At 32.3% G+C, this 72,089-nt stretch overlaps 3 protein-coding genes and 1 pseudogene across 4 annotated transcripts; 2 read left to right on the top strand and 2 right to left on the bottom strand.

Annotated features, from left to right (window-relative positions):
* The first annotated feature begins 6,123 nt into the window (after window positions 1-6,123).
* On the top strand, window positions 6,124-13,484 carry LOC148203436 (protein IMPAIRED IN BABA-INDUCED STERILITY 1-like; annotated as a pseudogene).
* A 21,721-nt stretch (window positions 13,485-35,205) lies between these two features.
* Window positions 35,206-47,840, top strand: LOC124820269 (formin-like protein 20). The gene is made up of 17 exons (XM_088106174.1): window positions 35,206-35,486; window positions 36,273-36,976; window positions 37,123-37,344; window positions 37,418-39,150; window positions 39,242-39,371; window positions 39,777-39,848; window positions 40,329-40,427; window positions 40,580-40,621; window positions 43,306-43,386; window positions 43,463-43,513; window positions 43,598-43,679; window positions 43,873-43,967; window positions 44,044-44,115; window positions 44,988-45,104; window positions 46,456-46,524; window positions 46,605-46,671; window positions 46,876-47,840. The coding sequence occupies exons 1-17, from the start codon at window positions 35,414-35,416 to the stop codon at window positions 47,040-47,042; spliced, it is 3,876 nt and encodes a 1,291-aa protein (XP_087962300.1). The 5' UTR covers window positions 35,206-35,413; the 3' UTR covers window positions 47,043-47,840.
* A 1,286-nt stretch (window positions 47,841-49,126) lies between these two features.
* Window positions 49,127-50,800, bottom strand: LOC124820267 (uncharacterized). The gene has a single exon (XM_047291931.2). It carries the CDS (start codon window positions 50,458-50,460, stop codon window positions 49,474-49,476), a length of 987 nt encoding a protein of 328 aa, XP_047147887.2. The 5' UTR covers window positions 50,461-50,800; the 3' UTR covers window positions 49,127-49,473.
* Window positions 50,801-60,542: 9,742 nt separating this feature from the next.
* Window positions 60,543-69,600, bottom strand: LOC148203435 (uncharacterized). Of its 2 annotated transcripts, none has more exons than XM_088106172.1 (18): window positions 69,269-69,600; window positions 68,241-68,371; window positions 67,703-67,785; window positions 67,485-67,569; window positions 67,301-67,387; window positions 66,431-66,492; window positions 66,060-66,253; window positions 65,916-65,976; window positions 65,352-65,529; window positions 63,562-63,600; window positions 63,405-63,466; window positions 63,245-63,281; window positions 62,271-62,320; window positions 62,103-62,172; window positions 61,448-61,523; window positions 61,068-61,147; window positions 60,917-60,985; window positions 60,543-60,797 (listed from the first exon to the last, which is right to left on the bottom strand). In XM_088106172.1, the coding sequence occupies exons 2-18, from the start codon at window positions 68,346-68,348 to the stop codon at window positions 60,738-60,740; spliced, it is 1,401 nt and encodes a 466-aa protein (XP_087962298.1). In that variant the 5' UTR covers window positions 68,349-68,371; window positions 69,269-69,600; the 3' UTR covers window positions 60,543-60,737. The 2 variants fall into 2 exon arrangements, with proteins under 2 accessions (XP_087962298.1, XP_087962297.1); XM_088106171.1 differs by having other exon boundaries at window positions 68,273-68,371.
* Between the last annotated feature and the right edge of the window lie 2,489 nt (window positions 69,601-72,089).

Below are 72,089 nucleotides of genomic sequence, written 5' to 3'. Positions count from 1 at the left end.
GTTAAGGTTATGATTTTGTGATCTTTATGTATAGTACATCAATTCAATTCATTCCACTTTTTATGTTTAACTTGAGTTAAACTCAGTTGTTTTGCATCTACATTCATTTCATCATTCATTTGTGAAAACTGAATATGTCCTATGTTGCATATCAATCATAACATTATTTCTGCATTAGATTGTTCATTTACTTGTTTTAGTTGCATTTTTCATTTCTTTTGGTTCTATTTTGTTGTAAATACATGTATCAATGATTTCTAGTCATTTAGTTCAAGTTCTACATACTTTCATTGTAAATACCTCACTCTATTACCTTTGTTGCATCATTTCATTCATAATATTCATATAGTTTTAGTTAACTTATGAAGTAGTTTATGTTTAGTTCACGCATTACTCATTCCTCACTACAAATGCTAGCTAAATAATAATATAACCATACATTTCTATTTTTATTTTGGTATTACACAAAAAAAATGTTAAATTAGTTTAGTTACCTTAAGTCAAGGTTTCTAATCTTCATTCTTATTGTCTTCTTATGTTATAAATATAACACAAAGCCTGTTTCTTGCTGCTTTAATCATAACAAAAATCCTCTCTACACTTTTCTTTATTCCCTAACCTCAATTTCATTTAGTCTTTTTCTTTCTCTCTCCTTCTCCCCCTCTTTCTCTCTCTCATTTTGATCATCAACGTACTCAATGACTTGACTGAGCTTATCATGCTACAACTTCACTCTTTGTATTATTTTTCCTTACCACCTTGGCGATTTCACCTACACCTACAACAACCCTAAAAGCCCTTAGCAAAAACTCCACATACTCCAAAGGCTCCAACACCATCACCAAAACCATACCCCAAACACACCGTGAAACAAACTTTAATCAATCAAAGATTATAGCAAGAAAAAAACCAATTAATACCCAATTCATGCCCAACTATAAATTACATGATCTATTTCTTTGTCAATAAAGAGATAAACCAACAAAACCTCAACCAATTCAGAATCAATCGGTTTGCTTAACTTGACCATCAATGCGACAACAAACGCGATAGAGTCCCTTGACAACCGGAGCGACAACAAATGCAACAACCTCCCTCAACTCACAAAGACTCCTCACTCATGCCATGAACTCCCTACCCAAAAATGTTTTCTGATTTATGAAGGCTAAAGAAAGGGCTTCTCTATCAACAAAAACAATAAATTCATAAGAAAGGGTTGGAATTATTAGCGTGGAACAAACCAAGAGGGGGGGGTGAATTGGTTATATACTTTTATTGTGCCTTTTATTATTTTTCTCTTAATTTTTCTTACTGGGCGAATGATTAAATATAAATGACAGAGTAAGGGAAAGAGAAAAATTACACAGGTGATTTTATCCTGGTTCAGATCACTAGGATCCTACGTCCAGTCGCTTATCTCAAACAAGATAAACCTTTTTCACTAACACAAAACACTTACAAATATTAGTCACAAAGAAAAACAATTTGTAAGAGTTTAGAAATACCACCTCTCTTGAAACCACAAGAGATGAACTTACACTTCCTTTGAATCTTCACAAAGGATGATCACCTCCTTCAAATGCTTCACGAAGGATGATTCTCTTCCAGGCACTTCCTCGGACACACCAAGGATGAACAAGCTATTCCTCTGTCACCGCAGTAGCACTTCAGGACTTTGCAGACAAGAGTTTCCTTAGCTTCAACAATCTCACAGAGTTCTCAAAGAGTTCAGAGATCTTTTGCACAAGGGAAGAGTTATTTTTGAGATAAAGAGTGAGCCATTTTATAGACTCAGCCTAATACCCTTCCATTCTTCGAAAACGGGCCATCTAACGCTTTTAATCGATTAACATAAATATTAATCGATTAATAATGAGTACAACGGCTAGTTTTTCAAATCTGAAACCCCCAACGACTAATTTTTCAAATATGAACCCCCAACGGCTAGTGTTAATTGATTATTCTCAGGAATAATCGATTAACTAATCGATTATTATTAGCTTTAATCGATTATTACAGGGGCAATTGGGTTTTCAGTGCCAGCCTCGTTTTAATCGATTAAAACTGGGTTTAATCGATTAAAATAGCTTGTGGATGATTCTCAACAGTAAATAAATCAAATATAAATTACAAGAATCAACCCTAATACATATTTGAGCACTATTACATCAACTTTGATTGTTATAAAAGCTTTATAAAATACAGAGATCTTCAATTTGTCTTTATGGATCTTGACTTGTGCAAATCTGTTCATCATCAAAACTTCATCTTTGATTTTTGCTAACACTATCAACACTAACATATATTTGTTCAACAATTTCACATATAATCTTACCAGCAAATATTGTTATCGATAATTTTGAACAAGAACGTTCGTTCGTAATTTCATTGAAAATTTCCTATTACCAACAAATTCGTAAGTAAAATGTCATTTATAATAATTGATTTTGTTATTGTGAAATATTATGGTATCCTAATGAATTTGTATATTTTTTTACCAATCAAGTAATTAAAATAAACTTATTAGTAAAAAAATTAATAAGTGAAGAATTCTTTAGAATTTAATCTTATATATTTTATTTTTTTATGTAGACATATGAGATTGAAGTTACTTTTTTGAAAAGTAATTTTTAAAATTTATATTTTTGTGCAACTTATAGAATAACTTTATTTGCAGTAATATTTTCGTGTGCCATTTTATTTTAATTATTTTTTTAATATATATATAAAAGGTTGGATTTATGAATATTCAATAATTAACGAGTTTGGTAGCAAATAGACAAGTACTATCCGTTTTGAAAGAAACATGATGTTATCTTTAATAGTCACGTCATAAAATTATTAAATGTATGGATATATAGTTTAAATATTTGATGAATATAATTATTTTTCAAAACTCTATAAGAATTTGAATCATTAAATAATATGGGAAGATTTGTAAGTGATTTAGCTCAATTTTAATGGATTACGATATTATTGTAAGTTTTGTCTTGATTTAATCTTATTATACAGAAAAAAAACTTCTCCAAATATTTTAGAACTTGTTTTCCTGAAACACTTTTTTAATTTATTAATATGTTAAAATGATCTTAGTTGATCAAAGACTACGAGAAACATTTTAATCAATTAAATTGACTAAAATAACTTAAATTAGTTAGTACTTCAAGTCGTTTTGTTTTAATCAATTAAGTTGTTCATGTAATTTATTAAAATCACTAAAAATTAGTTGTAGTATGAATCTTTATGTTTTAATATGATAAAATAATGAATTAATCAATTAATATTACTTAGAAGTGATATTAACAAATCAAAGCAGTTTTAATATAATCAAACTCTGAATACCTTTTTCGTAGGCTTTGTGTTTAATGGTAAATATTTCACTTTATACTTTTAAGTTTTGTTTACATTAAATAGTAAAAACTTGCTAGCATTAAATTGTTACAGAAATATAGTGCAGTGAGTGGCCTATGACTAACCAAAAAATACTGAAATTTAGAAAGGCAATGTAAAGAGGTCCAAGTGTAAATCATTATGTTTTTCATCTTTCACTGTAAATCCATAGATTCACCATGCTTAATTACTTTTAAAGCTTCCATAAAAGACATTCACCATTCTGAACTCTTGATTGTGTTAACATTCTCGAGACTAATTAATCACCAAAAAAATAATTGAAGTGCAAACTCTCATTATAATAATTAATATTCAACTATAGGGAATTAATTAGCATGCACCGGATTTGAAAGAAGCTTTTCAAAGTTGCTTGACTTATTCATGAAACGGCTCGTCGGCTGTATGAACAATTTGACAAATAAATAAAAAACAAAAACCGAAAAGAAAAAAAAATAAAATATGTACTTTAGCTTCAAGAAACTATCAAATTGATTTCAATTTAAAGTAACATAATTCTTACTCTAAACTTGTTTTAAGAATTTAATATCTATCAATTGTACGCATAAACTCGTTAAATATATATCAACCCAGCGTAAAATTATTATTGGTACTTACTTTCAACATACTTATGTTATTTTCTCTATTTCTTTTTTAGTGTAGATTTATTAAGAATGTTTTTCAAACTAAGAAACGTTTGCTTGATAAAATTGATTGTTATATCACATTACGTATAACTTGTTTATGCAAACGTAGTCGCTTGTAGGAACAACCGTCCCTTGAAGGAGTAGACTTTGTAAAGAAAAATTATCCATGAAGAAAATATTTTAAACATTAATATATAGGTTAACCATAGGATTCATGCAATTAAATTAAGCTCGCATTAGTAATCTTAGCATCGAAGTAATTATTTTGTGTAAAGTAAGTATTTAACTATGTGACTATGGTAAGGTTTAAAGAAGTACACAAGTTATTAAGTAACATGCACCGTCATTATGTACGCGAATAATAATAATAATATAATAATATATTAATAAAAACGTTAAAAGTTTGTACAACAGGCCACATATTATTTTGTATTAGTTTTAAAATAAATATAACTTTGAATTTTCTATAACTACCATAATATTTCTATAATAAAATTTCATTATTAAAAATAAATGCACCCCCTCCACCAAACACGCAACAAATAAAAGAGATGATTTAGGTGTTGAACTTTAACACCATTCATTGCTCTGGTTTGTGTGAGGAATGGAAGTGGCAATGGCAACAGTTAGAGATTTAATTTGTGATAATCAAATGGGAATGAGATGAATTGGACTGATTTCCTCTGTGACATGATGGACCCAAACTATTCATTCAGTGCGCTTTAATCTTCCAACCCTAATCACCACCCATCACACCCACTTTTGAATTTTCTAAGTCCCACATCCGAAAGCTCCCAGAGTTTTACAAATTAGATTTGTTTATGAATTCAATTCCAAGTTGGAGAAGGGTGAATGTGAACACGGTGGAAGTTAGACCAATATATTCTGCATTTCCAGAGTGGCATCACACGATGAAGAATTTGGTACCATAGAGATGCTTGGCCCACTCTTGTTGGTGTTGTTATTATTGTTTTACCTTTCAAGATGAACTCAGTAATGGGTGGGCCATAAGACTGATGAAAGTAAAGAGGAATTGTCAGAGGTGAGAAGGAACCGTAGGAGAGGTTGAAGAAAAGAAGATCTAGAAATGTAAAGTCTACACCTCATCCATGGATCTTTTTTTTCCCTTTTCCTTTCTTTCTCATCTTTTCCCATAAATAAAATCAAATTACCTATTTAACCATTCTTTCATATTAACAAAAATCAAGTGGATGTTTCTGAATCTTTCTCTTTCACATCCCCACCATGGCGTGAAGTGGTAAAACCTCTAAATTTAAAATTAAGAAAACCAAAATTAAGAATTAGGAGACAAATCAAGTATCCTTCAAGTCAACACCAACCAACCAGTGTGAAAAGCAAAACAGAATATTAATTAAATAATTAATCAATAATCATTTGTAAACGAATCAGTGAGTTACACGAACACGTACTTCACACGCGCTTCACAAAATCCAAAGCAATAGAAGAAGAAGATGCCCACAACACATCACAACTACTGCAAGCCAAGCCTCTGCCATGCATGGATTCCCCTTCCCTTGGCCATTTGGGAACAACCCAACGAACACAACACGAAAACAAAACACGAATGCAAACAAATGTAGAGAATATAAGGTCTTCCAAACACCATTTTTTACACTCACTGTTTTCCCATTATAGGTCCCTCCGTTGATCTAGGCTTTCTCATTTCATATTTTTCTTTTCATTTCTACAAAATTATGGTAAATAATTTTACTGAAAATGTTCATTGACCAATTTTATATGATGTTAAATAATTAAAGATAAATGAAACAGTTTTATCCAAAAAAAATTATTATTTCTGGTGATTAAAATAATTTTTTAAAGTAAAACTAAATTTTTACCTTTGTAATCAACACAATAAAATAGTTCATGAAATATAAATGCGTATCCAAATAATATTTACCTGTGATCTAGTAAGATTGCCTACCTATTGTTGGTTAACTTTATCCAATTTTTCTCCATTTTTTTAATGCATATTGAAGCCTCTGCTTATAGGTAGCAGTGGATCCACTTTGTAGTGTTTCTATTTATTTATTTTAAAAAAATTTAAAATTTATAGTCCTCCTTCCTCATTAAATCTCTTTTCCCTCAGTCTCCCGTAATTGCCGCGGCAGTCAGACTGAGGAACACAAAGCGACACTCGCTTTCTGCGTTTCTCTAATTGCATCGCTTTGCTCAGCTTCGCTTCGTGTCGCTTTACTTTCTTGCTTTGTTTCTTCGTTTCTTCGCACCAGTATAAAAGACGCGTAGCGTAGACTGCGTGTGGCAATTTGAATTGGGTTCAGGATCCGACCCGGATCCATGGGGTGTGTGAGCTCGAAGCAGGCGGTCTCCGTGACGCCGGCGATTGACCACTCGGGCGCGTTTCGGAGCAATGCTGCGGTTCTGGGCGAGTCGGAGCGCAAGGAGAAGAAGAGGAGCAAGAAGAGGACCGAGTCGGGGGGAGCGAGTCAGAGCGAGGTCGGTGAGTCGGGGAGAACGAGTTCCAATTGTGAATCGTTGAGCTTCAGGTTGGGGAACCTTCACAAGTACGTGCAGGGAGAACACGTGGCCGCCGGCTGGCCAGCGTGGCTCAGCGCCGTCGCCGGCGAAGCCATTCACGGCTGGGTCCCCCTCTGCGCCGATGCCTTCGAAAAACTTGAGAAGGTGAACCGTCACCAAATAAACAAAAGTTAAACTAACTTTATTGTTAATTAATATTACTATTATTATTATTATTATTCTAATAATAAGTATTATTATTATTAAGATGATGATGATGATGAAGTAATTGATTGGAGGTTGTTGATTTTGACAGATAGGGCAGGGAACGTATAGCAGTGTGTTTCGGGCGAGGGAGCTTGAGACGGGGAAGATAGTGGCATTGAAGAAGGTGCGGTTCGACAATTTCGAACCGGAGAGTGTGCGGTTCATGGCGCGTGAGATATTGATTCTGCGACGCCTTGATCATCCCAATATAATAAAGCTTGAGGGCTTGATTACTTCGAGGCTGTCCTGTAGCATTTACCTCGTCTTTGAGTACATGGAGCATGACATCACAGGGCTCTTGTCTTCCCCTGATATCAAATTCACTGAACCACAGGTAATAAACCAATCATATTTTCAAAGAAACAGAGAAGCAGGTTTCTTTTGTGCGTCTCGTTTCTATCTCATATCCACCTGTGAATACGGGCAAAAGAATATATATGTATACATTTATATAAGCAGGGGTAATTATGATTATGACTTTATCAATTAGTTTTTCGGTTAAGTCAAAATCTAAAATTCTTAGATTGCAGCAGAGTTTATTTTGGCAACTGTTGTTAAATTTATAGGTCGTTGTCAGATCATTCGTAGTTGTGATGTTCACTTTTACAAATTTTACTGTTCAAGCCGTTTAATCTTTGAAATGAGGATGTACGATGGAGATTCTATATTGATTAGAGATATAAATAGAAGACAACTTTTACCCCATGAACTAGTTTCAACAGTTGAGTAATATTAATTTAGAATAGAATGAAACTTTAATTTTAACTAAAGTACCAAAAGTAACTAGGATACTTTATCCAAGTTTTTTTTAGTAATAGTAATACAAGTAATTAATGTATTGTTGCGGGGGTGTGATATGATTTATGATTCTATTGTTGAATGGGTGAAATGATTTTATTGTGTGAGCAGATTAAGTGCTACATGAAGCAGTTGTTGGCTGGTCTTGAGCACTGTCACTTGCGGGGAGTCATGCATAGGGATATTAAGGGGTCGAATCTTTTGGTAAATAATGAAGGGGTTTTGAAGGTAGCGGATTTTGGGTTGGCGAATTATGTCAGTTCTGGGCACAGGCAACCTCTGACTAGTCGTGTTGTTACCTTGTGGTACCGGCCGCCAGAGCTTTTGCTTGGTTCGACGGACTATGGTCCGGCCGTGGATCTCTGGAGTGTTGGTTGCTGTGTTTGCGGAGCTACTTGTCGGGAAGCCTATACTTCAGGGGAGAACGGAGGTATTAGCCTTACCACAATGCATGAGTTGCCCTGTTATGGTGCATGTTAATGTAGTGAAGTTGTTACATTTTTGTGAGAAAAAAATGGCTAATCTATTGATATGAGTCAATGGTAAATCTTAAATATCTTTGATTTGATAATGTACATGAATGAAGAAATTCGATAATGCCTCAACACATAAGGAAGCAACTGATATGGAAATGTTGCTGTAACTTTTGATATCATCTTTCTTCCTATGATGAAGGTTCCATTTTGCTTTTTCAGAATACAGATGTTTTTATTTTCCAACATGCCTTCATGTTTACATGGAAGAAGCTTTTATAATTCCATATTTTTGCCGTCAAATATTTAACAGAGCTGAAGTTTAGTTCCCATACCTATTGCAAGAGGTTGCACTGCAATTCGTCAATAGTTTCATTTAGAATTTGCTATCATTGCGTGCTCAGTAGTAGGGTTTCCATCATTCTATATTTCAAAAGGTAAAGTGGAGAATATACTCAAACTAAAGAATATGTATGATACCTATTGGCATTAATCTTCAGAAAAGGAAGTAATTCAATCTGACAATCCTCCTTAATGTTAGACCGGATGCTAATCAGTTTTGTGGTTAATAAATGAATCAGCTGGAAATGAAAATTCTGACACTGTTTGATTCGTTATTTTGGAACTCTTCTAAATTCATTTTTGTTATGTATGCAGGTTGAACAATTGCACAAAATTTTTAAGCTCTGTGGCTCACCACCTGATGAATACTGGAAAAAGACTAAACTTCCTCATGCAACGTTATTTAAGCCACAACAACCATATGATAGTTGCCTTCGACAATCCTTTAAAGATTTGCCAGCGGCCAGTGTACATCTGCTACAAACTCTTCTTTCTGTAGAACCATACAAACGTGGGAGTGCTACATCTGCTCTTTCATCGGAGGTAGGTTAATTTTGTATTTGTTGGAAATTCCTGAAATACATTGTGGTTAATTGGAAATACTCAGCATATTTGTTTAGGCAAGCTTTTTCCTATTTTATATCCTTTTACCTTAGACAATAGTTTGTTTGCATTTTTTAAGGTGTTTATTTAATCAAATAGACAAATTTATGCTTTTCTTGAGTTTGTTTCATTTGTTTATTGTAAAAATAAACAGTTGTCTGCTTATTTTAACAAGCACATTCTATCTTCATATTAAGTCTTTGATTATTTTAAAAATCACTTATTTAAAAAAATATCACTTATTTAAAAATCACTAATTTAAAAATCACCTATTTAAAGTGCAAACAGACCCAATTACAAAATATCATTTTTTTTTTTCGTTTTGCTTCTTATTTTCAAATATTTGTAGGAAACCCTGAACACAAGGATTTTGTTTACATTCTTTCCTGTAAAAATCTTTGAAATCAAGAAACATGGTGAAAATAATCCGACATTCTTCTGAATTAGTTATGAAAACAAAAAATAAAAATAGATTTTGTTTTTTAAACCAAACAGACCTTGATTTATGTATAGCATTAGTTATGCATAGTATTAATCTTTCTTGCATTATCTGTTGATTTCTCTTGCCAACTTTTTTGGTGGATATCCATCATGTGAATCAATTCGTTTTTATGACATTAGTCTTAGATACAAAGCCATTCATCATTTATTTGCAAAATATATGATTATGTGAGTCATTGAAATATGATAAGCGCTCTTTCTAAAACTCTGTTCTGATACAACGACCTTACCACTTTCAGTATTTCAAAACAAAACCTTATGCGTGTGACCCATCGACCTTGCCGATATACCCACCTAGCAAGGAAATCGATGCAAAACACAGGGAAGAGTCAAGGTGAGGCTGATATTCATTGCACATTTTATGCAGAGTTATTCGAAAGTAATGCTTTAGTTGTTACATATTCAACTGATGTCTCAGGATTACCTCTTATTTGGCTGGTGAAAATAAGAGAATGCCTGCATATGCATTTTACCTGGTTTTAACCAATCTGCGAGAGAACGTTTGTTTTAGTTTGAAAACTTCACCAGGGTCTAGTTTTGGCCTCAGGGAGAGATTAGGAATGGTGTTTATTAATACTCTACTAATCATTTGAATGCACATACTTGTGCAGTTAATTTACACTGTGCTATCAAGGAACGAAGTAAACAACGTAGTGTTTTTGTTGTAAGAATAACAGGAACTCATGGAGGACTAATGCCTGTTCCTACTTCCAAATGAGAGGGAATAATCCTTACTGTTTTATAGCCTCCTTCTTCTCTTCAACCTCTAGATTTTTCCATGGACTATTTTATTGGGATATGTTTTTGAGGAGAACCTAGGCACCAGAGTAACGGAGCTAGACAAATATTTGTTGTGATGTCCACACTTAATGATTTATGAAAATACAAAAAAAAATTAAAACGTAACAATGTTCAAGAAGTTCAATTTGTCAACATTAAGCATTCACAAAAGAAATAAATAAAAAATTGAAGTCAATAAAATTCCGGGTAGCCAATAGATTTTTCTTTAGGTTGCCAACTATGTTTATCTTAATTAGGCTCAAATGTTTTGTATAAGCGTGATAATTTAGTCCTACCCTCAAAAATAGTCTCTCTGCATGGCCGGGGCAAAACTATTACTTCTAACATCCCCAGACCCCACTAGCTAGGAGCCTAATGCTATGTTTCCTTTTTTATATATATCTTTAAAGGATTTGAAACAGAAAAATTCAGTGAATCAACAGTGTTTGGCAAATTAAATCGAACAAAACTATTCTTCACAAATTCCATTTTCACTAGCATTATTTGTATATTGTTCTTGATTTTTTTCATGAAATTATAATGGACTTTTAGGAAAAAGATTAGTGGACGAGTTCGTGGAACTGAAACAAGAAAACCATCCAGAAAGCCACACGGAGTCAGTAAACTAGCCCCAGCAGAGGTCTGTCTTTACTTTCAATTCTGCATCTTAGCATTTCTTCTTATGAGGATGCACATTGATTTACATTAATGGGCTAATTATTGTAAACTAATTCTCACTTATTGCACTTGCAGGATTTCGCAAGTCAAACTCAGACTTCCCAGAAGGTCAATGGTAGATCTTTCCGCAACCCTGAAGAAGAGAAGATTAAAATAGGTGGCAAAACACAGAAGTCATCTAGTGGTAAAGCTGAAGATGCTTCCCATACGAAGAATGCTTCTCAAGGAGATATTCCCCTTTCCGGGCCGTTACAGGTTTCAACATCAAGTGGATTTGCATGGGCAAAAAGCAGAAAAGATGACGCTTCATTTCGATCCCATTGTCGAAATATTTCAAGAGGACATATTTTCAATCCATCAGAACCTTCTACATTAAATTTAAGGAATAATTTGGACACCACAAACCAGGAAAATAAAGAGTTTTGTGGGGGAGGCGTCAATTCTAGGGGCCATCAGCTGCTTGAAATTTCTAAGCTTTCAATGCAGAACCCGTGGAGTAAGTTTGATCGCCCAGATTCATTTGATGCTTCGGATGAGTACCATTCACAAGAACTGTCTATGGCCATATATCACCGAGAAGATTCAGCATCCAAGAGAAATAACCTGGTAAGTTGGCCAGTTTTTTATGTGGTATTAAATGTCAGATTTCATCTGCTGTGAGATGAAATCGAAGTTAACTCGCTAGCATGTTAAATTTTCTGTGTAGAGATTGTAGTGGTTTACTATGAGAAAGTCGGAATTAGGAATTTATTATGACGTAGAGAATTAATTGGAACACTAAAGTATGTAAAGAAGAACGACAATTTTTTTTTTAAAATCAATTCAAAGTTTAATGGTTAATTAAAACAAATAAAAATTATATTAAAAAAAATATAATGTCACAATTTGTAATGATAAAAAACTAAAAAAAATATATAAATTTATAGGTTCTTAACTTTTAAAAAATATATATATATATAACAGTTTAAATAATGTCTACATAAATTAAAATTATAAAAATTTAAAAATATACATCAATATTAATTAATAATAACGAGTTTATATAGAGAATAAAAAAGAAAATTATCAATATTTTTTAATTTTACTTTTTTAAGAAAAAAAAAATTAAATTGTTGCTTATTAATTTTAATTGAACTGTTTTGACTGGTTTTATGGCTTTGATACTAGTTTTAAGCATCATCAATTTTGCTCCACCACAATCAAAACTAGACGGGACCGATTGCTGGTCGAAACGGCCAGTTTGGTCTGGTTTTATGAACCATGGTTGAGATAATGACACTGTTTAAACTTTTAAAATTTCTGACTTTTTTTTAGTGAATTGATGTATTTTGTTGACATTTTTGTGTCATAAATTTGGGCTAATAGCACTTGGGACCAATTTCAATCTTGGAAAGCAGTATATGTTGTAATGTAAAATTGTCGTTTGCATTTCCTATCATATGATCATAAATGAATCAATACATGATAAGAGTTCATACTCTTCAGTTTTGTTAAGAAATTTATTTACCTTACTGTGCTCTGCCCTACCTGTATCAAATTCTTGGACCAAATGTCAACTACGCAATACTCCTTGCATTGACATGAATATCATTCATAACTATCCTTGCAGAGTTTTCAAGATCAAGGAGAAAGGGTTGAATTTTCTGGGCCCCTACTATCTCAAATGCACACTGTTGATGAGCTCTTGGAAAGGCATGAGCGTCACATCCGGCGAACTGTCCGGAGATCATGGTTTCAGAGAGGTATGACGGGCATATTAAGACAAGCTCACTGCAAAGTCGAAAAGAAGCAATTCGTTGCATTAGTGTTATCTCTTTTCTCCCGGACTTTTGTGCTTAGGCTTGAAATCATTGAAAGAATATTAAACGTACACGACTCTGAAGTTAATCATATATTAGCCATTAAGGAATTTACTGCCCTATCTCTCAATAAGATTGTTGACATGGCATTTCTTGTTAACTTGTGCGCTCTGGATTGCAGGTAAGAAGGCGAAAAAGTAAATCAAGAAATTGCATGGGTGTCTAGAGCGTAGACCTTGAGATCACATCAAAATGATACAAGTCCTACTACTGAGAAGCCTATTCTCATTCCCCAAGCACACTCCTTTGATCAATCAGACTTATACAGTGACACTGTCTAGCGGCTTCATCTCGTATATTGAAGCTAAGCTGGGAACTCAACAATTTGAAACGAACACCACTCATCTTTCAATCACAGAAATCTGGTGACCACAAAGAAAAAGGTTTGAGTTCCCCGTTTCGGGCAATTATAGATAATAATTCGTTTTTGTATAATCTAAACTCCTTCCTCTACAAGCCTTTGCTAATTGTTATCTACATGCAAGTCTCGTCCAGCAACTGTATATATCTCATATGCCGTGACTGACTTCAGTATATAGTCTAGTCACCATTATTCGCTCATTTTTTAGGTTTTTAATGAATCACCGTTCCCAATTTATATATATCTAACAAGCAATTTTCTGGAAAGGAAGGTGCCTAATTTTGCATCATACTATCTTCTTCCAATTTCTACTGCTTCATTTTTGGGTCCAGAGTTCTTAATTCTCTCACTTTATTCTTGATCGACTTGCTGAAAGTCAAACGCGTCATGCATATTCATCGCACAATTCAACGATAAAAATCCAATAAAATGTCAGAGCACTTGTGTGTACATAAATAAGGTAAAATTGTAACATTTGTCCTTAATCGTAGAACATTGTTAGATTAGTTCTGTTGATTGAAAAAGAATTAGAAGTACTTTGAAGGTATAAATTGATAACCATACTAATTCTAAATTAAAAGAATATATTTAACAAAAATACAATTAAATTTTAAGTTAATAAAATTATACAATAAAGATGTGGACACTTGTGTTAATGCATCTATGTTCTCACTAGTGGTAATAAAAGTGTCCAAATTGTTTGGGAAAGTACTCACTAGTCGTAATATCGAGTTTAATACAATGAGTTATGTATTTATTTATCATTTTCATCATAAATAAATATTAATAGTATTCAAGTATGATTAAAGTTAATACTGGTGATAAATACAAATTAAAGATACAAATACAAATCAAAATATAATGAATTTAATTTTCCAAAGTGAATGAAAAAGATAGAAGTAATTACAATATTTGAGTAAAAGTAAATAATTATGGGTGAGAATGTGTAAACAGAATAAAGTTTATAGGAATTATAGTTATTTTTATCCTTTTCACTTTACACCTGGCTTCTATTTATCTATATAAAAATATATTTAAAAAAAGAGCACCCTTCCAGAAACCTTAATTTCGGAATTAATAATCATAAAGGAAACAATTTTTTTTAAAGAAAGATAAATTTTAGTGTTTTCAAATTGTCGAAAAATAAATAAACTATATCAATCATCAACTGAGTATTTGACTAGTTGGAACTAATTAAACCAGTAAATTATTGATTAAACTAATGAGCTCGTGATTAAACCTTGTGGGCTATATTATATATTTAAGACGATATATTTAACTCAGTTTTATATAAAATAAAATATTTGTTTTGGTACGGTGGTTGCATTACTTTTATTTAACTTTGAAAAGGAAGATGATTAAAATCAATGAGATCCAACTTTTTAAGAAATTTCTCCAAATTATGTGTACGGAGGTCGACAGCTTTGCTTGACTGTGACTTGTTTACTCATAAAAATTCAAGGTTGACCTAAATTTCTTTTACAAGTTTGAGTTGTCATAATATTTTTAATAACTATTTCGTAATAAAATCTATTAAATAAAACATGTCTCTAACTACTTCAGTTCTAAAACTATAGTTCTTTTAAAAAATTTAGTTTTGTTTGAAAAATAATTATTTTATAAATTCAATATAATATTTGCCATATTTTTGTAATCATTTTCAAAGTATATCTACTAAAGTATTAATTGGAGAGATAATTAAATATGAATATTTTAGTTTATAAATGAAATAATTATTGGTTTTAGTAAATGTGGAATATCTGAAACAAATATAGTTTTTGGAAGGGAAGGGATAAGCTAATTAGATTAAGTATTTGAATAATATTTTTACAGAGAAGTATTTAAATAAACTAAAAATTATGTAGTTATATGTTCATACAAAGTCAAAGAGATATTACGTAAAGAGTCTTTAATTTTACATAATTTTTTAACCTTCATCTTCTTTTCTTCTCTTGAGTATCCATTCTATACAAGGTATATGGGATTGTCTCTAGAGAAGATTGCTCAACACTCTTTCTCAAACCTCTATTACTGTTATATTTATAGCATAATTAAATTCTTGTATGTCTTTACATGAGTGGGTCTGAGTGTGAGCCCAATGACATAATAATCAATTTCCCAGAGGTGATGGTTAGCTAATTTTGGCTAAGTTATACAATGTGTGGTTCATCATTATCTTTGGCAGACAACGCATGGAAATTGCATAAAGCATGTAGCCTACAGCTAGCAATATGAAGTCTTGACAAACGGTACACACTTGGTAAGATGCACATGATCCTTGATAAGTGTGAAAAAGAGTTGTTTTAACACTTATAAATGAGCTCAATCTTGTAAGTATTTATGTTGTTCCCCAATGAAAAGTTGTAATAGGGAGTAGATTATTATGTAAAATATTGTACAGGAAAGGATGCATCATTTGGGCTCTGTCAGCCAATTTTCGCAAAGCGAAAGCCAAAATTCGCACTGCCAGAAAAAGGAAATTTGCATAGCGCACCGGTACCTGCACGCTGAGCGAATAACATCAGTTAAAGTGCAACAGTTAAGAAAATTCGCATAGCGCACTAGTACATGTGTGCTGAGCGAATTAATGAAGTTAAGTGGCTTTAAAAGACGTGACAGAAAAACAGAAACTATCTTCTGACACACGAACAAAGCGAGAAAAATACTGGAGAACTCAGGAGACGATCACGAGACCTTTCCAGACATCAAGACTTCACTTTCTGCAAGGAATTGCTGTAAAGAGTACTTTTGAGATGTCTAGGATAGGCTAAATTTTCTGTTCATTGGAATTGGTTGTATGACGACACATTAATGTAAATTTCATGTGCAATATATGTTTCTGTTCTTGTTCTTTTCTTGACTTGCTTTTGATTATACGGAAGTATAATTCTCTTTAAAAGTTCTTTTGTACTGGGAAGTATTTTTAGAACCAGAAACGTAAAAAAAAAAACTAAAAGTAACTACGCTAGGAATAGCTTTTGTGCTTTTGGTCATTCTCAACATATGAATTTAATGCAAAATTATCTGCTGAATTAATTAAGGAATTAATAATTCAATAGATAATTTTAGAACTTGTTTTAAGGAATTAAACCAATATACTCTTATGTGAATGCTTGAACAGAGAATGTATATTGTCCAGGATTTTACTGTAATGTTAGTCAAAGACCAATTCCAGTAATCTTTTATCGTATTTTTCAATCTTAATTTTTTTACATTGTTAATTTCATATTAATTTCTAAATTGAAATCAGAAATGTTATCATCAGTAATTGATCTTGATAAATGATTTTAATTGAATAACGTGACTCAAATTTCCTTGAAAAAACGATACTTTTAACTTAATTTACTGTATTACTTGAACGATTTGGTATACTTGTCAAAAAAGTTATCAAGGTCGGGATAACACTCGACCCCTCACATATGACATTCAATTAATAACGCTTAACTTTCGACACGTAATACTCAACCCTTGGCATGCCGATCACAACCTTTGGAAAATAGTACCCGGCTTCGTGGACATAGTTCCTGACCCTTAATATGTAGTTCTATACCTCTGGAAGGTGGTACTTGACCTACAATATGTAACTTTATACCTATGGAAGGTGGTACCCGGTGATCAACAGGTGACACTCAATCCTTTAATAGGTAGCATTTAATCATTGGTGGATAAGTTCAACACTTAGCAAGCAACATCCAGGATGTGTTGTATACCATGATGTGTTGTATACCAGGATGTGTTGCATACTAAATTGTCCTAAGAAGAGTTCAATGTTAACAAGACTAAAAGGTATTATACTATATAGAATACATTATCTAATAATGAGATAAGGTTATTACGCCAAATAACTACGTCCTAACTTGGGACTATTAATAGTAAATCTGAAAATTAACTAAATATGTTTCTAACATATATATTATTTTTTTTCTTATTAACAACGAAATGATGTATACAAAATTAGGGACTAAATTTATAATTAAAAATTCAAACGAACTAAAATTATATATTTACGAAACTAGTGTTTAAATAACTAAAAAAAAACTAAATCCATTATAATAATATCTTACTATTCAAAACGAAATAATATCTAACTATTGAATTGAAATGAAAAATATTTCTTTTTCTTAAATACATTATTACGTTCTTTAAATATTGTTACAATTTTTTCTTTTTGTTTATGATTTTGCTTTTAAAACTCAATTAAATGAATATTTCAGAAATAGTCAAATTTCTAAGTTTAAACAAATTATCACATTCACGTTTTCATAAATAATTTGATCAATGCAAACTTTTTTTCATAACAATTATATAAAAAAATATTGGTTATATTTGAGAGAATAAAAATCGTATAATTATAAAAAAAAATGTCATAAGAAAATATAAACATTATAAAAAAAAAAAGAAAACGAGAGAGAATGTTGGTGAAAAAAAAAACACAATACATTCAATTTGAAGAATTATATTTCTACAATATATAGTGTTATATCTTTACGATGAAGTTCTTCTCTCATATTTACGGTGGAAATTCAAATTGGGAATTGAAAAATTCCTAAACTCAGTTTCTAGACAAGCTGTGTTTGGATATTTTTTAAGAAAGATTTCTTAAAGAAAAAAAAATAGAAGTACTTAACTAATGACCTTAAAAAACAAGAAAAAAAAATGGTTTTTTTATAAGAGCAATTTAATTATCATTCAATTCAAAGTGAGTGTTATATGAGGCAATGAGTTTTATATATGGGTGTTGTTCCCTCCACCACCACTCCTTCTCCCTCCACCTCTCCAATTTATTGATTTTTAAAACTATCCTTCTGTTAAAATTTATTTACTTTTACCATTTAGGATTTTTTAATATATTTCAAAATCCTAATTTTACCTTACTTATTCACTCATGCACCACCACATCTCTCACGGATTCTCTCTTCGCTTTCCGTTTCCGTTTTGAGTTTTTGTTCTTCCTTCTCTCCCTTTTCTGTTCATTCTTCTCTTCTCTTTCTTTTCCGTTCATTGCTTTCATTGGTGTTGATTCTTGATGTGGAGGAGTGTAAAGGAGGAGCGTGGATTTGGTTTGATGAGTAGGTTTCATTATGGAAGTAGCATGCAGGGAAATATCTTACGTTGGGGTTGATGAGTTGAGAGGAAGGAGTAAAGAGAAATGTATAAGTGTGGAAGAGTTTAGTATTAAAGAAATAAATATGTAGTAGGAATAGAAAGAGGGAGAGACAAAATATGATTATTGGTTACGATTGTGAAAAGAAAAGATGGGAGAAGGTGGGCCTGAGAGGACGGGAGGTTTACAGGATTTTGAGAATTAGGAAAAAGAAAACAAAGGAAGTTTATGTTTCTAAAGTTGAAAAGAAGAGGAGGAATTTTAATGTTTAAGTGAAGGTGTGAGGGAGTAACTCAAGAGTGTTCTGGGAACACAAAATGAGAAGGGCGTTTGCTGGATTGTTTGTGGAGATGAAAGGAAGGGAGAGTAGAATAGAGAGGCATTCATTAGAAGGATGTTAGAGTTTTGATTGGGTGTTGAGAAGAGAGAATTTAAAATGAAAAGAGAATGAACGGAAATGAAAGCATTGAACGAAAAAGGAAGAGAAGAGAATAATGAATGGAAAAGGGAGAGAAGGAAAAACAAAAACTCAAAACGGATATGGAAAGAGAAGAGAGAATCCGTGAGAGATGTGGTAATGGGGGTGCAGTGTGAGTGAATAAGTGAGGTAAAATTAGAGTTTTGAAATATATTAAAAAATCCTAAATGGTAAAAGTAAATAAATTTTAACAGAAAGATAGTTTTGAAAATCAAATAAATTGGGGAGGTAGAGGAAGCAAAAGGGTGGTGATGGAGGGAGCAACACCCTTTATATATTGTTACATAGTTCTGCTTGCACTTATGTTCCATGTGGACTAAAAGTCCAGAAGTGAGACTTCCAAGCCTAAGGAGTGCTAAAAGTCCAAAAGTGAGATTTTTCAAAGAGTTTATTAAGAAATTACACATGAATTTAACATCTTTATAAATTCATCTTTATTTCTATTAGATACATATATACATAATTTTAAGTAGACCATACAATTTAACAACTTCTTTAAGAAATAATCTTAAGATATAACTAGCATAATCTATTTTGTCGTATGATATGAAATGAACCATTTTACTTAGATGGGCTACTACGACAAAAATAAAATCAAAGCCCCCTGCTGGATTCTCAGGACATCAAGCCCAAAATCTACATTAATGTCAACTTATGGGTGCTAGCACATTAGTGTTCTCTTATGTTAAAAATTTACTTATGGTAATAAGGCTTCTTGAAAGCCAATATCTTAAGTTTGAACAATTACAAAGAGAGAATATATTGCACTTGTAATGTTTTTGAAAACATTTATTCTTTAAGTGTGGATAATGACTCACTCACACAATATGCCAACAAATTCTAATTGATCAAACTAACATAAAATTATCTTTTTACACTCGAAAGAACTAAGGATGCAAAATATGATTATGTGAACCTAGAAAAAGACTTAAAAACAACGCAACATAATATTGAGGAAAGTAAGAATAGAACACACTCTAAGCTCTACTAAAGACAGTAAAAGAGATTCTACTAAAACCAGTTTCTACCAATGTTAACTATTAGAAACTATAAAGGAACAAAAATCTAACATGTGCACTACTTTTATCTAACAAACAGGACAAACAAAAAAAAAACCAACTGTGAAAATTGAACTCTACAAATTGTTTGAGATTTTTTAAATCAAATTGAAATGACAATAAAAGTTCAAAATTTTAGTTCTTACGTTAAAGTTAAAATTAAGGATTAAATATGTTTTTAGTCCCTATACTATCACGCGATTTTGGTTTTAGTCCCTCTTTCAAACTAAGGTACATTTTAGTCCTCCTCCTTAAGGAAACTTTGATTTTAGTCCTCCAAAATTAACACCGTTAAAAACCAGCTGACGTGGCTAACGATAGACTGACATGATTTTCTTTTGAGTCAGTGTTTCTCACCTTTTCTCCCTCTCTCTCCCTCGTCTCTTCCTTCCATCTTCTACCCAACCTCCCCACCCTCTGCAAAAAGGTCATTGACGCTGTAACGGTTGTTGATAGCTATCAGGATATTGAATTCCAGAAACACCATGCTACACTTGAATGGGTACTGACTCCTAGATGATGAAACACATGGAATAATTTCAGATACCAACATAATGCACTTTAATGATCTGTGTAAAATTGGCATTAAGAACCTAAGACCGTGAACAAACCAAAATGTCTAGTAACCCGTGCTTCAACTACGAGCAACAATTAAACCACCACCACTCAAATGAATGCGCACGTCATTAGTTCTTAAAATGACAAGGTAAAATTATCACCTCATAACATAATGCTTCCACAACAAAAACTTGCACGTAATTCAGTTTCAAATAGTTCATTCCTATATGGATGGATGGGATTGGGATACCAAACTAACATGCTGAACACAAAGACAGACTAACCCGTGACATTTTCATGAAGCTCAAAGGTTGATGGATAATAGGAAATGTTAATTTTAAGAAATTTATTCCGATAAATGTATTTAGTTGGTAGATAATAATTTTAAAAACAGTGTTTAATTTAAAAATTGAAGAATTAAAAACAGTGAAATAATGAAGCAGGGAAGAATACTGCTTTATTTTCAACCAGGTAATATTTTTACCATTTATTTCTTAATTATTTCTGTTCCATTTATTGTGTTTTTTTTTATGTATAAAACAAATACAGGAGTCTGTTGTAGTTAGATATGGATCTGAATATGGATAGGGTTGAAATGTAGGATTTATGTGTATATGCATTCATGAAGCAGACATGGTAATTAAACCTTTTCATTAAGAACAAACATGAGATTGTGACTTTTCAAGGTTTCTTCAACCCATGAGAGTGAGAATTGGAATGGGTTTGGAGGAATGAGAGAGAAAGAGAAGTTGAAGAGAGAGAGGTGACAGTGGAAAAGACTGACTTAATGGAAGGAGACGAGGGAGAGGGAGAGAGAAAAGCTGAGAAAGACTGACTCAATGTCAAAAAAAAAATCGTACAATTTCACCGTTAGTCACCTCGACCTTTTTTTAACGCCGTTGGGTTTGGAGGACTAAAATCAAAGTTTCCTTAAGAAGGAGGACTAAAATGTACCTTAGTTTGAAAGAGGGACTAAACCCAAAATTGCTTGATAGTTTAGGGACTAAAAACATATTTAACCCTAAAATTAAAGATAATTGAATCAGAAATACAATGAAAAAAGATCAACTCAATCGAATAACTATAAAGAAAATTGTAGATCCAACAAGTAGCAGAGGTCAAATTTGTAAATATTTAAATAAGAATTGAACTCTACATACTATTTGGGATTTTTGAAATCAAACTACAAGCACAACATAAGTCCAAAATTTAATTTCTTGCATTCAAATTAAATATAATTAAATCACGAATTCAATAAAAAATAAACTCAATCAGATAACTATAAAAAAAAGTTATAGACCGAGCAGTAGAAAATATATCTGTCAACACTTAAATTAGAATTGAACTATAATTGTGTGGGATTTTCAAAATCAAACTGCAACCACAAAAAAATCCAAAATTTAAATTCTTATATTAAAATTAAAGATAACTAAATCAGAAAAACAATATAAAAATCAACTCAATGAGATAAATATAGAAAAAAGCCATAAACATCATCCACTAAATAATCTATTTGGGCTTTCTTAGCAAAGGTTGAGGGATGCTTGAGGTGACAAGATTTTCAAAACATGAATCTTCGAAAGACACATGACTGGATCTATCACCATGTTTTACTACCCGGTTCCAATATTTAGCCAAAGGAAAATATCTTTTTAACAATTTTTTTTGACAAATCTTTTACAACAACCTACGTAATAGTAATAGCTTGTGATTGGTCCGTTTCAAATATACAGACCAATAAAATAGTGACACATAGTCTGTTATAAAAAATTGTTAAAATATCATGGTCCTTAGCCAAATAACTAGCTCGAGCAATAAACACAACAACCCATAAATCCATTCTATCCTCCCCTACCACATCCATTGCCCAAACTCCACAACACAAGTCACTCATTTTCTTTCAATAATTAGCACCAAACAACATAGGGAAGAATCTTCCACGAATTAGAGATATAACCTTCAATTCTTCTACTAATAACAAACAAAAAGAACCCAAAAACCCACTTCTTTCTAAACCTTAACTCTCCACACAAATATTCCTCCTTCTAAACCAAACCCAACCTAGAACATTCACTACTCTAAAGTCAAAACCATAAGAATCTACTATCCTGAAGAACACATGAATGCACAAAACTAATAAAAAAAATAAGAACCAAATATACTAGGAAAAAAGGAAATAAAAAAGGTTACTTCAAAAACCTCTCCCAACTTCAAATGCCAAAGATAAACACACTTTACTACAGCAAAAACAAATTTTCATGGGTGAAACAAATCCCATTTGACCGATGGTGGGTGAAAGGAAGATTGAAAGTAAAAGCTAACCTAGGTTATGAATGACTTGAAATTGAAACTCTGGTAACGAAAGGGTTCATGCGCAAGTGGAAAAGCTGAAGTTTCTATTTTTCACATAAGCAGGGAAAGAAATTAAAAAATAAAAAAAAATGGACCAATGATAGCTTGACACATAACACGTCAAAATTGTGTGAAAAATTCAATGTCAAAATATCGTTATCGACCACTTATCATGTTATATTTTTAATGACTTTTAGATTAAAAAAGTGAATCACATAAATTCTTTTAATAAATATTGGTAAAAAAAGTTAGAAAAAATATTAAACAATTTATACAAATACTCATAAAAAAAGGTATTAAGCCAAAACTAATACACTTGATATAAAACTTAACATGGTGTATTATTCCCGTTAGACATGAGAGAATTGTATTAGTATAATGCACCATTTGTGAGGAAAATAATATAGAGATAAAAAAGTTACTAATAGAAAAACACGATCTGATTATGTCTAAAAGGCATTCTGAATCCAAGGAGAAAAGTTAGGAAAAATTGGGTTGATAAGGCCCATTTGTCGCCTTCTGATTGAACTTAAATCTTTCATCAATCGCCAATACTTCATTATAAGCTAGTTTTGTACCCAGAACCAATTAAACCACAAATAATCAAATAAATAAATAATAAAAACACATTACACTGAAAGATAAATGCGCCCCAACTTTTACGCTTCCAAAGTTGATGGAACTTGGAATTGAACCTAACAATAAAAACATATTGATCATGTTCACGGGAGAAATATTCGTTTAAATTACATTGGTTTTGAATTCATTTTTTTAACATTTTTTTAAATATCAAAATCCATATATTTTGAAGGTAAAAAAAATATATAAAAAGATATTGACCATAAAAAAGAATAGGCATGACAATCTCATAAGCGATTTATTTAATTCATCTTAAAATCTGATATGAACCAATGAAATTAGGAGAAAACGTTCTTAATCAGATAGTCTTTTCTACACTAATGGTTGGAGTTACTCGCAAGAAAACATGATCCTAACTGCAAATTCCAACAGTCTTCTTCTCTGATCAGTATAAGACTTTTGCCTACTTTTGAAGCCTTCATCCTCTCCTGTATCATCTTCACCTTGTTTGTGGTTTGTTGCAATATCTCGTGCTACTACCACCCCTTCACCATCTTGGTACCAACACAAAGGAGTTCTTAATTGTCTACCATAAAGAGCCTCATAAGGTGTCCTAGCTATACTAACTTGATAATTGTTGTTGTAGGTAAACTCAACCAAAGGTAGCACTTCATCCCAACCACCCAAATGATCAAACACACAAGTTCTCAATTGATCCTCCAATGACTGATATTTTCTCTCAGATTGCCCATCTGTTTGAGGGTGATAGACAAAAATCATCTTCAACCTACTACTCATAGCCTCTTGCAGAGTTTCCAAAATCTAGAAGTGAATCGCGAATCCCTATTTAACACAATGTTTGACGACACACCATGCAACCTCAATATATCTTTTAAGTACAACTATGTCATATTAGCCATATAAATCCTTAAATTAACTGGGCATTCTTCGTCAACAAATTAACTATAACCCATGTAGCATCGTGACCTCTCATCGACCGTGGTAAAGGGGTAAATAGAAATGTTATCCCATTTCCACTTTGGTATCTCCAACTATTGCAACATTTCACCAGGTCTTTAATGCTTTACCTTAGCTTTCTGACATGTCAAACAAGCTATTACAAACTAAGCCACATCCCTCTTCATGCCATACTACCAAAAAGACTCCTTAAGGCCTTTATACATTTTAGTTATGCTTATCTGCATACTAAAACGACTCTTGTGTCCTTCTTCAAAGATTAACATCTTCAACTTTACACTGTCTGGTACCCAAACTCTGCTCCTGAACCTCAACACACCATCTAACCTCATCACAAGTTGGAGCCATCCGATATGGAGCTATTGATATTAACCCTACTCCTTGTTGAGACTGGATAGTCTAGAGCATCTCTGGTTTTGAAGTTTAACAAATGACATCAAACAAAATAATCTTAAGTAATCAAATGGAAAGAACATAAATATATCATGCAAAGAACAAAATTCCATTCTCGAGTAGTCATAAGAAAAAGTCTTTCAACACCAAATAATAGACAACATAGAATCATCTAAGCGTCAAGCCAAATCAGAATGAAAATCAAAGGATTTATCTAAAGCTACATCAGGCGTTTAAATATTAAATAGCGAAAGAAATAAGCTAAAATGACATGACATATCCTTGAGAAGAAGTGTCTGATCAATAAGAAAAGCCTACATATACACTTGTCAAGACACTATGCTTAAAGATACATATACACTCAAGAAATGATGGGTATAAAAGTGTCTAAGTGAACCTTACAAAGCAAGAGGCGCAAAAATCTATCAAATGAAGCAGGCTTCACAACATCGTCTAAAGAACATATGCAGACGACACTCCACTCTTAAGAAAAGATATAATACAAAATGTTGTTGTCTCATAACTAATCAATGCTACAAGAGGAAAGGAAGATTGATAAGACAAGATTGTTTGTGAGATAGAACCGTCTAACACCTTCATGTTTTGAAGTTTAACAAAGAATGACAAATGAAATGAGTGTTTGATAAAGTATTAACTTTGTGAAATTAATATCGTTGAATAAAAGACATTGTATGAAAAAGTGTTAAGACATCTGAATAAACAAAGAAAAATTTTAGTAAACATGCTAGGACCAAACAATCCTATTGTAAAAAAACGCACTACTAAGTGATTTATTATAGAAGGATCACTGAATGATATTTTAGTAGACGCACCATGAAATGATAACCTCGTAAATGCGTCAACATGCTATATGATAAGTTTTGATAAATGTGCTCTTACTATAGCTTACTAAACAATGCAACATGTGCTACATGATGTTTTTGGTAAACGCGCTAAAGTCATAAGCAACGCTCCAAAAACAATGTGATAAATAACATCTTCTTAAACGTGCTCTCGTATCAAACAAAGATCAATAAACGATGTGTTGTTAAGTAAACGTCTAGTAAAGACTTTTAGCACTTTTCTCAAAGTACTAAAAAAATACATCACTTTTTGTCTTGCAAAAATAAAAATATATCACTTTATTGTGTTGTTATTTTTAATGAGGTTAGATTTAAGGTTTAATACCCAATTTTGTCCCCAATTTAGTTCGAAAATCTCAATTTAGTCCCTCTTTAGAAAAGTAATTGTAATGGATCCTTACTTGTAATTATGTGAGTCAAATTAGTCCATTCCGTTAAATATAAGCAAATGGAGTTAATGGGCTGATGATGTGGCAGTAGTCACTAGTTAGGTGTCAACATGTAATTTTGTGCTTGCTTACGTGGTGTTAGGGCAGCTGATTTTAAAATTGGGTTTTAATTAGAAATTGGGTTTATTTAATTGGGGATAAATTAGCAGCAGTTAGGGTTTGTAATTAATTTTGTGCAATTGAATAGAAAGAAAGTTAGGGCAGCTGGAGTTGGAGTTCTTCACGTACATTGCCAACACGGAGCAGTTGTGGGTTGTTGTTCATGATCTTCTCATTTGTGTTGTTCTTGCTTACGGGTTGTGCTTAAGTCAGTGGTTGCTGGTGGTTCGCGGTTGGCGAGTTCTTCTTCCTTCTCAGTGGTTGTCTCGCTTTGGGGTTCGCAATGTCTTCGAATCACGGTTGTTCGTCTTGCTCATGGGGGAGCTCTCGTGGTGGTTCATCCAGAGGATTGGTTGGAAGCCAAATATGCCATTGTGGGGAGGCTGCTGTGTTGAGAGTGGCAAAAACAGTTAAGAACGAGGGGAAACAATTCTGGGGCTGCCCTAACTACAAGGTTTGTAGTTTAATGTTTGTGATAAATTATTTTTAGTTATTAATGAAAATTTTGTGGTTGGATACTTTGAACATCAGACAAGAAATGAAGAACTTCAAGGATGCAATTTCTTTAAATGGCTTAATGAAGATTACGTAGATGATGCTGCTAGTACTATTGGAAGGCAAAGGAGGAAGATTAATAGCCTGGAGAAATGTGTTAGGGAATGTCAGAAAAGGGAGAAGATGTTAATAACAATGATATGTTTTCTGGGATTCATTAACATCATTGTTGTATGTATTTTGTTTAAAAGTCCATGATGTGTTCTATTAGATAGTTTATGTGAAGAGCACTTTGGGCAAATTGTAATATGATGTTATCAAATGAAGGTGAAATTTGAATTCAAGCATCTGAAATTATGGTTTCAATTTACATTTTGTTTGATATATACAACATAAAATGAGGAAGAGGTGTGTAACTGGCAATAAAATGAGGAAGTGGCTTCTGTAATCCAAAAAGAGAGTTTTGTATAAGAAGGGACTTTTTAGACAAGAAGAAGTATATGTGCATTGTTTTAATCCAAAAAAAGAGTTGTGTAACAGAGGTATTACACACTTTCAGTGTTTGTAATATAATTGAAGAACAAATCCACTCATAATGACATCACAATCAAAAGAGAAGCTGTGATCACAATATAATGAGAAATTGGAATTGTGAAATGCACATCCAAAAGAAAATCTGTCATTGAAATTGATATGCCAAAGGTCCAAACACCATTGATAATTACATCATAATGAAAACAAAATCTGTCATTACAAAATACACGTCTGACAGTTTACAAAATACATGTCTGTGATTACAAAATAGCCATCACTTAAGCTAAACATACTTAACCTAAACATATTGTCAGTCCTAAATCACTTTTAAACTTGTGTTGTAGATGACTGAGTTTGTTCCAAAACGCATTGAGTAAGCTGACTTGGTCCAGTAATTGGCTGACTTTGTTCAGCTTGGGTTTGAGGTTGCTCAGTTGATTGATATTGAGTTTGGTTTGCTGGAGGAGCTTGTGGACAACTATTTCTTTTATGACCAAGCTGTCTACATATGGAACATCTCTTACGAGTTCCATTTTGCTTGAGTTGTGTGTCATCCTTCTTTAGCTCCCAAGCCTCTAGCCTTCTCTTCTTTTTTGGTCTACCAGGCAACACTCTTTTAGTTGGAGGCAAAACACCAGGCTGAGAAGTCTTTTCCCATAGCTGAAGTACGTGCCCACTTCCCATTTATATTGTTCCATAGTTTTGGGCATTGAAAAAACACCAAAATCCCCATACTCATCCCTGTCATCATCTGTGTTATCACTTTCCACAACACTGTTCAAACTATCGGATTCCCAATCACTATCAGATAAACCCCTAGGTCCACCAAATTCAACTTCATTAGTAGCTTCAAATATATCAAATCCCACTTCATCTCCATGGTCAATCAATACATCCTCTTCGGACCCATTCCAACTTCTAACATCATACTCATCAGCTTCTACTCCATTACCCTCTACCTCACCCTCTACTTCTGCCTGCCCCTCCACATCAGACTGCTCGTCTACATTCACACCATTTCCCTCAGCATTTGAATCACTCTCTGTCTCAAGATGTGCCTCCACACCAACATCTTGTACCTCAACCTGTGCCTCCACACCAACATCCTCCACTGGCTCTGATTGTAATTCTACGACATCCTCTACATCAGCCACTACATCAACCTCAACTTCAATCATTTCTGGGGCTACTTCTGATTCAGGTTCTACCTCAGGTTGTACATCAATCACTGCCTCTGTTTGAACTTCTACCATAGCCTCTACATCAGCCACTACATCAACCTCAACTTCTATCATTTGTGGATCAACTTCTGATTTAGGTTCTACCTCAGGTGCTACTGTTTGATCCTCTGCTTCACCCACTGCCTGAACATCTGCTTCACCAATCTCTATCTCAACTTCCTTTTCAGCACTCTCTCTCTCAACTTCTCCTTCACCACTAGGTCTATCAACTTGCAAATCAACACTCTCTCTCTCAACTTCTCCTTCACCACTAGGTCTATCAACTTCCAAATCGGCACTCTCTCTCTCAACTTATCCTTCACCACTAGGTCTATCAATTACACCATCAGAAAAGTATTCCAACTGCAGAAGCTACTCAGGTTCACACACCCTATGTATAACATAAAGGTGAGCTTCACCATTCAACATAGCAATATTGATCAGATGACAAGCACCTTTGTCATCTAATAAAGGTTCCAAACAATCTTCTAATACAGGACCACGACCCAATGAATACCATAAGTCCTTTACATTCCTATAACTCATCTCCTTTAGAATGCTTAATATTTCAAAATAACTCCATCGACCAGGGTCTATTTTTAAAGTTGTGGTTTCACCATAGTGATATCCAAATGTCCCATTATTCTCAAATTTCCCTCCATGGTGAAACACGACTTCAATGTCTGAGTTGGCCATATTATCTAATATAAAAATTGCTCACAGTTAATCTATGCTTAACCCTTAACCCAAATGATATCTAAGAAAAAAACAAAGCATAAACATACCACTGTACAGACCATAAACAACTCAAACAAAGCAAAACCACATTTATCACAGTAAATAAAGCAAATGCCACAACACAGTACCACACACTATCAAGGGGGACCACAACGACAATGTCGCAACAAAACAAAGCAAATGCACTGACAATGGGGCACACAACACAAACAAACCATAAAAAAATCAAAAGTTCTGGGGGGACCACACCGAAAGCAACCAAACACAAAACAAAACCTACCATAAACGCACCTTCGAAAGTCGCTTTTCGTTATTTACCCCACCAACACGATCTCCACGAATGGTCGTCCACTGACAAATGCTTTATCTTAAAGTTAATGGTTCCCGCGATCACTGCCTCTGTCTTCTTTCGCACACACCAAAATGTCCTAATATGCAACAAATCACCCCCAAATCATTTTATCCCCAATTTCTAATTAAAACCCAATTTCAAAATCAGCTGCCCTAACACCACGTAAGCACGCACACTATTGCGTGTTGACACCTAACCAGTGACTACTGCCACATCATCAGCCCATTAACTCCGTTTGCTTATATTTAACGGAAGGGACTAATTTGACTCACATAATTACAAGTAAGGATCCATTACAATTACTTTTCTAAAGAGGGACTAAATTGAGATTTCCGAACCAAACTGGAGACAAAATTGGGTATTAAACCTAGATTTAAAAAACGAATCACATAAATTGTTTTAATAAATATTGGTAAAAAAAGTTAGAAAAGATATTACACAATTTTTACAAATACTCGTACCAAAAACAAAGTATTAAGCCAAAACTAAATATACTTACGTAAAACTTAATATTGTGTATTATTCCCATTAGATATGAGAGAATTGTATTAGTATGATGTACCATTTGTGAGGAAAATAGTGGATAGAGGGATCCAAAGTTACTAATAGAAAAACACAATTAGATTATGTCCAAAAACCAAGGAGAAAAGTTAGAAAAAATTGGTTTGATAAGGCCCATTCGTCGCCTTCTTATTGGACTTAAATCTCTCATCAATCTCCAATTCTTCATTATAAGTTAGTCTTGTACCCACAACCAATTAAACCATAAATAATCAAATAAACAAATAACAAAAATACATTACACTGAAAGATAAATGCGCCCCATTGTTGATGCTTCCAAAGTTGATGGAACTTGGAATTGAACCTAACAATAAATACATATTGATCATGTTCACGAGAATATTCCTTTAAATTACATTGATTTTTTATTAAATTTTTTTTAACTTTTTTTAAAATATCAAAATCAGTATATTTTGAAGATAAAAAAGAAATTATATAAAAAGATAATTTTTTTATTACCTAAGTCAACTTGAAAAATATGAATAATTTTGTTTTTTCAACTACTATTATTTTCTACGTAATAATTGAACACATTAAAAAGTATGAAACTACTGACTAAGTCATACACCATAAGCAAGGAATCAATTGCCGAGTTTGATTGAAAATTTTTAAGAAACTAAAAATTTGAAATACTTTTAGAATAAGTTTAAAATAAAGTTTAATGGAGCAAAATATAATTATATATATATATATATATATATATATATATATATATATATATATATATATATATAAATTTGTACTTCAAAAATTAAAAAGAAAAGTTTAGACAAGTTATAGTCCATTTAACTCTTTGAAAGATCTATCAATATAATCAATTAATTTGAGTTTTTTTTTAAGCTTAATGAGATTGAAATTAACTTCATATGACCTGTTAACCTATGTAAAGCAACTGTTTTTTTTTTATTATAATTTGACTTGATGTGTGATTGCTATAAAGTGTTTTCAACCCTAGTCACATGCTTTGAAGATAAACTAGACTGCAAGCCACATGCTTGGAACCTAATTGAATATTTAAATCGGATCGATAATAGATTTTACCTATTTTTTATACTTAAAAAAAAGAAAAAAGCTGCTTTGATCTCCTTTTAAAGGTAAAAAAGAGAGAGGAACATAAAGTTCTTTTCTTATTTATTGTCCCCAAGATTTTTTCTTAACCCACTAGATCATGTACAATTATTTTGATGGTGGCAATTTTAAAAAGGAAATTGTTCACAACTCAGAGAAGAAAAAATCTCTATTAATTTTACGAGAAAATATATAGTAGTAAACTTAAAATAAAATTATATTTAGTTTATGTTAAAAGGTGAACAATCTTAATTTCCATAAAATTCTTAAAATGTGTATAATGTAGAATCCTTAGTACTACTACATGTGCATGTGTTGTTGAAATTTTAGTTCTTCCTAACACAGCATGCCTTTGTTTTAGGGTTGTCTTGGATTCTTGGTGATCCAAACAGATCATCCTACAATGAGTTGCAACTTCATCATTTCCAATAAAAATGGGGTTGTTAATGAGGCAATGTCAATGGAAGAGGACATTGATTTTGGACAAGTATGCAGTTTTCGGATTTGCATGAAATTGTTCAAATGTCGAGTACAAAGACAATTGGGTAGTAGCAAAAATTATGAATGATTGTGTTTTTCTTTGTAGATGAGGATTCTAAGATGGGGTATGTGACCATCATCATGATAGTGTACAAGGGACCACAACCGGAAAAGCAATTAAAAAATTATTATAGGTTCTTAGAGTTCCTATATATAGGATTGTAGAATTAACTTCACTTTAAGACAATTTTTTCAATGGTAAAAGAGAATTAGTGAAACATTCAAGTATGAGAGAAAGATAGAACATGATCAATTTTAGCAATAACAATGCCATCAAGGTAAAAAAATGTGAGGAGGCATAACTAAACTTAAATGATGAGATTTAAGACCAATAAAGGAAACTACAAACAGATAAGTAAAAGGTCAAAATGAAATATAAAAAATATAGAAGAGTTTGTTTAAGAGTGTATTTTCCTTTTTCATAGTTTAGAATTTGTTGGTGAGAATGTATTTTTCAAAATTTATAAAAAAAAGGTACATATAGAAGTATTTTAGAAGTAAAAGGGTGAGAACCTACGTTATCATGACCATAAATTTAGAAGTATTTTAAAGAACTGGACTTATTTATAAAACTTTTTTATGTGAATAACATTTTCAGTAATAACGATTCCAAAATTATTATTATTTTATAAATATAATTAAATCCATAAAGTAAACATTTTTTAAAATTTTATGCATCGATCTATTGAATGGTAAAAAAATAGAAACTTACTTTTTAATATGTCATTGAAGTTACTTTATAGAATGATTAATGATATTTAAAAAGTCATTTGGTCACAACTTTCATAAAGTGAACAAATGTTAGATAAGTTGTTAAAGAAAGCATATCCATTTATAAAAAGTTTTTAAATAAATTAGTTGACAATTGAATGAAATTTAATCCGTCAAAGTTTTGAAGGTGTATAGTTTTAGTTAACTATTTATGTGGGTAAAATTAAGATGTTCTTCAAACATTAATTCTTGTATTGTAGAGTGCGAAGAGTTTTTGGTTTGGTACAATGGATGTGTCTTTTTGCAACCTTATCATTCATGTTCTAAAGATAATGAGTTGTAAATTGTTAACAATTTGAAAAGGAAAAGTTTGAAATTTGTTTTGTTTTACATTGTTGGACAAAAGGGAAATGATAGAAAGCTGAAGTTGATTTGTATTTGTGGAGAAAAGAGTCGCATTCCTCCATTTATAAGATTAACCAAGTTCATTTAATTTGCTACTTTCACACAATTATACTTCTTATCAGCTACAAGTCAAAGTTACACATTATATATGAATTTATGTTAGTATAATTTATGTTAGTATAATTTTTTATTAAATGTTATATCATTTAATATCTTTTAAATGAATTGTGTTTTCAAGTTGATACTTACATGTACGTACACATAGAATTGTTTTTAAATGAATTATTCTAGAACTTAATTAAGAAAATGCTAAATAGTTATTAATTTTATTTTAGTAAAAATAATGTCTATCACTCACAACCAAGTTACACTAGATAATTTTTTAACAATAATCTTTGTAATTAATTTCAATAATTACTCTCGTTACTATTTACTAATATATATATATAAAATATCATATTGTACTTTTATTATTATAAAATTATTATATAAATAATTATTGAAATTGTTGTATATTTAAGAAATTATATATGAAATGATTTTTTTTCTTACAATTTTGTTTGGTTTGTAACATCTCATTTTAGTAACATATATAAAACTAATAAATTAAGATATTTATTAACAATGTCTTAAATAGAAAATTCACAATCTAAAATATAGAAAAAGTTAAGCCAATATTCTTAACCAAGAGAGGTGAATTGGTTTTACCCTTTAAAAGATTGTTCTTTAAAAAGCTTTTTTAAATATTTAAAGTTTTCTTTGAATGCAATCAATCAACAAGATGAACAATATAAAAGTGTAGGGATAGAGAGATTCACACAGTTGTTTATACTGGTTCGGCTCACTACTTACGTTTAGTTTTCATTTACTCAACCTTAGACGAATGATTCCACTACATTGATAGAGTTCTTACAAGCAAAACATATAAAGAACAATCATCTCAAATGTACTCTCCTTTCTAACTCAATATCAATTATAGCATACATCCAAAAAGATCACCCACTTTTTGTCATCCTTAGAGTAATCCCAACTCTAAGACTTTGTTCACTTGAATGAATTTGGGAGAGAGTGATTCAAGGGATTTGAAGATAAAAATTTTTGTTGTTTGTTTGAGTGGATTTGGAGGTAAGTGAGAGTGAATTTGGAAGTAAATTTTTTTAATTTATCAAATCAATCAAATCCTACACTAATTCTCACAAAATTTACTTCCAAATTCACTCTCACTTATTTCCAAATCTACTCAAATAAACAACAAAAAAATTTATCTTCAAATCCCCTCAATCACTCTCCCTCAAATTCATTCAAGTGAACAAAAGTCCTAAAACTTCACCAAGTCCTTTTCGTGGCCATGGTAACAGAGACACAATCAACCTTGATTGTAGATAACAATGATACAAAGAAGTACATCTCAAATTACATTGAATATTTTAAGAAAAATTATTGAGTTATTTTTGAATTTGTTTGAGGTTTAATTGCATTGAATATTTTAAGAAAATTTGATACCGTTAAATTTTCATTAAATTCAAACTTTATCATTTCCTTGAAAAGTAGTAGTAGTTTGTTAAAGTTATGACTTTTAAGAAAGAGAGTACTTACATTTACGGCTCTTTAATTGAAATACAATTTTTTTTATTTGTTAACAAATGTATAAATTTAAAGGAATTACGAACATGGTAAGTCATCTAGCTTTTAGAAAATTCAGAAATGTAAAACGAAAATGCAAAGCATGATTACACAATTATTATTATTTTTTTTAAATTGCTAGAAAACTGTCACAAATTGCTTATAAACTGTTATAATTTTCTTCATAAGTAAACACAAAGGAAATTCTTCCATGTGGTTGAAGATGTAATTTACGACAATTGTTTAGCAGTATAATTTTTTTAAAATAACCTGTAAAAGTTTTGGAACACAATTCCTATATCTCGAAATAGTTTTTGTAAAGAGAATTTCTTTATTTCCAATTTTTTTTCACTACTTTTGTGAAAACATTACAGTACTTTGATAACGAAAAATTCTTCACTGCTGTATCAAATAGTTCTTATTTCTAAACAAAAGGGCAACTTTATCCAAAGGAAAATGACACTTGAACAACCATTTTTGACAACATTTAGACACGCGCACACGTGTCAAAATCTGAGTGGTCCATTTTCATTTAATTTTTCCAACTGGACCACTCAGATTTTGACACGTGTGCGCGTGTCTAAATGTTGTCAAAAATGGTTGTTCAAGTATCATTTTCCTTATCCAAATATTTCATGCAAAGAAAAAGTACGTAAATATTATTTCATAAAAAAAAAGAAAAAGAGAAGCTTTTTAGCTTTACGGATTATATCACCTTGTCACATAAAGAGAAGACCTTGCCAGGAACTACGAACGCATGATGCTGTAGAATTATCGTAGGATATCTATACCTATATATACATATATGCGAGAAATGGATGAAGATGGTTTTCGTGAGAAAGACTCAAAGAAATGATTTGACGTTGATGAATGATATTGTAATGGTGTTGGTGTTGATGATGATGATGATGGATGAGTTTACTTACTATAAAAAAAATCCTTCCTTTAATTTAACTATAACTTACCGAAACCAAAAGCAAAGCCGCATGCATGGCCCAGTTCCAACCCAACCAAGTCGAAAGTAACACATTTTTCATACTCAGAAGTACATCCCATTCCCATGGCTCTTTTCCGAAGGTTCTTTTACCGGAAACCACCCGATCACCTCCTCGAGATCTCCGACAGACTCTATGGTGTCTCTCTTTCTCTCTCTCTCTCTCTCTCTCTCTCTCTCTCTCTCTCTCTCTCTCTCTCTCACATTCACTTCCTTTTTTCTTACTTTACCTACTTACTTACACCTTTTTCTTTAACCATGTCTACTTTACATTTGTAATTATTGTTCTTGTGAATTGAAGCATAGTTCTTGTGACTGATGGCTGAGTTTTGACCTCGGTTTCTGAATTTTTTTTCAAGTGGGTTTATGGTAATGCAGTGACAATGTGGACTCTGTTTCTGTTTCTGGGTTTTCTGTGCCATTGGGTTTGGTCTATTCCTGTTGGTCATGTTTTTCAGGTTTGGGAGGGTGTTTGGGGTAAGGGTTATTCAAGATGTAACAAAAATGTGGAACGAGAGGGTTGGATTTGGAGTGACTTGAATAAAATAGTAGTCTCTGTAGCGATTCGTCAGCAGAGGATTTTTAAGTAGAAACTCCAGAAAGGAATGTTGATTTTGTGTGGAAGATGTGTTTTGAGTGAGACTTTTGTACTCGTCCTCAAGGTTTTATGATGTAGTTGCAGTCACAGTTTTGGCAGAATTCTTCGTATTGTGAAAAATTACACACAAATGTTGTCACCACTGGAGTTGCAATGTGATTGTAATTACTAAATCTTGAAGTTGTATCCTGAATCGTGTTTGGAGCCCCTCGTTTAGAACCTTGCTTGTTGTTACTGAGATTATAGTTGTTGTTGTGTCTTGCAGTAACAGTTGTTTCTGTTTAGTGTCAGAATGAATTTTTGTGTAATACTTGACTGTTTATGCAGTTTTTGATTGTTGCTTCTCCAAGAATGTGTTGGAGGAAGAGGAGTACAAGGTTTATGTTGGGGGGGTCGTGGCTCAGCTACAGGATCACTATCCGGATGCTTCTTTCATGGTGTTCAATTTCAGAGAAGGGGATAGGCGCAGTCGAATTTCAGACATAATGTCTCAGTACGAGATGACAGTTATGGAGTACCCTCGGCAATATGAGGGTTGTCCCCTTTTGCCTCTGGAGATGATTCACCACTTCCTTCGGTCAAGTGAGAGCTGGTTGTCCTTGGAGAGCCAACAAAACGTGCTTTTAATGCACTGTGAAAGGGGTGGTTGGCCTGTACTTGCGTTTATGCTAGCTGGTCTTCTGTTGTACAGGAAACAGTACAACGGGGAACACAAAACTCTTGAAATGGTGTACAAGCAAGCACCCAAAGAACTTCTCCACCTTCTATCCCCTTTGAATCCACAACCTTCTCATTTGAGATATCTTCAGTACATTTCCAGGAGGCATTTGGGTTCTCGATGGCCTCCATCAGAAACACCCTTATATTTAGATTGCATTATTCTCAGGGTCCTTCCTCTGTTTGACAGAGGAAAAGGATGCAGACCGGTTGTGCGTGTCTATGGTCCAGACCCTTCAAAACCTTCCAACCGAAGTTCTAAGCTTCTTTCCTCCACTTCAATGGGCCAAAATCATGTTCGCCACTACTTGCAGGTGACTTAGATTTTTAAGTCGTTATTCAGTGAGTTAATTAGATACAATATCCGTGCTATTCATAATTGATTGTGAGTTTATTAGAGAGAATATCCTATTAAGAAGTTTATTAGAGAGAATATCCTATTAAGAAGTTTTAACCACAGGCAGAATGTATGCTCGTGAAAATTGACATCCGTTGTCATGTTCAAGGGGATGTGGTTCTTGAGTGCATACATTTAAGTGATGATTTTGTTCGTGAAGAGGTGATGTTCAGAGTCATGTTTCACACTGCGTTTGTACGGTCAAATATATTGACGCTGAGCCGCGATGAAATTGATATTCAGTGGGATGCAAAGGATCAGTTCCCCAAGGACTTCAAATTTGAGGTAAGTTGTTGTTTTCCTTGTCAGTTGTTTTCTGAAGCAATAGCAGTTGAACACAGTTGTATCTGTATATCAGGTGCTTTTTTTGGACGCTGATGCTGTTATGCCTAATCTAAACACAGTCGATGCGAGTGACACAGAATGTGCTTCACCTGAGGCTGAGGAATTCTATGAAGCTGAAGAGATCTTCAGCAGTGTAATTGATGTACTGGAAGGTAAGGGAGATTACGATTTTCCAATGGTTCATGACAGTGGAGTGGATGATGGAAGTCATAAAGAGATCTGGAAAGAGTATTCAGATCCTCATACTTTTCTGGATTCCGTGTTAGATGATGGGATTAACCAACAGGTTGATGATGGGAGGTACAAGCTTGACAAGGGGGTGGTTTTAGATACTCATGCTGTCAAAGATATTGGAGTGGATTATGGAGTAACTTTTATGACAACGGAAGTCACTCTGAATGCTCTTGATAAATTAGCAGTTAAGCAAAACAAATATGGCGAAGATAACAACAAAATGGAACAAGACTTAGAATCAGAACTAGGGCTGCAGGTGCTTGATATTTCCAGACCAAAATCTGATAAATTACTTATTTCTTCTGAAAAGAAACAACTTCCTTCAAACTCAAAGCCCATGCAAGAACCGCATGGTTTTCAGGCAAATTATGCAAAACCCAATGTAACAACTAGATCGGTTCCTTCTAGTAAGGGTTCTCTTCAAGATTCCATTAATTTCTCACATCCACCGTCAAGGAACAATAGTTCACCACTAACATTGTCATATGTTACCTCTGAAAACAAGGAAATCATTGATGCAAAAGGAAACTCTACTTCTAGTTCTCGTGTCTCTGAAGTAATTGCTTTTATGGACACGATAAACGACCTGAAAAGCTGTGATGGTGATAACTCAATTTCTTCAGACGCTGTACCTGAAATAGGCTCAAACTGTCCAGTCAAAGAGACATCTCTTCAGTTAGCTAATCAAGCACCACAACAGAGCTATGATCAAATGTTACAACTTCATCCACCTCCACCTCCTCCTCCACCTCCAATTTTTGGACAAAATACCCATTGGAAATCTGTTGGACCTCCTTCTCCTCCCATTGCAAATGGTGTAATTCCATCAAAAGTTTCACTAGCACCACCACCACCACCTCCTCCTCCCCCTCCTTTGCAGTCTACAAATGAACCTTCGCTTCCTTCTACCTCAATCTCTCCAACAACGTTTAAAGCTCCACCTCCTGCACCCCGATCACCACATTATCCTTCACCTCCTTTAAGTAAATCTACACCACTTCCTCCGCCTCCTTTAGGTACTGCTCCACCAGCACCACCACCTCCTCCTCCTTTAAGTGCTGCTCCACCACCGCCACCTCCTCCTCCTTCTTTATCCAGAGGTTCACCTCCCCCACCACCGCTCCCTCCATCCAGTAGAGCACCACCTCCACCGTCATCTTCTTCACTGTCCAGAGCTCCACCTCCTCCACCTCCACCAAATCGTGGACCACCACCAACAACAATGCCTGGAGGCACAGCTCCTCCACCACCTTTAGGTGGTCGAGGCCAACCTCCTACTGGAACGCGAGCTACTCTTGCTCATTCTCCCCATGTACCTCTTGGTGGTGCTCCTTTTCCTTCACCAATTGGAACTGATACAAGAGGGAAAGGTCGGGGACTTGGACGTCCTACTGGGGCTGGTGCCATGGGAACTCGGAAATCCTCCTTAAAGCCTCTGCATTGGAGTAAGGTAACAAGGGCATTGCAAGGAAGTTTATGGGATGAACTACAAAGACGTGGAGAGCTTCAAATGTAATTTAACTTGCCTATTATTGATTCATTTCAATTCTCTAATGCCTGCTTTCAACTCTTCATGTTTTAATGATTGGTTTTAAATTCTTAGAACACAAGAGTTTGACGTTTCAGAGATAGAGAAGCTTTTTTCTGCAAATGTTCCAAAACCTGCTGATTCAGATGGTAAACCTGGCGGGCGGCGCAAATCTGTTGGATCTAAAGCTGACAAAATCCACTTGGTATTCTTCTATATGAATGTTCTTGAAATTTGATTTTTGAAATAAACCTTGGCTAAGGTAGTCTTGCCTTTGTACTTCACAACAAAGGTTGCTGATGTTCATGGATTCATTATATTACAATTGGAATTTAGTTCCATTGTTTTGTATGCTCAGTAATTTGTTCACAAAGAAATCGTTTCAGTAATTCGTTTTGTTATGTCAAGAATGAATGACTATCTTGGCAACATAACTGTGATATGTTGTCATTACTGTCTCTTCCATTTTCTGGAAATTCCAATTCAAATACTGCACAAGTGCAGTGTGCATTTCTTTGGCTGTTAAAGTATTTATTCAAAATTATTGATATAATGTTCATTTAGTATTTTCCTAGTATCATACCAATAAGTTTTTTCTGATTGATTGTAGATTGACCTAAGGAGGGCCAATAATACTGAAATTATGCTCACAAAGGTTAAGATGCCTCTTCCTGATATGATGGTAAGTTGATACTTCGAAATTTCTTAATTCATGCGAGCATTTTAAAACTATAATCATGCAAGCTAAGATTTCACATTAAAGCATATCATAGTAACAATGGTATTCTTTTTCCATGAAACATAGAATGTAATTTTATGAATGCAAGTATAGCAAGACATGTGGCAGCTTTGTGCATGAAATTGATAAATGCTTTATTGATGATTAAAAAGTATGTCTCTCAAGCTCAAAAGAAAGTGTTACTATATCTATCCAAAAGACTGGCCATGTCTTGTGGTACAGAAGGTTGCACAATAAAGTGCCAAAAAAAGTGTAAGTCAAGTCTTGTAGAGAGTAGAATCTTGTACTGTATATCTGCTTTTGATAATAGATGTTCTTGGAAACAGTTTCTTGCCTTATTATATATCTGCAAAAGTATCAAGCTAAATCTCTTGACTGTAACTTATTCAATTTACGGTTTTGCATGACGAAATTCATATCCAGGCTGCAGTACTGGCTATGGATGATTCAGTGTTAGATGTTGATCAGGTGGAAAATCTCATTAAATTTTGTCCAACCAAAGAGGAGATAGAGCTTTTAAAGGTGAAGCTTAACAAATTTATACGTGATTCTTGCCTCTTTATTAACAATTAAAGGTTTTCATTTCTAGAAATTTCTCTTATAATGAGTTGCTACCTTTCATTATAATTTTCTTGCGTTTCTAATTTTCATTCAATTTGGTTATGACTATATAGGGATACACCGGTGATAAGGAGAATTTGGGGAAGTGTGAAAAGGTTTGTGAATGATTTATTTAAGCCATAATATTATATAGTACTTGAGAAAAGTATAATGTGAGCTCAGAAAATTATGCGGGATTTCTATGTTGCATGAAGCTTATAGACTGGTTTTGTCTTAAGCAAAGGTTGCTGTAAAAATATCCAATACTACTGATGATGTTCTCCAGGGAAACGTTCCAAAATAGAGATGAAAGAACAAGAGTCAAAAGTACAAAGAAAGAAAGAAGAGTACAATTTCAATAGGATTTCGACATCCGAGACTCTCCCAACCAATATCCCCATTGATCCAATTGTCCCCACTCTCCTTCTATCTCTCTATTAATTACATAGATTCCGGCACAATTGTATTATTGGGCATCCTCCTAGTATAGGTCCACTTAATGGGAGGCCTACAGCGAACACCCCAACAGTTTCACCTTGTTCTCAAGGTGAAAATGTGGAAACTGCGCTTTAATTACATCTTCTGATTCCCACGTGGCTTCAAAGTTTGGAAGATCTTGCCAATGAATCAATGCTTCTGCTGTTCCAGAGGCACTGTTTCTGGCTGCCACCACTGGTGCTGGTTGAACTTGTAGCTCCAGGTCTACTGCTAACATACTAGGCAGTAGTTTTGGAGCAATTGAAGGAACTAATGCTTTCTTCAAGAGGGATAAATGAAAGACTGGATGGATTTGCTATCCGGGGTTAGTTTTAACTGGTTGTAAGAAACTTTTCTATTCTTTTATTCCCCTCACCGACTCATTTCTCTTTTAAGCACTAGCCACGCTTCAGCCCTGCACTATTTGCACAGTTCTTCCACTCACGGATCTTATTTCCGGATCACTCACTCACAACTCTTAAGAGATTGTATAGGATACACAAAAACTCACACTTCTTCATATATCTTTCTCACAGAACAATCAACCCTATTTATAATTCTGGTTTACAATAGAATCTGGTATGTGACTGGACTCAATATCTTCACCACCTAATAAGGCAATAGGTTTATGGATCTTCTTTCTTATATAGTGTTCAATTTTTTTATTTTTATCTAATATGTGACTTAGACTCATACTTGGATTCTGAATAGAACTGCACCCAAATCTCTATTAGTAGCATTTGTGTCATCAATTAATGTTTAAAAAGTCTAGAACTATTAAGATGGGTAACTCTGCCATTCTTTTCCTGAGTGAATCAAATGCAACTTGAGCTTGTTGCTGCAAAGAAATACTGTCCTTCTTGAGCAACTGAGAGGATGTGCAGTTCTAGGAGTGTCATTTTCCTTCATCCTAATTTGGTGGTACACAAATTTCATATCTAAGAAAATAAAGCAGCACCCCAAGTCATCCGACAACTTATCAATTACCGATGTAGGGAATTTATCCGGTATAGTTATTTTATTCAATGACATGTAATCAACACCAAACCGCCAACTTTCATCTATTTTCTTAACCAAAATAATGGGCTTGAGTAGGAACTCAAACTTAATAACACCAGATCTCAACATTATCACTAACTCTATATTTTGATATGGCAGTGGGGATACCTTTAGGGTCAAATGTTTGGAATTTCAGCCTCTTCTTTCAATACAATGGTGTGTGATCATGTATTATAAATGGGGGTAAGTCTTAAGGTTCTTGAAAAACTCTTGAAAATCCATTCAATATCCCTGCAACCCATTCAAATAAAACTGAAGGGTCTATCTCACCCAATGTTGGAAGTCCTACATCGACTAGAGATAAGGCCAATTTGTGTTAGAATAAACTAAAATTTATGAATTATTAGATAGTTATTGTGAGTGGGTAATGTTTAATATATTAGGAGAGCAAGAGTCAGGAAGTTAGTATGTTATTTTTTATATTTATGGTTATTACAGTGTTGTGTTTTTGTTATAATTGGAAACACTATGGCTTGGAGATGAAAGGCCAAATGTTTGTCCTTTAAAATGTGATGTTCACGTGATATGAATGCACACAGAAGAAAATTCAGATAATTCTAAGTGAGTGTCATTTTGCTAACAGTTTACTTGTATATGTGAGTGCAAATCTCACCTTACAAGTCAGTTTTGTGAGGTTGAGTTAGATTTATAGTCCACTTAATATAGTATCATATTCATGAGTTAGAGTTTATCCTAATAAAGTTTGTTATTTATTAGGTCTATTGTTTTACCCGTTATCGGACCACGTATTGATGTATATAGTAGAAGCACGAAGCTGTCTTGAAAGTACAGCTTTCCTATAGTGTAGTAATGACAGGATAAACTACTTATACTCCGATTTGATTAGAGGAAAGTTAGAAGTGATAAGGATGAAACTATCTGGTGCTATTTGTGATTTGTTTGGAAGTCGTTGCTATTACTAAAATTTAGAAGTAAGGTGAAAAGTAAAGAAATTGAGTAGCCAAACCACCATAACAAGAGAAGCAGGTTTATTTTAAGGAAAGAATTAATGGAATGCGAATTTATGAAACTAAATAATTGCAGAACACTGCTAAAAAATATTCACCCCTACTCGGAGGTTTGTGACATTCTTTGGGTTATGGATGCAAACCCTGTATTTTATCTTTTCATTTTTAAGTCTGTGGCACCACATTGTGGCACATTCCTCTATTGTTGAGACATGGATTATAAACAAATTCTTTTTATCTCTTTTAATTAAACTGTGTATGTGTAATATTCTCATATATATTGGTTTATATTTCAGTATTTTTTAGAGCTGATGAAAGTGCCAAGAGTGGAGTCAAAACTTAGAGTATTCTCTTTCAAAATTCAGTTTGGGACTCAGGTTTGCTGTTAGCTGCAATAATTTTCTGATTTTGTTGTGGATCTGGTTTCTTGAGCATCTTATTTTCACTCTGCAGATTACAGAATTTAAGAAGAGTTTACACACAGTCAACTCTGCTTGTGAAGAGGTACTTTGCTTATGAATCTAATAGATGTACCTTCCTTGTTTTTTTCTTTTTAAAACCACTTACTTTTTTTTATCTTGGCCTTAGGTCCGAAACTCATTCAAACTAAAGGAGATCATGAAGAAAATTCTTTATTTGGGTAATACATTGAATCAAGGAACAGCAAGGGGTATGTTTTCTTTAGTAACAAATGTTTTTATTGTCATTCTCATCTGGTTAGGGGAAATATATATGGTGTACTTCTCTGTATTTTTAAAATTAGATAATAATTAGCCCATAATAAGTCAGTAGAAAATAATTTACTTTTTTTTATATCTGTTCTCATATACAACATGAGTGTGAAATGTTTCCATTTTGTACAGGATCTGCCGTTGGATTCAAGTTAGACAGTCTCTTAAAACTAACTGACACTCGTGCTTCAAATAGTAAAATGACACTCATGCATTTTCTTTGCAAGGTAGTAGTCTCACTTGATTTAGATGAACATATTATTTGGTGGTTTAACTTTCAGATTTCTTCTATTTAAATTCCAGGTCCTAGCTGAAAGGTTTCCTGGACTCCTTGATTTTCACCTTGACCTTATTAGCTTGGAAGCAGCCACTAAGGTAACAACTTAGCTTTTGGTTCTTTATATACAGAAGAACAAAGCTTTGCCTTACCTTGTTACCCTGATTTATTGGTCCAGTTTTACATTTTACCCCTTATTTGTTAAAAAAAAATCCTTCCTTTTTCAATTGCATCTTGCAATGCACCCTTCCATAATTTTAAATACACCTGCATACCATGTGGGTAATACGATGAGTCAATTCATTATGTAACTTGCTTAAAGTTTCAATCATGGTCAAAGCAACTGTACGACTAGGAGACAAAAATCACAACTTTTAGCAGTTCATTCTTTTTTATTTTCCAAACACTCACATTGGACTTTGCAAATGCCACGTTGAATTCGAAGTACTTTACTTTAGACTGGAAATTATGAGGGAAAAGCAGTTGGACTTAAATTGGGGTGGGAAAATGCTGACCTAAATGTAAAAGTCCTAAATTAGCATCCTTCAACTTTGCCCTTTGATAAATATCCACTGTAATTTCAATTTGGAAATTAATCCTTTTAAACTTTGAAGAAAATAGCCCCTCAAGCAAAAAATGTGCAAATTTAGAAACCATGGATGAAATTGCAATTTCCCATATTCATAAAATCAAGAAAGTTCGCGCAGGGCCACACTTGTTGAATCAATCAAGATCAACAAAAGTCCCTATTGAATGGGTACTAACTTTTAGTTCTAGGTACCACTTGATAAATACAACTAGGTGTTCAAAGTTTAAGTAGGTTGGTTGCTGAAAATTAAAACCTTAGAGGGCTATCAACCCAGGGATATTTGCACTTTTAAGGAAAAGAAAATGATGTTTGTACTGGATAACTGTTTCTATTATTTACGTGATTGCAATGAATAGGGATCATAAATTCGTGATCTTGCAGATACAATTGAAGTCATTAGCAGAAGAAATGCAAGCAATCATCAGGGGATTAGAAAAGGTCAAACAGGAGCTGGCTGCATCTGAAAACGATGGCCCAGTGACTGAAGTTTTTCGTAAGGTGATTAGTATTCTTGATTCTTCATTATATCATTTGAAGATCACAATTCAATGCAGAGAAAGTTATGCGTTTAAACTTAAATCATAATGCTGGTTTGCTAATCTCCTTCTGAGATTAAGCACGGAGTACACAAAGTATTTCCAAAATAAGTGTGTAAAGGTCTCTCTAGTCTATACAATAATAAAGTTATTTTTATAAGGAAGACTCTCACTAAAGAGGATAATACAAATGTACATTCCTTGCTTCTAGAGTCTTAACTTCATCAAGTGAAGGATTCATAAAATGCACAAGTATTCTATATAAGATGCACTCTAAAAACTAAGCACTTAGAAGTTATGAATCTTTTCTTTGCATGCAAAGTCACCTAAGACTTTTATATCTTGTTTTTCATCAACTATTCTGCATGGCTTTGCTTCTTTTTATCGATGTCCTAGAAGGACCGTTATGACTTGTGTGTTTCTGCTTGTCCTTGTATCACACCTTCGAAGAATGTGTTTGACTTTACACTAGAAAATCCCACTGTTACCCTCTGTGCCATGGTAAAGGACAATATTTTTCTCTGTAGCTACATCTACTCTTCTGACAGCACGAAAATGAACATACAGACTCAGAAATTAGGTGTGCGTGTGTCAGAATATTCTTAGGGAAGAGTGAGCCGACTTTCTTTTAGATTCGACAACCTTGCATTTTCATAAGCGTCCAGTGAAGTCCACATATATATGTCAGTTATTGAATTCAAAGGCGTCTTGATCTAGGTAGTAGCTTGCGTCCCACGCTTCTTTAGACTCATCTAGGCTTGTAATACTTGCTTCCAACACTTTTGAGTGACTTTATTTGATCTTCAAATGTTGAGTCCAGTTGCTTCTATCTTCCTTGCGTCTGATGTTTCCTTAAACTAGGCTTATGATATTGATCTATCCTCTTGTGATATTTTCTTTTGATCTTTGTATGAGACTAACTCTTCTCCAGAGTTTGTCTAAGACCTACAATTAGTTTTATGAATTTGAGTAATCTACAACATTCCAAGTAACTTTGTTAGACAACCAAAACATAATATTATTTATTATTATTATTATTATCAAAACCATGAGTGTCTTAAGCAAGATTTTCAGATGTAGATTTGTGTCAGACCATGAGTAATATATCTGTGTTAACAACGAGAAGTTAAGTGTTCTCTTGTATTCTGTTATGTTTCTTTCAGATCAGTTAGCTTTGTTTCAGATCAGTTAGTTAGATTGATTTATATACTTGTATTTACTCTTCAGAAATAATAAAATTTATGTATACATAAATTCTAAAATGTCTCTCCTCTTTCTCAATCGTAATATCTTATATCACTTTTTTAATTCAGACATCGAAGGAATTCATTGCTGTTGCAGGGTCAGAGGTGGCATCTGTAACAAACCTATATTCTGTGGTGGTAATGTGCTTAGCCATCTTTTGGTTGATTATATATATGTATAAGGCAACATACAGATTGTGCAATTTATTTTTGTACAGGGAAGAAATGCAGATGGACTTGCCCTATATTTTGGTGAGGACCCTGCCCGCTGTCCTTTCGAGCAAGGTTGGTTTAGTGTTAATACTTTATTCTTGTTCATGGTGGAACAGAAAAGCAGAGGATGAGAGAGGAGAGTAGAAAAGGAAAGGAGGACACACTGTAGTTTCATCATTCTTGATTTGTTGTTTGGCATAAAGAAGTGACATGTTCTATCATTTATTTTATAACACTGAAGCTAACATGTTATTGTTTTTTTTCTTTGGTTTGTAGTTACTGCAACTCTCTTGAATTTCACAAGGTTGTTTCTGAAGGCACATGAAGAGAATTACAAACAAACAGTGTTAGAGAAAAAGAAAGCTGATAAAGAGGCTGAAATGGAGAAGGCTAAAGGCATTAACTTCATAAGGAAGAGTGGAAAAGATGAAGAAGAAAGTTGAGAAGGTGGCTGAAGTGTAGAAGACTAAGGGTATTCACTTCAGTAGAAAGAGGGCAAAGATAGTTGAAGACTTGTCTGCTCATTTCCACCAACGTCATTCTGAAGCTAAAGAGCAGAGATCTACCAGTGGGTAGTAAGGGGACTGCTTCCGATTTTGAGTTAAGTAGCCCACTTGGGAGATCTTGGTGTGACAATTAGCCTTTCAAGGTGATCTAATGAAGTGAAATGGCACATTCTTTCCATCTATGAACATACAGAAAAGTCTTGGGAGTGGATTCATTGATGACATCTTGAATCAAATTTTTGTTGATCATTCACAGAAGAATACTCGGGAAAGGCCAATCTAGACCGAGCATGAATGCTTCTCTGATCACTTGAGAATCATCGGAATCCAGTGAATGCCATGATAATGGATCTGATCTCAAGATTTAATAAGAAATTTTGAAGTCCGCCATGCTTCTGCTAGAGTAGACCAGGCTTTGGTTTTTATCATTCATTTGGCATTTTTCCATCACCAAAGCCTATGTCGAACCATGAAAAAACCTTGTACAAAGTTTGAACCCTCATCTCTGGGATTCAATTCTTCTCATGTAAAATAGAAAGTAGCTTCCCTTCTTCCTTTTAATATAGATTTTAGTAGACACCCCAAGAGCATGTTGTAAGCTGTCAGGTTAAGAAAAGAAAAGAATTAGAAATAAGGTCTTTGTATTGTAATTGTATGACAAGCCTGAGATAGGAATCCTAGTTTCAGTTATCTTTTGTAATGCAATACATATTAGTGAAAAAGCTTCTTGTTGCATTCAGTTATCCCATGGTTGGAATGTGTGCACACATTTGATAAAAGACACTCTTCAAATTCACTGATCCGATAGCATTTAATTGTCTTGCCTGGGAAGGTACCTCACTGAAAGCTATATTTGCATCTGCTGAGAGACATTTTCCATTTGTGACGCCATTTTGTCATACATTTTGAGACTTCATTTGGTTTGGACATTCAGAATCTTTTACTTGAGATATAGCAGAATAAAGTTGCTAAAATAACTTGATTGTCGCCCATCTAGGAAAGAAAATATTAAGATATAGCACAATAGGTGCTGCTAGAATCACTAAAAGTATGCTTATCAAATTCACATGGTGCACAGATTATATTCTTAGTAGTGACTTCCACGCTTTAACTTCACTGATATTAATTGTGCAGATAAATAGGAATGGTGGAAAAGGTAAGTTTTAACTTTGTTATCGTAGTTTACTTTGTCTGAGTTAGAGGTGGAGAATGACATGGAATCAAATATAGAGAAATACAATGGAATAGGATGGATATGAATAAAAATGTCATTCCATTGTTTGAATGTTTTATAATGGAATGCAACAAAATTTTCATTCTATTGTTCAGAAAAATTTCTCATGGAATGAGTTATAACTTTTTAATTCTCGCTTTCCAATCTATACAAACCAAAAAAATGAAACAATGCTTCCACCCTCTAGAATGACCAATCAAAACAGTCATTTTTCCCATGCCTCTCAAGGTTTGGCCGATTAGGCGAATTGACGGATCCTGATTTTGGAATAGAAAATTCCCCAGCATTTGCATTTCCTCTGTTTCTCAACATTGATGCCATGACCAACTGGTGAAAAAGTTGGAAATATCTACAAAGTTCGGTTTAAAAACACTAAATTTCAGTTGAACTTTATAGAAGCAATTCAGTTTTTTTCTGTAATTAAAAGTAGGTTCCGTGGTTTGGTGTCCATATATCATGATTTGTCGGGGCTTACTTCCATTCAATGATGACAGATGTACTTGGGAAAACAATACACTAATACCAGCACCCTATCATTCATTGGTTTACACTAATATGCTGTCATGCATACATTTTGAGAAATAATTTAGAGGCTTGAGCTGATGTAGAATGAACATATTCTTCATGGGATCCACAACTCATGCAAATCCTAAACAGCTAGACTATAATTTGTCTTTCATGGGATTCTAAAAGTAATTATGCTGGAAACCTCAGCAATAATAAAATGTGTGACCCTTTAAGATGTGATTATTCATATTCATCTATCAAACACGTTACAAAACGCAAGGAAACAAACAGCAGCTTTCGTATTATTCACAAGTAAAATATTGCCAATAAATATACAAGGTAGAGAGTTGGAATAAAAGGAAGACAGATTTTAACAGCATAAAAGAAAGACATAAAAATAAAATGGTGAATCAATCTTCAGCTTCTAGCTTTTTCACATAGCTGAGCTGAGGTTCCTCTGTTGAAAACCTTTATGCCTTCAGAAGTTGCTCGACTTGGTTCGAGTAACATGAATGAATTTTTCAAAAGCATGCAAGACTGTTTAAATAACTTGAGTTCCTTCCCTTTTGTGAAGCATAAGAAAAACCTTAGGCCAAATTTATTACAAAGATATGTACCTTATGTTACTTAAGGTAGTTCTTCAAAATTCTTGAATACCATGTAACCACAACTGTCCTCCTCTGTCGGGAAATCAATCATCGAAAACATCTTGTCTTCATGATCACCCCTCAACCCCATCTTGCAGAATTTGTAAAACATGCAGCTGACAATTGTGTCAATTATGATGAAAAGTGAGTACAAGTAAGCAATCAAAATGCCTTCTAAAACCGTAAAAGGCCATGATGACATTCCATAACTGTGATAGGCTCTTACAACCCTGAACTGGAACAAGGCCTCAATGGCTGCAAGGCCAACATTGGCAGGCAGTGCCAGGAACAAAGCCATTGATGTCTTTCCCCTTAGCATAACACAGGCCTTCAGAATTGCCATGAACCCCTTATGTTTCTCCATGCCAGATACAGTGAGTGCCATGTTGCAGATCACTAATGCATTGGCAAGGATCACAGAGAAGAGAACTGCAGCTGCAGCTGACATCAAACGTGTGCTACTTGGTGAAGAGTAACCAAATCCTTCAGCAAAGGTGAAGGCCAAAAACAGGAGGCAAAAGCAAGATGCATTTGCAGAGAGAATAAAGAAAGAATTGTAGATATAGGTCAGGAGGAGAGGCTTGTAATGGTATAGGGTGGAAGTGAAGGAAGGAGGAAAACTTGGTTTGTGTTGATTTAGAGATTGAATTACTGATGCTTTTGCAATGAGGAGAAATGTGAGAGTGAAAGGAAGGGTGAAGATTGAAGAAGTGATTGTTTGAGAAACCTTAAGGTTGAGAATGGCAAACAACTTTGATGAGGAAGGAAAGCCAGCAGCATCAAAGAGAGACTTTAGGTGACTGTGTATTTGAGGCAAGAGGGATGAAGAGGCTGGAACTAAAGCCTGTGATAGGAGTATTGATGCTGAGAAAGGAAGGGCCAGAAAAGCCACAGTTGATGAGAAAAAATGATAGTTTTGAAGAAAACTGTGAATTGATCTTCTCAGAATTCTGCATGAAACCTCCATTGGAATTGATCTTTTCCTTGCTCCTAGGAGAGAAAGAGAGAGAAGGTGAAGATTTGAGTGGCTTCTCAATTCTCAATAGGTGATGTTTGTTTCTTTTCTTCAAAGTTTTTTCTTTTGATTTTGCTCTTGATTTTTGAGGGTTGGTTGGAGAGTTTAAAGGAACGGATAGGCCAACAAAAAATAAACTAACTCCTAGCAAGGTGGAGTTGTTCAGGAATCTGAGACTGTTATTGGTTTCTTGAGAAAATTTATATTTTTGAATCTTGTTTGTGCAGTGAAGAACCCCACCAATAGGTTCATGAGAGGGCAAAGCAGAGCAGCAAGTCCATGGCGTCAGTGAGTTGATATATTAGCCTTTAGCAATAAGTGATTTGGTATGACAGCCTTTAAGTCTTTGTCTTGATTATGAAATGTCTCCTTACTTCAATTCCACATAATTCAGTCAGTACCTTATTATTGATGCCTAGAATACTCTTTTGCATCTCTAAGTAATATATTTAAATCATTCCAAATTTAATCATTCAATTTTTCCCCCTTATCTTCTAATTCAAGTGTCATTTTAAAAATAAAAACAAATATTTATGGGTTTTACAAACTCAACATTTCAGTGCAAATATAAAATGAAATGATTCAAAGGTTATTATGCAATGACATTTTACATTATTAACTAATAAAAATCATCGTGATTATCATTATTATTATTATTATTATTATTATTATTATTATTATTATTATTATTTATTATTATTATGACTTCCAATATAACTATTTTAAAAGTTAATTACTTTTTATAATAATTTATAATTGATTGATATTATAAAATTATTTTACATATTTGATTTATGACCTATTTTCTTAAAAATGAGATATTAGTTGACTTTTCATCTGTATCTATATATAAAAAAATTAATTTTTCCTGTGATAACGTAAATTTTTCCTATGAAAACGTGAACTGCAAGATATGATAACAAATATAAAAATAGCAAATACGACAGAAGCAAGAAAAGGTAACAAAAATGGTGTAACTTCTACTCCCATCAACAATTATTATTTTAAATAATAATAATAAGAAAAAAAGAATATCTTAATAACACATAAAATCTTGACCGTCAATTACATGAAATAACATTATGGATGGATGTGATGTGAGTTGGGGAAGAAATCGAACTGTATTGGTAACCAATGAGAAGAAAGCATGGTGATTTATTGTTGATTTCTGGTGCAAGCATCATTCAGTTGGTGAACTATGTACTAATGTAGTTTGACTTTGGTAGTTAGAGGGTTTTCCATTTGGGATAAGACCTTATCATAATATGATTTCAATTGATTTGATATCGTATAATAATAATAATAAATAACAATAAAATAGTTTAATTAAACAAGTTTTATTAGTATTTTAATTTTGGTGTTCTACCACCTTATTCCCTTGCTGAGGTGGCAACATATTTGGTGACATTCTAACTGAAATTTAATTGTAATTAGGTGATCAAAGACAATGACAATATGGAAGGTTTGGTTATCAGAATTATCTTTTCTTTTTTCCTTCTTCTGCATGCCGTATAAAAGAGAAAACGTAAGAAGACAAAAAAAGAAATAATGGAAGCATTATAATTAAAAAATGTATATATACATATATAAATGTCGGTTCCTTTTCTTAATTATAATATGGTTGAAATTAATTTTATCAAATCTTATTCTAAATATATCTTAATGAGTTTTCATAGTGGTTACAAATAATTGATGTAGCCAATATTTAATATTTATTGTATATACATATATTTTACAACTTCAACGTCATTTTTTTCTTCTAATTTTTAATTATGGAAATTTTAATTATAAGTCTACCCTGACTTCCGAATACTCTATCCAAATTTGATGTTGTAGTACAAATAATAGAATAACTTTTAAAAAATAAAGTGGGGATTACCTAACTTGTAAAGCTATCTCTTTCGGCATTACAAAATAAAACATGGATAACTTTTCTCTTGTTTATGTAATTTTGGGATTCATTTTAATGGAGTTAGTGTATTTATCTTATTCTTTTCTTCTTACGGAAATTCACTTTTTAAAAGATATTATGTATTGTTTAATATGGGACTAGTATATTTATGTGCACATATGATAAGATGGGCTAGGAATAAAAGAAATATCATTATGATATTTTAAGTAGGCTGACAATGTAATTAATATTTATATTTTTTGAATAAAAACTTAGAAGTGGTATTTATATTTTTAAGTTTTCTATAAAAACTTAGAATTTGTCATTAGAATTATTACGACTCGGTCTATTATTAGATAATACATTTGATTTTATGATAACATGTTTTCTTTTGTTACATATTTATTATCTATTTAAATATGTGTATGCCTATCTTTTAATTAATTTTAATAAGCATTTATGTTTACATAAAATTTTCTATAAGTAAATATGATTAAATGATCTAACAACTCTAACATAGTTAATAAAGAAAAATATTACAATATAATTTTTTTTAATTATAAGATTAATCATTGATAATAATCGTATTGCTTAAATTAATTAATCATTTAAATACAATATATTAAATTAAGTGCAATCCATCCCAATATATAATGATCATATTCATGCATGCATTAAAAGTATATATAGAGTGTTTATACGATGACGTAAACAATGAAATATATAATTTGTGATGTTATATCTTTAATTTTATATTTTCAACACAAGCAAAAAGAAATCATATTTCCTATCAGAAAATATAAATTATTTTTATTATATCTAATAGTTTCACTAAATATTTCTTTTATTTTGTTGAGACGTCTTTCAAAACAAATCCATGATAAATAAAACTCTAAAATATATAAAATTATGATTAAAATCTATGAAAATTAACCGTTTTTAAAAATAAAATTGTAATAGACAATACCATAAAGTAAATATTATTATAATGTATATGATTAAAATTTATAGAAAGTAACATTGGATAATTTAATTTTCTCCTGAGTCTTGTCCAATGTTTTCTATTCAAGTTAAAGTTAATTTAATTCAAGAAAAGCAATGACACGTAATCTTAAATTCAATTCAAATATATGTGATTGAAACAGTTTCACCAAACAATGTCAATTACACTTTAAGAACATAAAAATTAAAAAATAAATCTCAACCAAGAAATCAAGAAACAAATTAACACTAAGAAGAAAATTAGAAAATTAACCAAGAAATCTAGAAAGTCATAAAAAAGAAATAAAGTGCAAAAAAAACTGAATTACAATATTAGAAAGCAACTATATTAAAGACAGGAAGAAATCAATTAGAATCTAAAATAGAAATAGAAATGGATTAAAATTGTTGAGTCTGAATTTGCTTGAAATGTAGAAGAAACCTTAAAAAGAAGTATGAAAGTAGAGAGAAAACTAGGTAGTGAGTAAAGAAAATTAAAAGTAGATATTGAGTAATTGTATATAATCCTAGTATACAATATTACACAAGACTCATACAACCTAATCATTTGCATGATTTTCCTTTGCAAATGGATTGTTCATTCAGTTGGTTATTGTTATCTAAACTACTTTTAATAGATGAAACTACATATGAACTAAAATAAGACTGAAATTATACAAATAAATCATTATTTAATTATAGTTTGGAGAGTGAAGCTTTTACAAATATAGAACATTCTCCCTATATCATTTATAAGTTGTTATATGATTAAATATTTTTAATTTTCGCTCTGGAAATTAAATTTTTATTTTTCTAAAATTTTTGAAATACAAAACACAACTTAGTCTATTCTTGGAGAACACTATCGAAGAACACATATTAAATTGTACTTAGTCTTTAATATTTTTGTATAAATTAAATTGAAGATTTAGAGATTTCAATTGTAAAACAGAATAAGAAACTAAATTTGAAAATTAACAAGATGAAAAACGAATCAATCACAATTCACACAATAATTTGAAAATTATAGTTTTCTAAATATTCAATCTAAATTTAAATAATTAACTGATTCAACTAAAATAATTTATAAGAATTAAATCTCAATATTGTTAAATCTAATTTGTATTAACTTATCAAATAAAGATTTAATTTATTCTTAATTTGAATTCTAATTTCAGAAATCAAGATCAGAGAAGAGAAAAACAAACTACGAATGAAGAAAAATCGATGAAAAACTTAAGTAGGCTTGTTTGATTTTGTTTTTTTAATTGATCCTAGAGATCCAATTTTCCATTACTTAATATTAGAAATGCAACAGGAAAGACAAAAGTGAAAATAAAGAGAAAAGAGAGAGGATGAAAAACTGAAACTTTGAAAGTTTTTGTCAAATGAACTTTATCTATTTATTAGTCTAATATAGATTCTGAAAACTGAAATAAAAGTGAGCCTAATCATAGGCTCAAATCAAGTGTATAAGTTCAACTACAAAGTACAAATTAATACAAGGAAAATCAAATTCTAGGATTCTTTAAAAAAAATAGTAAATTTGTCTGAACTTCTAAGAATCATAGAAATATAGGTATCAAAATCTAACAAATCGTATATTTATTTTAAAGTCTTTGTAAATAAAGAATTCAATGCAACAAATGTTAGCAAAAATAATATATAAAATGTAACTTCCTCCCAAGGGAACAAAAACTCTCTTTTATTAATAATGGTTACATTTTCAAAAGGCAGTGCCAAAATCATTTTGAAAGCCACATCGCATCCCTGCGTATATCAGAACTTATAAGTTCCTTTACCAATTATTTTCGACTTAGACTTGGGGTATATGTGTACTATACAGATCGATCAGTCTATACAGTCTACGCATCTCGAATCGATCAACCACATGAAAAGCCAACCTGGAATCCCAAAACAATGTTAGCCAAACAGTCATCAACTGACTGGTAAACCGTTCAATATTTTGCACATTAAAGAATCCATGTTTTGATTAAAAAGGTAAAAACATGCTTAGGAGCCAACTTTAATAAAAAAAAATCTGCTTCAAAACCTGTAAATACAAAAGTAAGGTAAGAAGGTAGGCTATTGCATTTATTGGACATTTAAATCTTATCTGTGATAACTTATTGGTATAATTGAAAAATTGACTTTGTATCTTTAACAAGTACCACCCCCTCGGACTTGGACGACTTTAAAGAGAAAGATTTGATAAGACATTGAGAAAAATAAACAATATATACCAAGATAAGTGACACAAAGTGTGAAGGTATAATTCTCGACTACTCGAAACATAAAAAGAAAATTATGGACAAATCAATAACAAAAAGTTGGATAAGTTAAAAAAAATTACACTAGAAAAATACAAATAAAATTAATGTTTAGAAAATTTTCAAAAATTTTCAAAAAATTGCATAAAATATAAATATATGATAGAAGTGAGAAATGAGACTATAAATTTGAGCCCAAAATAAGATGAATTAATTACTTATAAATTGAACAAATATGCTTTTGAATGAAAAATTACATTCTACATAAGATTGTTATTTGGTTGGATGAACTTTCTACTTATGCACGTCTTAAATCAATCTATATATTTTGGACTGATTAAATTAGTTCATCTCATAAGACTTTGTCATTTCACTTATGAATAAAATTTAAATGGTATATTAAAAAGACCACACGACAAATATTTATAAAGTTATATGGACTAAGGTTAGTCATTGTTATCCCTCGACAAGTGTAACCGAATCGTATCAAGTAATAAAACTAGTAAGACCAAGTATCGTTTTTCCAAAGGACTCGGCCTAGACAGTTAAGTAATTTGTTGATTATCTAATACTTGTAAAACTAATTCTTTGAGATTTCAAATGCAAATACTAAAAAGTAAATATGAATGCATGTATTGATCAATGAGAAAGAAGAAGCAAAACACGTGAATTGAAATATATGATGAGTATGTTCTTGGGGTTTATCAATTTCATCCTATCCACTCTCATGTATTCAAGAATTGATCTTTCATCATTAATGTTAATGCCACTCTCTAAATTACGAAGAAAGCCTAATCACAATCACTAGTTTATAATGTTTTGTCTCCTTAGCAATTACTCATGCATTAAAAAGCACATAAGCTTAAAGGCAACCAACCATCATATTCATATGTCTATGTTTATACTATTATTGGGAGAGATTTCTCAGATCTAGATTTTTCCGTATGTGTCCATATCGACAAAATCAATAATCATGCAATAGAATGAGTTAAACAAAACATGCATTGAGCAAAAAGGAAAAACCCTAACAATTAATGAAAGAAAGCATATATATTAAAGAACAAATTCAATACATGAGAGTTTCAAAGGATTACATTGATTCCCCCAACAACAAGAAAGGTTTAGTTCACCATATTCACGGTGAAAGTAGATTAAAAGCAATAAAAGAATGAAAGATAGAACCCTAGAAAGTTGATAAAGGAGCCTTAGCATCCAAAATCCTCCTCCAAGGGGTGAAAGAGTGTGTTTCTACTTCGTTCCAGCCAAAGATGATTGACCTAAGTCTACTAAACCCTTATATATTATTCTAAAAATTACAGAAAAGTAAGCCCAAGCCCATAAAAATGGCGCTCAGCGGTAAGTGCACGTCTTCAGTTTTGCCCCTCAGCTGCATTTTTTTCCCTCAGCAGTGACTACGGGACCTCAAAAACACTGCTCAGCGGTAATTTCCGTTAAGCGGCACTCGCGTCTTCTCTTTTTGTGCACTTTTCACTTCCTTTTCTGATTCCAATTTCTTCCTACTTCACTTCTTTCATCCAATTCATCTTAAAACCTGCAAAAACAAGAGAAACCAAGCACAAAACCCATATAACTCTCTTATTTCAAAAACATAAGTAAAAGCATGATTCCAAGCTAGTTTCTAAGTCATAAAGGTTGTCTTTAAGGTCAATTTTAAGTATTAAAATAACAGTTTTTCAACTGTTATCGAGTTTTTTTTAACATGTTGATTATTTTATTTTATTCTTAATAATATATTTATAATAATATTCAAAAGTTTTGTGATTAAATTAATATTGATTTAACTAATGCTATATCTTAATTATATTCATGGGTAATGTATTCCTGAATATTATGTAATTTAGTTTTTTTTAATTTTTTAAAATTGTGTATTTTTATTTAATTTTGATATAAAAAAATGTTTATGTTATATTAACACTATTTTGTAAAAACAATAACTTATTTGATTTTTTTTTATAGATGATTATCTTTAGAAAAAATCATTTCTTTGTAAATTTATATTTTAGATGTCAAAGTTAAAAACTTATTTCTATATAATCTTTTTTAAATAGTTTATCAAAATAAATTCATAAAAAGATTTAAAACACAAAAGAATTAAAAGAAAATGTGATTTTATAATTGCATTTTCAACTTATAAAAAATGACTTACCAAAACTTTTTTTTTCTATTATAAAACTAATTTGTATTTATTTATATTTTAAAAAAAATAATATTAGTAAAATATCATGCTAAACTTAAAAATTATTGGAAAAAAACAAATGAAAGAAATAATTAAAAATGCATTAAAAATGAACTAAAATTTAGTTTTGAGAAATCAGTACCACCCTAACACTCTCAACCTATTTTATGTGTGGCTTTGGAATTTAGATTTAAAAAAAATATATAACTTGATTTTAGAGAAAGTTAGGATCGGTCTATAAACTAGGACTCAAATGACAGTTCTATGTATACTGTTTTGTAGAATCTTTAGACTATCTTTGATTGGATAAAGTTTTTAGGGTTAAATATGTTTTTAGTCCCTAAACTATTGGCCGTTTCTGGTTTTCGTCCCTCTTTCAAAGTAAGGTACAATTTGGTCCTCATTCTTTTTGAAACGTTCGTTTTAGTCCTCGAAAACTAAACACTGTTTAAAATTTTGGTCCTCATTTAGCAAGAAATGAGGACTAAAACCAAAATTCCGAGGACTAAAACGAACGTTTTGAAAATAATGAGGACCAAATTCTACCTTACTTTGAAAGAGGGACGAAAACCAGAAACAACCAATAGTTTAGGGACTAAAAACATATTTAACCCAAGTTTTTATGATAACAAATATACACAAATCATTCTCTTATATAACATGTTATCATGTTATAACCATGAACCTGTGTCCTATCTTGTTATAACCATGAACCTATGTCCTATGAAATTGTAATTTCTAAAGAGTCAAGAAAGAAAATATAATGTTCTTCAATTGTAATCAATTAGTGTTTGCACTAAAAAGCAATGACCACAAAAGTTTGTTTTACAAAAGGAGAAATATTAAGTTTATATTTGATCATAATACTTAACACACATACCCAGCTTCTAATACGCTCATTTTTATAAGGAAATTAATTATTTAAACATTGTTCTAAAATTATTCATATTTGAAAACAAATTATTCTAAGCAAACATCAAGCTTCGAATAGTTGGGTTTCATATTATCTTGCATATATTTGCACAATATTTAATTAGCAACAGTATGCAACATTCTAAAGTGTGTGTGATCTTCCATTCTTAGAGTTAAGTAAAAGTTTGAAATAATATTAGGTCATATCAACACCAAAGAGGTAGAAGAGAGCAAGCTGAATGCCCAAACAGGAAAGTCCTTGTTTTAGACTTCTAAAAGAAAAAAGATCACAAAAGAAAATTTGGTGTTAATATTTTTAAAATATTTAAGAATTTTACTTTAGATATCTAAGAATAAAATATTTTTAAATTTTGTTTTTAGTATCATTTGCATGAGGTCTCCAATAAAACAAATTTTTTTAAAAAAATATGTTTAAATTTGTCTTATTAGACTTTTCAAATTCTTAAGCAACCTAAGTAATAAATTAGGTGTTAATAGAATAGTCATTGGTTTAGAGCAAGTTTTTTTTAGCAAGAGAGTAATATTTAAGTTGGAAAAGAACAGAAAAAAGGTCCTTAAGTTATCAATCAGAAATATGTTAAAAGAGGATTTATGCAATTGATTGATTGAGTTGTCAAATAAAGATGTGGAACATCAAAAGTTATAACTTGGACATGTTAATCCCATAAAAGTGACAAGTGGACTTGTAATCATATACAGTATAAATTCATATAAAATTTGTAACTGTTAACACCTTCATAAAGACTTTATTAGTTAAAATTAAGAGTGATCAGTGGCAAATAAAATAATTTGAATGATATCATTAATTACCGAAATTTACCGCTTTCTTTATAAAAAAAATTCTTTAGTAACCTCTTGTCATTTATCTTCCTCAACTATTAAATTTTCTACCCATTTGTTTATATTGTATTTTTAATTTCTTGTTATTACTTATTTTCCTTTTACATTTACTTTTTATTTTTAGTGTTCTCCACTTTCAAATTATTTACTTATTTGCTTACTTCTAACTTTTTAAAAGTTTTACCAATTATTCGTTTTTTTAAGATTTTAAGTAGTTGTTCATTTTTTTAATTTCTTACAAACTTTTATTTAGAAAAGCATTTAAAATTCCATTTTAATTATACTGAAATATCTTAAACACCAAATTCGTTACAAAAGTATATGAATTTTTCTTTACTTATGAATAAAATTTATGTTTTTATAATTATAAAAAATAAAACTTATACTTTAATTTAGTTTTAGAAATTGATTATGGAGAATGCATTTTGTTAATATATAAGAAACTTAACAAATTTAAATTCATAATTATAATATTCCTACCTTGAACAAAAATAACCCATAACATTTATTTATTGAATTTCGAAAATTTGCATCCATATAACAAATTCTCATTGAGACAATCTCAAAAACGTCAGTAGACGGACATTTCTTTTCTGCTGCACAATAAAACTTGTTTTCGATAATATCTTAATTATATTTTGGTACAAAAGACAATAGTATTATAACTTCCAATTCCTCCGAAGAATAAATAAATAAATAGAATGTAAGATCATATAATTTAAATTTTTCCATAAAAATATTTCATTATTTATTTCTTAACCAATGCCTTGAAGAAAGTAGCCAAGACTATAATATATAGGTTTGAAAATCTATACAAGACCCAAATACTACTAGTAAACTAAGGCAATTTAAAAGACAGTAAAAGCCCCTTTAAAGGTATTTTGTGATTTTAGTTTCTTACGTCAGTATTCTGCCAGCATAATAACTCAACCATTAATTATATATACTAGAAAAAGTGGGTTCAATCCTATGTTACACAAAAATGACCTCATCAACAGTTATTTACGAGGACGAAGAATATTGAGTGACTTGTAAATTAATTTGCAATGAACAAATGTTCATTTACATTTAACAAATATTCAATCGCAATAATAATGGAAGCCCTTCAAAGCTTGTCTTACTGAATTCTGCAGCCTTGTTCTTCTTGTCGGAGAAATATCAGGCCCCGTCTAATCCTCTACAAAGAAAAGGATCAAGAAATGTCTTTTATATGGTAACAAGCAAGCGTTGTATAACTACATTCAGAAACATAGAATTCAGCTGCAGAATAAAATGCATGTTAAAAAAGCCTAATACCTCCGTGGTATCTCTGATGCGTAGGAGATCCAATCTGTCCGCAGGCCTCCTATTGGAGAGGGTACAAAGCTGCAATCAAAGCCTAAATTAGTACAAAGCAATAAAAATAGTGAATAGGTGGTGTTTTCACTCACAAAGAAAAAACAGTTACCCAAAAACTAAAGCGCTCAGGGTCTTTTAATGAGGGCATCATTACTTCAATACTGGCGAGTCTCTCAAGTTTTCTTTGATCTGTATCACATTTCAGTAGTTTAGTAGTATTGGAACAGTTCATTGTCATTTGTAAAGGTGCAAAAAGGAAAAATAAGGTCACTCCCACTCAATAAAAATACCATAACAAAAACTATAGCATCACCAGAAAAAAAAAACAAATTTCTGTGACGGTGCAGGAAATATTGGTTCAGGTACTGCCCCCACCCCAAATTTTGTCAAAAGAAAAGGGTGATAACCAGCATATCTTGGTTTTAACTATATAACCAAAGTACAAAGGAGTCCTGGGTAAACATCATATACTTATGGTTTAGGAAATACCATGTCCTGCTGCTTCTTTAGCTCTTGCTATCCATGATCGAGCACTTTCGGCTGCATTACATGTCAATTCCAGTAACTGGGACCACAGAAGAAGTTATTACTTAGAATGGTCCATTGTTGCAGTACAATGCATTCAATACAAAGAGTCATCAAATTATGGTTAAGCTTTAACATTAAAAAACAAAGCATCAAGAAATATAAATTTTGTAAGGAAATCAAAGATCTCTTAATTCAAACCAATATGGGTAGTTTGCATGATCCTAAGCTCAAACACCATTTCCTCCCTTGTAAACCCAAAAAACATTTAGATCTCATCAAGTTTCCATTATTTCACAATTTGGTCATAACAGAATGAAAACTATTTGTTGCAGCAAAGCCGAAGTCAATCAAATTACAAACAATTCATTAATTAAATTAAATTTATAAACTCAAGAATGAAATTTTTACATTTCATCCATAATAACTTGTGACACCATTCTTTACTGAACTGTTAAATTTGCCAGTCTATTAACAGGAGTATTATCCACCACTCTATCGTATGAAGCCTGTTCACTTCAAGCTTATACATATATGCTGATAGTTCAATAATCTAGCATGCTATCAACATGACAGTGAGCTTATGAACACATTCATACCAAAATTTAAGTGAACTTACAGTATCTCTTTCACTAGTTCCTTCTGGTGGCAAAATATCCTGTATCCACTCAACCTCTGCAACCCGATACCTGCATACAACATTAAGAAATAAGACCATGTTTCCATGAAAGAGAAAGTCATATCAACAGCAAGAATTTGTGAAACATAACACCCAGAGACAACTCACCCATCTTGATCCCATGATCGGATGATTCGAAATCTCCTACGACTTTCAATCTGCATGTAGCAATACTTTCTTACACTTTTGAATATTTACAATAAAATTAAAGAAAAAACAAGTCTATTGTAATAGAATAAAGGTTAGGATAAAAAATTCTTAGGAGCCTCCAGTATCCTAGGACAACTAACACCAGTCCAGCAGTGAGAAAATAAAATGAGAAACAACGAGATGACTACTGATAGTTAGAGTGAACTTGTACAACTAGCCAATTGACCACAATATACTCAACTCCTTCAGGCAAGCATGTATAAACAAGAAAAGTTGTAGATTTCAATAAATTTCTTTCAGTCTTTGTCAAAATTCTCAGAAATTTTTACAAGGTAAGAACAGTGTAGCAGTCAGAATCATGACAAAATCTAGATTTTTGCTTTGTAATCAATAGTTAATAATTTTACAATCAACAAAAGACTTGTAAGTTAAAGACTACCCAAGCCTTATACGTTATATTTCTTTCATGTATTTAGTCAATGTGAGACTAAATGACCACTGATAGGTTTGATACAGTTTACAAAAGAAGGAAAAAAGAAGGTAGTTAGTACATTTGTAATTACATAACTGTAACAGACTATTATAAATAGTCTTATTAGGAGGTGAGCAGGCAGTTTTGGAGTATTTTGTAAAGGGAAAAGTTAGGAGAGACAGGCCCTCTCGAAAGATCTTGAAAATTGTTCATTATTGGTTCCTGTTCTTACCACATTGGTAGAACAGTGCTGTTTGGTTTCTTAGTGAACATCCAAGAATCTGTCTTGGAGTTCTCTTGTAAAGTATAGGTACCTATCAACCACCCTTGAGGATACAATTAATACAGGCCCAAAAGAGTCCACAACTACAGCAAGCAAGGGATTACAACAATTAAGGAAGCTTGTAAGATGTAGGCTGAAGTATACATAAATGCATTGAGAAATCAGTTAAATTCTCACCTCTATATAAAAACGACCATCTGGAAGTGGTTCACACCTACAGCATCATAAAAGATATTATTTCAAGCAAGTGACATACATGAGAATGGAATTCATAAGGGGAAGGGCATATGCATTTAAGATTTTCTTATTTTCACATAAAACAATGCCAAGCACCTACTCGGTGATTTCCACTTCACAGGCAAACTCGGCTAAAGAACCTGATGAAGAATCAAGTATAGCCTACAAGATAAAAAGACAAGTCACACAGTAACAGACAGAAATGGCCAGTGCTGTATAGCAATAAAGGGAAGAAAAGGGATATGTGAATAATCTACCATTCCCATCCGATGATTGCCTTCCATTATTCTTCTTACCTGTTTTATTTAAAAATATATAATAAATAAATCAGAGATATGAATATGATGACATTCAGAGTTTCATACTATCTGATACTAGTAGTATGTACAATCTATAATTAAGTTAATGGATTAAATATGCCAAATAAATCCCAGATTAGTATTCACTAACAGCTTCGGTGAAAAATTGAAAACGATAAATATAGCTCCCACACAACATATAACCAGTTACCAGTCCATTCACTGCCCTCCAAGTGTTGCAATCTCGCATTGATGTTTGTACAAGAGTAGAAGGATAATATATTAAGAGCACAATTTGTCCACTACTGTACAATTATTTTAAAGTGTAAATTACACTTTATCCCCTGATAGTTTTACAGGTTCAACTTACCCTCCAATACTTTTTGGACAACTGAACTCCTCAAAGATTTGGGTTAAAGTGAAAATTGTTATATTCATAATTAAAATCATGATTAAAAGGCCTAAACCAATAGGTAAATTAAGCAAAGATAAGAGAATTTGATTTTCACTTTAAACGAAACAATATTTGTCATTCACTATAATACATTATAAGAAACTGTTTCATGAAAATTTACTGTATACAAATAAGAATATTTTCAGCATTTTCACAGAAAAAAAATGTTAATTTTCTTCATACATTTTGTCAAAAGCAACAGTTTTTTTCAAATTTGATATCTAACTAAAAGAAAATAAGAAAAAGAACGTCCCACTGAAAATGTCCACCAGCATCCACCTGGCATAGCTAAACACCATTAAACATTTCATTAAACTGATAACACTACTAAACACTTGGGAGGCCTATTTAACTACTACTGCCCCATATACAAATTGGTAAATTGCATACAATCATGTTGGGTATGAATGAACTTAACTTGATTATCAGATTTTAGATCATAAGTTCATATCCCTAACCCATACCCATTTTGGGTGAAAAATATCTACTAATTCTTTTATTTCTGTTAGTAAGATGAAGAGTTGGCCTAAAAAGTAGATTCTAGTGTTAAAAGGGCATCGTGAATAATTCCAATGATAGGGATTCACTGACATTCCTAGTACAGCAAATGCTACCATTCATACAAACGTACTCAATTCAATGAAATTGTTTGATAATAACGGGGGCCTTCTATAGTTTTGCAAATGAGTTATTTCTTGGTTTTGTCTTGAATTCATTTACTTGTAACCACTTCTGAGGCAAAGTTAGCACCACCAGACATTTTAATAACCTCATAACCTTATTCCACAAATACAGTATGATAACTGTATTCCCACATTAATCTACTCTTAACCACTTGTAAGACCGTATTACAATTAGACAAATCAATAACCTCATGACACTAATAACCACATTTGAGACATTTAACAATTAGTTCCATGATTAGTCAAGCACATTTCGATAATTGTCTACAAAATCAAAGTAACCATTTTAAGGCAAAGTGGTTACCATATTTACACTAGTAGTTAAAACCATGCGTGATAGGTGGACACAGGTAGGAGAAATCCAAACTGTGAGTTGATCACTAAAGAAAAATCACCTATGCTTTTTGAATATTTATAATAAAGCAAAGAGTTTAATTGGTATTTCCTCCCTCCAAGTCCCAAGTACTAACCAACATTAGGCACATCCACCTGAAAAGACCCTACTGTTTCTTAACGACAAACCATAAGAAAACTAATCACCAACTGGCACATTCAAGATATATTATATTTCAATATTTTCTAGTAACTATCAACATCTGTTACCAACTCACCATGAGTCTATATCGAGGTTCAAATATATTGAGCGGAAACCTTTGACATGGTATGACAACATCCATGACAAAAAGGGGGAGTAAATCAACACCAGTGTTGGTTAAGCCATCCTGCTCTTGCTTCCTTTCAGCATATTCCTCAGGAAAGTTCTTTTGTATGATGTTCTTCAGTGTCACACTGAAACAATTGACAAGATATATTAGTAAAGAGTAAATGAAATTTGTTAGAATTTTTATGTGACCAAAATATTGGAAGATTAAACTGACTAACACATACTAATAAGCCCAGAAGAATGCAAGTTATAGGTACCAAAGAGCTTCACTAATAACCAGAATGGTGTTCAAATCACGCATTTTTTTTGTCCTTTAAATTTGGGGGCAAACATTGTCTCAATTTCATTAAGTAACTTCCTACTGCAATGTGTTTGGCTGGCTTTCAACCTACTATAGTTATAACAGTGACTAACTATCCCACTATAAACTACAAGAAAAATAAAGTAACCCAAATCTTTCATGAAGTTTCCATATAACATTAGGGCATTGTAGAGACTGCAGACAACTCACCTGATGGAACATGTTCTGGGACTAATAAACAGAACTGTCCTGCACAATGGGCATCTGTTTCCTAACACATCAGGACAAAAATCAACACGGCACAGAATATATCAATCACCGTAGAAAATATAATCAACAGAAGATATCACTAACCACGATCCATTGACTGAAATAGACATGAACGACAAAAAGAATGTCCACAAGGGGTTGTGACAGGTTCGTACAATAACTTCAGGCAGAGAGTGCAATCAAAATCATCATTACGCTCAGGCTGTCCATGTGTACTCATCCCTGTTGAACTAGATGAAACTCTTTCTAAATTTTGAAGAGATTCCCGAAGAGATTTACTACATGATATTGAAAGAAATGAAAAATAAAAAAATTTGTCACTTGTGATATAGTACGATAAATGACTATTGCAAAAGCTCTATATTTAGATATTCCATATAAATTTAGAAAACAGGTTTACACAACAGAAATACACACATATATAAAAGAAGGCAAGACTTGCAAATGTGTAATACCTAAAAGGATCAACTTGAAGGCCTGAAAGAATAACATCCCGGGCCTTTTCGTATTTCTCTAACTGTGAATTTAATACAATATCATATCAAGTTACATTCAAAATGAACATCATAACATAACATAGAAGTAGGGAAGAGAGACATATGTTAGGACTTGAGAAAACGATATGAAATTGACCATGGGCAAACACACACAAGTTGACATAACTTAGTGTTTTGTATAGAAACTTAGAAATCGTAAAGCACATACACAATAGAAGTCACTTATGGTATCTGGCTTTATACAAACTATGTCAGTTCCACTTCCGCACCTCCAAAGTTTAAACTCAGATCAATGAATCATAATAATAACGACTCTAATTAAAGTTGTCTACATAAACCATAGAAGACCCAGAACTTAACAAAAGTACATTTATAAATGTATAAAAATGTAAATAGGCATCTTTAGAATCAAAGTCGCCCAGTTTATTTGGTTTATTTGAAGAAAAACCCAAATAATTTGAATTACTTTCTTTCTGGTAGGTTTCTGAAAGAATTAACCGCATACTGTAAAGGTTCCTTCTATCTCAAAGAATTTCCCAGAATCACAGGCTATAAGTTATAACCAAAAACATTTGGGAATGTCCCTTGTTCATTTTATTCACCATAATATTAGCATGTCCATCTCTACACTTGCCCTTCACTTGAGTTCCCCATGAAGTAGGTACAGTCAAAAGGTGGGAGAACACTCCTGAACCCTAACATGTGTTAAAACACCAACGCATAGGAAGGAAAAACAATTATAGGATAATATACTTCATTTAAAAACATCAGGGGCTACCCCAACAAGTTCAAAAGAGATTATATGGCAATGCAGCATAAGAGGCTTACCAGGAGAAGAGCATTGGCCTTTAAAAGATATGGTTTTGCTGCATTACTTTGGAGTTCAACAAGCTTCTCAGCATCCTTCAAAGCCAACTGGAAATGGTTGTCACGAATCAGCTTAATATGAGCATATCAATTTATAAATACTATCATATATCCACTCGATAAACATTATGCAAAATAGACATACTTCAGCAAGTGTTGTGGGTTCAAGTCCACTCAAAGGCCTACATTCTGAAGATGATGGTGTTCTGCGCATGAAATATTGGCTAATCCTGATTGAAAATATCATGATTGCCATGAGACCACTGAACTATAAGAAACTGAAGCAAAATTATTTGGAAGATGATCAAGCAACTATGTTTGTAAATGAGCAATTCAAAACAAAATTGTTACACAGTGCTTAACCTAATATAAGCTGCACTTCGATTGCTGAGGATGATTGGATCACCTGATTTGATGTTATTGGCTCTTGAGTAATAATTGATTGCCTGAAATAATGGCGAATGCAACATAGTAAAGACATTGTATAAGCATCAAATTCATTGAGTGTGAAATACTTCCACAACATCCCTTTATTATGTTATGCAATAAGGCTAGTAATGAATGAGAATTGCATCTTTGTCCAAATTTGAGGAGTGTTTTTCAGAAATAAAGAATTTATGAAGTGGGAAAACATAAAGAACGCCCAAAAAGAGGAAAAGACTTAAGCATGACATTTGATGTTTCTCAAGAAAAGCATGAAGAAAAAGCCGTGAATTGACTGTTTGTCACGATAATGGACTAATTATATTATATTAAGCAGGGTTTGTTGCCAACACCAACTCAATTAACTGCCATCTAACAAGCCAGCAGACATGAGAATCAAACTCCAGAAAAGTGCTTACTGAAACCATGTAATATGTGCAGTCGGAGAATATCAATGAAAACCCCCCACCCAACTCACCCTAAAAAGAGTGTATATATTAGCAAACGAACCTCTTCCAATCTGTTCCCTCGAAACGCAGCATTGCCATTCTGCACAAGCTCGTACACGTAATGTAGTGTGTCCCATGACAAATCTTCTGATTTATTTTCCTGCAACCCAGCCAAAGTTCAGAGGTCACAATCAAACTTATAAGAGAGGAGCTACCAAATGCTCAAATGAGCCTATGGTCCTAGTTAGATGAATTTCTCCACAAGAATTCACAGAAGAGATAAAACAATGAAAATGAACTAAGTTTCGCTTATGAGTTAAAATCAACTTATGCACTCCGAATTCTCCCATTTAACTTCTTCAAAAAATAACAGAAATCATAAGTCGATGTCCTCTTATTCATTTTAGCTTCTTATTTTCTACTCCTACAAGTGCTAAACCTAAACAGGTCAATATCAAACAAAGAAGACAAAAAAATCTCATCTGATTATCAGAAAGTTATATTCAAAACACTGTGATTGCCAACACCAAGAGTGCGAGGAAGGAACGGATGTTTTTGAAAACAGAAAATTAAGTACGTTAATAAAACCGAATTTAGATACATAAATGGTTAAAAGAATAAAAACCGAAACACATTTAAAGTGTCTTTTCCTGTCCTCGGATTCACCACCTGAGAGTTAAGAGTTAAAGGGAAAAAAGTAAATCGAGGAAACAAGAGGACTTGTCTTTTGGCATGTCCTTCGCAGCTAGTGGACACGAAAAGAGGAAAGAGGCAAACAAAAGAAACAAGTCGGAAGAAAAAAAAGCTGTGCACAGCTACACAGTGAAGTAAAAACAAGCAAACGAAACGAAAAAAAAAATCAGCAAGCAAAAGAAAAAATCACGAATCCTCCACTCGAGTTCAATCGAATTCCAAAAATCAAGAACACTAAAAGGAAAAGACACGCACGCAGACATTGATGGAAGGACATTCGTAAAACGTGACCTAAAAGTGAAAAGAGCGAAAAGGAGAAGTGATCGCGGAGAAGCAATGCGCGTGTGAGAGAAGAGGAACTGACCAAAACGTAGTCGTCGACGTCGCGGAGGATTTGGTCGAGGGAAGAGGAAGAAGGGGAAAGAGAAGAAGCCATAGAGAGAGCGTTAGAGAAGAGAAGAGAAGAGAGTGAGAAATGGAAAACTGATGTTATGTTTATGTGTTATGTAATGATATGATGATGATGATTAGGATTTGGGTAGTTAGGGGCATCGTGTTCGTGCGTGGCTCCTTCGTTGCATACACGGACCAAAATCCACTACGTCTACTAGTGTTGGTGGGAAGAAGCGGGCAATTGAAAGTTGAAAATGAGAGAAGAAAACCAATGCGGATAGATAGGGTCGTTTGGTTTGTGTCAGAAGGGTTTGGCTTTCAAAATTAAAGTTATACGTGGAAATATATATACCCCGTGTGATGTGTGGAGATTGTGGGTGTGTTGGGACCTTCTGTTTGGACCTCAATGGAAGGAGTGGCGCACCCAAGCCATTCTATTTTTATGCATAGTTTCTATCACTTTGACCCACGCCTCTATTTTACATCATCTCTAAAATTCATTTACTTTTCCATATATATTTATTTCATCTTTCAAACCTTGCGTAAATTTATTTACACCAAAAACATTTCCTAATTAAAAATTTGAGGTGGTTGACTTTCTCATTTCCTTTCAACAGTTACTGACTAAATAAATAATCAGTGGTGTGAGTCAGAGAGGCCTTGGGGTGAAAATAAATTATTTTTTCTAATAAAATATTTTTCTTTTATTTTTTTTATTCTTAGTGTAGTATCTCTAGAGTATATCTATATTTGTATAACTATTTTATATCTAACATATAAATAAAATTGACATTTTTAACTTACTTTTGAAATATCATTGAAAAACTTAAATCATTAATGATATTAGTATATACCTAATGAAATACATTGAATTCTTTTATACAAAGGTAACTATGGTTAAATGCATTGAGAATGGATAAGAATTTGTGCGCGAGTGAGTCGGAAAGAGAGTGAGCGTTCACGACACGCCATTTAGTTGAAGATTTTAATCATATTTTGATTAGGTTAGTTTGAATAATAAATTCTGAAAAACGAATATTTAATTCTAAAAATGTCTTAATTCTTATTATTTATTCAATTTTTTAGATCTCAATTTTACCTATCAAAAAATTTAACTTTTCATTTTAAAAGTTTTAAACATTGCTCATTTTTTTATCAACTATATCCATTATGAATAATAAACTTAAGAAACTTTTAATTGAGATGAGTTAAGTTGTTTAGAAATTTAAAACGTTAAATTTAACAAAATTTAATAAAAAAAATAAATTAATGTATTTTTAAAGTTGAGAGAGACTTGAGTGGAGAAAAATTAATTTCAATTTAATTGAAAATTAAGGGATAAAATCATGTTGAATTTTAAAATATAATAAATTATGTTAAAATGAAATGTAAGTTAGTATTTAAAATAAAAAATAAAAATTATAAAATTATATTATAATAAAATAAGTATGGCAAAAAATTAGTTTAAATAAATTGAGAATGAATTATCACTTTAAATAAAAATATGATTATTATTATTATTATGAAATGTAATATATTATTTAAAATTAAAAAAATATTAAATTAAAATAGTTTTATATAAAATAAATTAAGTAATAATTTAAATTAGTGAAGTTATATTAAATTAATATTTAGTTATTTAAAAGCAAAAAATAGTGTTAAAGAGAAAAATATTCTTATAATTTAACATATAACTCTACGTAAATCATTACAAATCACTTTATATTTGAACAACTTTAACATTCACAAATCACTTCATCCACATCACCCCAAGCAAAACATTAAATATATAATTACAATTCTTTCAATTATTTTAAACAAAAATGCAAAATGTTTTATATTTCATATAGTATTTTTTTTATTTCATTCCAATAAGTTTCGGATACCATAATTAATTACCATAAGACTATTTCTGTCTAATCAGTAGTTATGAACTGAAATTTCATATTTGTATTAAATGTTTTTACTTGAGTATTTCATTGTATTGCCACCTGCACCAATTGTAAAGATACACGTGATATACCAAGAAAAAGGTTTGATTTCCAATTTAAGTTGAAATAAAAATGAGAGTGAAAAGTGGAATGGGTGAAATTTGAGTGGAACACGATTAAGAAAAAAATCGTAGTATTTTGTGGATGAGAAGGATACAGCGCAAGCCGTGTTTTATGCTCTTTGACTTTGGAAATTGGAACGGCAACCGTCGAAGGTGAGAGAAGCATTGTGACAAATCCGACAGCGTTTACCAAAGTCAGAACAAGAAACCTTTCTTCTCCCAGAAAAAACAATTAAAAAGACAACTTCATTTTCCTCTATTTGCACGACGAATCATGATTTCACAATCACTGATACCTTTTCCAGGTTCTTGTTTGTTTCGTATTATCCTCCTTCCCTGAAAAATTGGCTGTGCCAACACTTTCCAATCCCAATATTCAATGTTTAAAGGTCTTGTTCGTTTAGGTTTAGATGGAATGGAACACTTGATACAATAACAACATTTGTTACAACTAAAGGCACACGTTTCACATAATAATCTTATTTATTCATGTGTTATAGGAAATAATATATGTACTCAACATGTCCCAGATCATCTCCGCTGCCCGGTCCGAGATCATCTTAGGACAGTAGAGATCTTCTAGTATCTACACTATATTGGCTTAGACTTTGCAAAATTTAAGATAAATGGTAATCAACAAAGGTTAACAGTTAAAACACGTTAACATATCATTAAACAAGTTAATAAAGGAGTTTATTTATGTGAATGTTAGCATATCATTAAACAACGTGAGTGAAGT

The sequence above is a fragment of the Vigna umbellata genome, chromosome 2, assembly GCF_029865625.1.
Source record: "Vigna umbellata cultivar VRB3 chromosome 2, Vumbellata_1.0, whole genome shotgun sequence".
Lineage (NCBI taxonomy): Eukaryota > Viridiplantae > Streptophyta > Magnoliopsida > Fabales > Fabaceae > Vigna > Vigna umbellata.
The sequence above is the reverse complement of the archived record's forward strand: the minus strand, read 5'-3'. Positions and strand labels throughout refer to the sequence as shown.

Bases quoted from the DNA above. Each gene is read 5' to 3' on its own strand.
- LOC124820269 (XM_088106174.1), top strand. From the start codon at position 35,414: ATGGCTCTTTTCCGAAGGTTCTTTTACCGGAAACCACCCGATCACCTC. The intron at 39,372-39,776 runs GTATTCTTCTAT...GATTGATTGTAG, and splicing joins AAGCTGACAAAATCCACTTG to ATTGACCTAAGGAGGGCCAA. The intron at 46,525-46,604 runs GTAATGTGCTTA...ATTTTTGTACAG, and splicing joins CAAACCTATATTCTGTGGTG to GGAAGAAATGCAGATGGACT.
- LOC148203435 (XM_088106171.1), bottom strand. From the start codon at position 69,340: ATGGCTTCTTCTCTTTCCCCTTCTTCCTCTTCCCTCGACCAAATCCTC. The intron at 61,524-62,102 runs GTAAGTTCACTT...CTGTGGTCCCAG, and splicing joins GAACTAGTGAAAGAGATACT to TTACTGGAATTGACATGTAA. The intron at 60,986-61,067 runs GTAACTGTTTTT...CTTTGATTGCAG, and splicing joins CTGAGCGCTTTAGTTTTTGG to CTTTGTACCCTCTCCAATAG.
- LOC124820267 (XM_047291931.2), bottom strand. From the start codon at position 50,460: ATGGAGGTTTCATGCAGAATTCTGAGAAGATCAATTCACAGTTTTCTT.